This window comes from Bufo bufo, chromosome 9 (genome assembly GCF_905171765.1).
Source record: "Bufo bufo chromosome 9, aBufBuf1.1, whole genome shotgun sequence".
NCBI lineage: Eukaryota > Metazoa > Chordata > Amphibia > Anura > Bufonidae > Bufo > Bufo bufo.
In genome coordinates this window covers 71,829,118-71,891,797 of record NC_053397.1, presented here as the reverse complement: position 1 = coordinate 71,891,797, position 62,680 = coordinate 71,829,118, and the positions used below count along the sequence as shown (strand labels likewise).

General features: G+C 43.8%; 1 protein-coding gene across 2 annotated transcripts; it reads right to left on the bottom strand.

Moving 5' to 3' along the window:
• Window positions 1-7,725: 7,725 nt before the first annotated feature.
• On the bottom strand, window positions 7,726-41,972 carry LOC120978910 (putative ferric-chelate reductase 1). 2 transcript variants are annotated; one of them, XM_040407332.1, is made up of 6 exons: window positions 41,891-41,972; window positions 11,941-12,141; window positions 10,854-10,987; window positions 9,090-9,181; window positions 8,376-8,541; window positions 7,726-8,073 (listed from the first exon to the last, which is right to left on the bottom strand). In XM_040407332.1, exons 2-6 carry the CDS (start codon window positions 12,137-12,139, stop codon window positions 8,011-8,013), a joined length of 654 nt encoding a protein of 217 aa, XP_040263266.1. In that variant the 5' UTR covers window positions 12,140-12,141; window positions 41,891-41,972; the 3' UTR covers window positions 7,726-8,010. The 2 variants fall into 2 exon arrangements, with proteins under 2 accessions (XP_040263266.1, XP_040263268.1); XM_040407334.1 differs by having other exon boundaries at window positions 11,941-12,178; window positions 41,891-41,950.
• Between the last annotated feature and the right edge of the window lie 20,708 nt (window positions 41,973-62,680).

Below are 62,680 nucleotides of genomic sequence, written 5' to 3'. Positions count from 1 at the left end.
CAGAGAATCTGGCTTCATGTCAGCACAGAATCAGTCTTCATGTCATAGCAGAGAATCAGGCTTCACGTCACCCACCACTGGAACAGGCCACTGTCACATATTTAGGCCCAGGCACCCAGGCAGAGGAGAGAGGTCCCATAACAGAGATTCAGGCTTCATGTCAGCAGAGAATCAGTCTTCATGTCATAGCAGAGAATCAGGCTTCACGTCACCCACCACTGGAACAGGCCACTGTCACATATTTAGGCCCCGGCACCCAGACAGAGAAAAGAGGTCCCGTAACAGAGAATCTGGCTTCATGTCAGCACAGAATCAGTCTTCATGTCATAGCAGAGAATCAGGCTTCACGTCACCCACCACTGGAACAGGCCACTGTCACATATTTAGGCCCAGGCACCCAGGCAGAGGAGAGAGGTCGCGTAACAGAGAATCTGGCTTCATGTCAGCACAGAATCAGTCTTCATGTCATAGCAGAGAATCAGGCTTCACGTCACCCACCACTGGAACAGGCCACTGTCACACATTTAGGCCCCGGCACCCAGACAGAGGAGAGGTTCATTCAACTTTGGGTTGCCCCGCAATATAATGGTAAAATGAAAATAAAAATAGGATTGAATGAGGAAGTGCCCTGGAGTACAATAATATATTGTTAAGGGGAGGTAGTTAATGTCTAATCTGCACAAGGGATGGACAGGTCCTGTGGGATCCATGCCTGGTTCATTTTTATGAACGTCAGCTTGTCCACATTGGCTGTAGACAGGCGTTTGTCTGTAATGACGCCCCCTGCCGTGCTGGATACACGTTCAGACAAAACGCTGGCCGCCGGGCAGGCCAGCACCTCCAAGGCATAAAAGGCTAGCTCTGGCCACGTGGACAATTTGGAGACCCAGAAGTTGAATGGGGCCGAACCATCAGTCAGTACGTGGAGGGGTGTGCACAGGTACTGTTCCACCATGTTAGTTAAAAGGTTGCCTCCTGCTAACACGTTCCGTATCAGGTGGTGGTGCAGTTAGCTGTGGCGTGGTGACAAAACTTTTCCACATCTCTGCCATGCTAACCCTGTCGTCAGAAAAGCTGGCTGTGACACAGCTGCGTTGGCGACCTCTTGCTCCTCCTCTGCCTTCGCCTTGGGCTTCCACTGGTTCCCCTGTGACATTTGGGAATGCTCTCAGTAGCGCGTCTACCAACGAGCGCTTGTACTCGCGCATCTTCCTATCACGCTCCAGTGTAGGAAGTAAGGTGGGCACATTGTCTTTGTACCGGGGATCCAGCAGGGTGGCAACCCAGTAGTCCGCACACGTTAAAATGTGGGCAACTCTGCTGTCGTTGCGCAGGCACTGCAGCATGTAGTCGCTCATGTGTGCCAGGCTGCCCAGAGGTAAGGACAAGCTGTCCTCTGTGGGAGGCGTATCGTCATCGTCCTGTGTTTCCCCCCAGCCACGCACCAGTGATGGGCCCGAGCTGCTTTGGGTGCCACCCCGCTGTGAACATGCTTCATCCTCATCCTCCTCCACCTCCTCCTCATCCTCGTCCTCCTCGTCCTCCAGTAGTGGGCCCTGTCTGGCCACATTTGTACCTGGCCTCTGGTGTTGCAAAAAACCTCCCTCTGAGTCACTTCGAAGAGACTGGCCTGAAAGTGCTAAAAATGACCCCTCTTCCTCCTCTTCCTCCTGGGCCACCTCCTCTTCCATCATCGCCCTAAGTGTTTTCTCAAGGAGACATAGAAGTGGTATTGTAACGCTGATAACAGCGTCATCGCCACTGGCCATGTTGGTGGAGTACTCGAAACAGCGCAACAGGGCACACAGGTCTCGCATGGAGGCCCAGTCATTGGTGGTGAAGTGGTGCTGTTCCGCAGTGCGACTGACCCGTGCGTGCTGCAGCTGAAACTCCACTATGGCCTGCTGCTGCTCGCACAGTCTGTCCAGCATGTGCAAGGTGGAGTTCCACCTGGTGGGCACATCGCATATGAGGCGGTGAGCGGGAAGGCCGAAGTTACGCTGTAGCGCAGACAGGCGTGCAGCAGCAGGGTGTGAACGCCGGAAGCGCGAACAGATGGCCCGCACTTTATGCAGCAGCTCTGACATGTCGGGGTAGTTGCGAATGAACTTCTGCACCACCAAATTCAGCACATGCGCCAGGCAAGGGATGTGCGTCAAACCGGCTAGTCCCAGAGCTGCAACGAGATTTCGCCCATTATCGCACACCACCAGGCCGGGCTTGAGGCTCACCTGCAGCAACCACTCGTCGGTCTGTTGTTCTATACCCCGCCACAACTCCTGTGCGGTGTGGGGCGTGTCCCCCAAACATATGATTTTCAGAACGGCCTGCTGACGTTTACCCCGGGCTGTGCTGAAGTTGGTGGTGAAGGTGTGTGGCTGACTGGATGAGCAGGTGGAAGAAGAGAAGGAGGAAGCTGAGTAGGAGAAGACAGGAGGCAAAGAATGTTGCCCTGCGATCCTTGGCGGCGGAAGGACGTGCGCCAAACAGCTCTCCGCCTGGGGCCCAGCCGCCACTACATTTACCCAGTGTGCAGTTAGGGAGATATAGCGTCCCTGGCCGTGCTTACTGGTCCATGTATCTGTGGTTAGGTGGACCTTGCCACAGATGGCGTTGCGCAGTGCACACTTGATTTTATCGGACACTTGGTTGTGCAGGGAAGGCACGGCTCTCTTGGAGAAGTAGTGCCGGCTGGGAACAACATACTGTGGGACAGCAAGCGACATGAGCTGTTTGAAGCTGTCTGTGTCCACCAGCCTAAATGACAGCATTTCATAGGCCAGTAGTTTAGAAATGCTGGCATTCAGGGCCAGGGATCGAGGGTGGCTAGGTGGGAATTTACGCTTTCTCTCAAATGTTTGTGAGATGGAGAGCTGAACGCTGCCGTGTGACATGGTTGAGATGCTTGGTGACGCAGGTGGTGGTGTTGGTGGTACATCCCATGTTTGCTGGGCGGCAGGTGCCAACGTTCCTCCAGAGGCGGAGGAAGAGGCCGAGGCGGCGGCAGCAGCAGAAGAGGTAGCAGGGGGAGCCTGAGTGACTTCCTTGTTTTTAAGGTGTTTACTCCACTGCAGTTCATGCTTTGCATGCAGGTGCCTGGTCATGCAGGTTGTGCTAAGGTTCAGAACGTTAATGCCCCGCTTCAGGCTCTGATGGCACAGCATGCAAACCACTCGGGTCTTGTCGTCAGCACATTGTTTAAAGAAGTGCCATGCCAGGGAACTCCTTGAAGCTGCCTTTGGGGTGCTCGGTCCCAGATGGCGGCGGTCAGTAGCAGGCGGAGTCTCTTGGCGGCGGGTGTTCTGATTTTGCCCACTGTTCCCTCTTTGTTTTTTGCTACGCTGTTGGCTCGGTCTCACCACTGTCTCTTCCTCCGAACTGTGAAAGTCAGTGGCACGACCTTCATTCCATGTGGGGTCTAGGACCTCATCGTCCCCTGCATCGTCTTCCACCCAGTCTTGATCCCTGACCTCCTGTTCAGTCTGCACACTGCAGAAAGACGCAGCAGTTGGCACCTGTGTTTCGTCATCATCAGAGACGTGCTGAGGTGGTATTCCCATGTCCTCGTCATCAGGAAACATAAGTGGTTGTGCGTTAGTGCATTCTATCTCTTCCACCCCTGGGGAAGGGCTAGGTGGATGCCCTTGGGAAACCCTGGCAGCAGAGTCTTCAAACAGCATAAGAGACTGCTGCATAACTTGAGGCTCAGACAGTTTCCCTGATATGCATGGGGGTGATGTGACAGACTGATGGGCTTGGTTTTCATGCGCCATCTGTGCACTTTCTGCAGAAGACTGGGTGGGAGATAATGTAAACGTGCTGGATGCACTGTCGACCACCCAATTGACTAATGCCTGTACCTGCTCAGGCCTTACCATCCTTAGAACGGCATTGGGCCCCACCAAATATCCCTGTAAATTCTGGCGGCTACTGGGACCTGAGGTAGTTGGTACACTAGGACGTGTGGCTGTGGCAGAACGGCCACGTCCTCTCCCAGCACCAGAGGGTCCACTAACACCACCACGACCATGTCCACGTCCGCGTCCCTTACTAGTTGTTTTCCTCATTGTTACCGTTCACCACAATAAGAAAAATATTATTCGGGCCAATGTATTGAATTAAAATTCAGGCCTTTTTTTACAGACACCTAACACTGTCTGGCTATCTATTTAGGTACCGTATTACACTAATACAGGCACACAAGTAATGACAGATTTGGTTGAATATAAATGTGAGGCCTATTTTTTACGCGCTGTGTGACAGATATACCTTTAATCACAGAATTAGACTTGTATCTGCACTGTAGCGTGTGTGTTAAGTTTTTTAGAATGACACTATCAGCACCTTGAATCTAAGATATCCTTTTTGGGATAGATTTAAAGTAGGCCTGATATAGCAGAAACTACGTATTTTGAGAATGGCAAATTTGGGAATAGTTTTTCAACCCAGAACAAAAACTGTGCTTTTACGGTCACTACAAATAATTTGACCAGCTAAAACAGTACAGATTTGGTTGAATAGAAATGTGAGGCCTATTTTTTACGCGCTGTGTGACAGATATACCTTTAATCACAGAATTAGACTTGTATCTGCACTGTAGCGTGTGTGTTAAGTTTTTCAGAATGACACTATCAGCACCTTCAATCTAAGCTATCCTTTTTGGGACAGATTTAAAGTAGGCCTGATATAGCAGAAACTACTAATTTTGAGAATGGCAAATTTGGGAATAGTTTTTCAACCCAGAACAAAAACTGTGCTTTTACGGTCACTAAATATAACTCGACCAGCTAAAACTGTACAGATTTGGAGAAATAGAAATGTCAGGCCTATTTTTTACGCGCTGTGTGACAGATATACCTTTAATCACAGAATTAGACTTGTATCTGCACGGTAGCGTGTGTGTTAAGTTTTTCAGATTGACACTATCAGCACCTTTAATCTAAGATATCCTTTTTGGGATAGATTTAAAGTAGGCCTGATATAGCAGAAACTACTAATTTTGAGAATGGCAAATTTGGGAATAGTTTTTCAACCCAGAACAAAAACTGTGCTTTTACGGTCACTAAATATAACTTGACCAGCTAAAACTGTACTGATTTTGAGGAATAGAAATGTCAGGCCTATTTTTTAGGCGCTGGGTGACAGGCTCAACTTGCCCCTGATGTAGTATATGGCCAAAAAATAACCACACTATTGATGGTTAAATGCACTTAGGTGACACAGGCTCAGCCTGCACCTGATGTAGTATATGGCCAAAAAATAACCACACTATTGATGGTTAAATGCACTTGATGAAAGCTTGACCCTGATGTAGGATATAGCAAAAAATAACCACACTATTGATGGTTAAATGCACTTGGGTGACACAGGCTCAGCCTGCACCTGATGTAGTATATGGCCAAAAATAACCACACTATTGATAGTTAAATGCACTTGATGAAAGCTTGACCCTGATGTAGGATATAGCAAAAAATAACCACACTATTGATGGTTAAATGCACTTGGGTGACACAGGCTCAGCCTGCACCTGATGTAGTATATGGCCAAAAAATAACCACACTATTGATGGTTAAATGCACTTGGGTGACACAGGCTCAGCCTGCACCTGATGTAGGATATAGCAAAAAATAACCACACTATTGATGGTTAAATGCACTTGGTGGTAGCTTGTGCTGGCGCACCACAAGCCACAAAATGGCCGCAGATCACCCCAGAAAAAAGTGATATAAAAACGCTCTGGGCAGCCTAAAAAAAGTGAGCAATTCAATATCAGCACTTCAATGATCAACAGCTGGAGATCGATCACTGAATTAAGTCTTTTGGAGGAGTTAATCTGCCTAATCTCGCCCTAACGTCGCAGCAGCAACCTCTCCCTACGCTTGTATCAGCAGAGTGACGTGCAGCGCTACGTGACCCAAGCTTATATAGAGGCTGGGTCACATGCTGCACTGGCCAATCACAGCCATGCCAATAGTAGGCAAGGCTGTGATGGCCTCTTGGGGCAAGTAGTATGACGCTTGTTGATTGGCTGATTTGCAGCCTTTCAAAAAGCGCCAAGAAAGCGCCGAACACCAAACCCGAACCCGGACTTTTACGAAAATGTTCGGGTTCGGGTCCGTGTCACGGACACCCCAAAATTCGGTACGAACCGCTCATCCCTATTTGTGATACATTTAAATTCTTGTGCTTCATTATGAAATGTTATTACGACTAAGGACCCAGTGTCCGAAACACGTCAACAAGTCTTGTATACCAGGTGGATGTGTCTGCTGTAAGCATTATATATGAATAAAGAAGAAGTTTTTAGAGGACCTCTATGTGAATCTGGAGCCGTTCTTTTCTATTTTCGTGCTGACTGCAAAGGGGACACACCCCAAGACTTCAGGAGTCAGGATTGCATATTGACCAGGGAGGTGAGCTGGATTAAGTGTGCGTGCTTTTCAATGCAAGACACCCTACGAGACCACCCATCTCCCATGCTACAGTTAGCAAACTGCTTGCTAAGTTTCGTGAAACTGGTTCAGTGTTGGATTTGCCAAAATGTGGACGCATGAAATCTGTCTCTAATGAAGAAACATCAGTGGCTGTCCTAGCTTCATTCAGCAAGAGCCCACAGCGTAGCACTCGCCGCATGTCACTGGAGAGTGGCATTAGTCGAACATCCCTTCGGCGGATATTAGCTACTCACAAATGGCAGCCTTACAAACTCCAGCTACTACAGCATCTCAACGAGGATGACCCAGATCGACGCACTAAATTTGCAGAATGGGCAAAATAAAAATTCGAACAGGACCCTCAGTTTACGCAGAAGATTTTGTTCAGTGATGAGGCAAACTTTTATGTGAATGGTGAAGTTAACAAACAAAACCACTGCTATTGGTCTGACACTAACCCACATTGGATAGATCCCTCCAAGACTGTTGGAACAAAAAAATGTATGGTATGGTGTGGTATATGGGGTACAAAGATAGTGTGGCCATTCTTCATCAATGGAAACCTCAAGGCCACTGGATATATGAAATTGCTACATGAGTTTTTCCAGCAAGATGGTGCACCACCACATTATGGGTGTCAGGTCTGAGCATTCCTAGATGAACAGTTTCCTGGAAAGTGGATTGGTCGTCGTGGGCCAGTTGAATGGCCCCCAAGGTCTCCCGATCTGACCCCCTTAGACTTTTATCTTTGGGGTCATCTGAAGGCAATTGTCTATGCTGTGAAGATACGATATGTGCAGCACCTGAAACTACGGATACTGGAAGCCTGTGCTAGCATTTCTCATGCGGTGTTGCTATTAGTGTGTGAAGAGTGGAAGAAGAGGGTTGCATTGACAATCCAACACAATGGGCAGCACATTGAACACATTTTATAAGTGGTCAGAAACTTGTAAATAACTCATGAAAGAATAAAGTTACGTTAAAACCAAGCACACCATTGTTTTTCGTTTGAAATTCCCAATAGGTTTGATGTGTCACATGACCCTCTTCCTATTGAAAAAACAAAAGTTGGATTCAGAATGGCTGACTTCAAAATGGCCGCCATGGTCACCACCCATCTTGAAAAGTTTCCCCCCTCACATATACTAATGTGCCACAAACAGGAAGTTAATATCACCAACCATTTCCATTTTATTAAGGTGTATCCATATAAATGGCCCACCCTGTAGTACTATGCTCCACTGCCTGTAACATAACCAGCAAAAAACAAGTCAGACATCTATAGGGGGAAATGCGTCTTCTAAATCCAAAAACATACTTTTTTCTTATATAACCATGTATAAACATGAGGGTGGTGGGACTTCTAAGTAACCTGCTGAACAGCTGGGCATACACCTTGTAGTATTCTTCTTATATATTCCATTTATTCATAATAATCATATTTCTATAAGACAAATTCATTTAGAGGCAACATATGTATCCAGACTGAGCCTATTATAATGCATCTAATTATCAGAAAATCAGATAAGTCATTGATCGCTGCTCTGAAGATTTGTTCAGCCTCTGAAACATGTCATTAAGCCAACAAAGAAGCAATCACGGCACCACAAGATAAGAGCAGTCCTCCAAGGGTCCAAGTCTGTAAGAAAAAACAGGGTAAATATAAAAAATGTAGAATATATCCAACTAAAGACAGATTAACATCCCATTTCTCTTGGTATGCCTAACATCTAAAGCTCAAGAAGGTATCATATATGACAGCTATGGAAACTAATCACCATCTGTGCTTCTGCAATGTTATAATGGATGCAACATTTGGATGAGGCCATGTATTACAGAGTATACTAATATTAGTTTAATATGTAGGTAATAAGAGGATACTAAAGGAGGATACTATTTAGCAGATAGGAATTCAAAAAGCAAGGAATAAAATTGACTTACACGTTGGACTCCATTGTTGGACACACTTGGTTTGGAGGCAGCTGGCGTCTTGGCAGTGGATGAATTTTCCACTGTGGTACTGGAGGTGTTGTTAAAGGCAACATAGGTAATCTTTGCACTTAGCACATTCGTCCAGAAAACATATTCAGTTTGAACAACGGCTGCCCTATAACATGCATAAAATTTGTTTTCCAATTTGTTGGTTAATACTTAACAGCCAAATATTTTCATATTTCATATTGTACAGTTTATATGATTTGTTAGGCTACTTTCACACTCGTGTTTTGTGCGGATCCGTCAGAACGGATCCGTTTGTATTATCTTTAACATAGCCAAGACGGATCCGTCTTGAACACCATTGAAAGTCAATGGAGGATGCATTTGTTTTCTATTGTGCCAGATTGTGTCAGTGAAAACCGATCCGTCCCTATTGACTTACATTGTGTGCCAGGACGGATACGCTTGGCTCAGTTTCATCAGACGGACATCAAAACGCTGCAAGCAGCGTTTTGGTGTCCATCTCCAAAGCGGAATAGAGACTGAACTGATGCAAACTGATGCATTCTGACCGGATCCTTTTCCATTCAGAATGCGAACTGATCCGTTTTGGACCGCTTGTGAGAGCCCTGAACGGATCTCACAAACGGAAAGCCAAAACGCAAGTGTGAAAGTAGCCTTAGATATCAATATTTTTCATTGACAAGAGTATCTTACCTGATTTGAATATCTGCAGTACTGGAAGCTGGAGCAACCCAGGTAACCGCTATGTTGGGTTTTGCAGTGCTTGATGTGTGGCTTACTGAGCTCTGTAATTATAACACATGGATGTAATTAGCGCGAGAGCAGTTACATAACACATCAAGTGTGCTTGTGTATTGTGTAGAAGGTATGCAAATATGCTCTTAACAAGCTCTACCTCTAATGCCACCAGATGTAAGGCAGTTATCCTGTAAGTCAATGTTCAATATTTTAATTAAGCCATGAGACATGCCTTGGATAATAAATAAGCCAGCATCTCATCTGCAGACAGCTGTTTTGGGTTGATTGCCCCTCATCAGTGCAGAGCAGATAGTACTGGCTTAACTGGGTGAGAGGCCTAAATCAGGATTTGGGGGAAACTATATTTCCTTACGGAGAGCGCCTTAATCAGTTTGAGGAGATTCCTAGGCCATACATGCTCCTCTGGAATTCTAGGAAGAAAGGGATGCACATGAGCTCCTAGCAAGCTCAGCCTCTGATGCCACCAGATATAAGGTATCTATCCTTTAAGTTAATGTCCAACTTTTTTCCTCACGCCGATTAATTTGCTCTCTATAATGTGTGTTGTGTAGTCACATACAGTGAAACCTCTCTGAGACAACCACCCACAATGAAAATGGTTTTAGATGCCAATATGCCTAAGGTGTAAGTAACTGAAAATCTGTCACAGAAAAACTGCTCTAGATAAAAGGGTAGTTTTCTGAAACACTTAGGGAGAGAATTCATCATTGCACCTTGCACCAGTTTTGTGGTATCAAAAAGTCAAAACATTTACCGTAATGTGCTATAAAAATGTGTAACTTTTTTGCCTAGCAGGAGGGGACATGGTCTCCTGTGGACCAACAGATATACTAAACCAAACACAATGCAGCAGCACTCTGTAAACATTGATTAATGCTATATTCACTATATGAACCAATATAATTTGTGCCAGAAATGGGTGCAAATCTATGGAAATCTGTGATTCTTAATAAAATTTGTCATATCTTACTCCAGTGCACTTTGGACTAAGATCAGCGTATGAAATGGGCGTCTTATTAATTCTCCTGCAGTCTTTTGGAGGTTTTTCTTAATTGGTCCAGGCAGCCAATGATTATATAGGAGGTGTCTCAGACTCCCTGTAGACACTGTAGCTAAAGTTCAGTCTCCACCACCCAGCACCCCTTCCAATCAGCTGTTCTGCAGTAGCTTTAGCAGTTGAGCATGGCGCCGTAACCACACAGCTCTGTCCATTTCTGGTTACTGCAGTGCTGCTCCCATTAAAGTGAATGGGGACAGTGCTGCAGTTAACCGTTCCATCCACTACAGAAATGGAAGGAGCTGTTCAGTTCCAGCACTGACTTCTGGTGCAAGATCAACTACTGCTGGACAGCAGATGGGCAGATTTGTGGGGGTGTTGATTCCCTTCCAATCAGATATTGATGGCCTTTACTTCAATTATTGGAAGTACTAACTAGAGACCCACACCCACTGCACTCAGGGTACATTAAATGTCATATGAATTGATTATGTATAGAGTTAATATATTTTAGCCCATTTGTTCGAAAGTGTGGGTAGAGAGAGAAGACAGTAACATTAAGACAATCTTTGATAATATATAGGATACACCTCTCTACAAGTTCTTTTTTATTATTCACCATATTTTAATGTGGCAAAGTGATTTGTGTCCAATGGACAAGGAAAATAAACAGTATATAAACTTTTCTACATTATACTTACTGCAGCAGAAGTACAAGTCAGGGTTTGAGTATTAGAATTGGTGGTCACAAAGGAGCCCACAGGAGTAGTAGAACTTTCAGAACGTGCCTGGATCAGAAAACCTTTGAACTGAGTGGCACTGCTGCTGAGCGTGACTGCAAATTGTATAAAACATTACAAGTTTAGGTGAGCTTTGACAATAAAATCATAACAGATTCAGTATACTGTATGTAAAGCTGGCCATACACATTAAAATGATATTGACCTTGCCAATTTCGATGGAACTGCCTGATCATCTAACATGTATGGGGGCCTCCCCCAAAGCAGATGTTTGGTGAGATAGGGATCAGGCTTTTCAATTTCAATATCTCAGATGCTTTTGCTCATGGGAAAAGAAAGCTACCACCAGAGGTGTCTGGCAGTGGCTTACTCCCATCTCCTGGTTTAGAACTTCTGCACATTTTTGTATGATGGTAGGGGATGGGAGAGAGAACTGTTAGCCAAAAAAAGCTTGTTTCGACTAACAAGTATCTCATGTGTTTAGAGCTGGGCAGCATCAATGCAATCATTGATTGTCAGAGATCTCTATACTATCTCTGTCAATGGTTAGTAACACCTTAGCCCTTCCTCAGGCTTCATATGTGCTTCCATTCAGATCTGATATATTTTGCTGTACAAACAGCAGACACTTCTCTTCTCTTTCCTATAATACCTAGGGGGCCTAGCTCTGTAATGCTCAGACCATTGACTTATCTCCATCAAATAGAACTACTGTTCCCTTCCCAATTTCAAAACGAGAACTTCCTGGGATACCAAAGAATCTCCATTGTTTGCTTTTGGATGGACATAATACGGTATATACCTGATATGGAATGGGTTGGCAATGTATCTATAGGTTTACTGGTGGAGACCACAAATAAGGTCTCAAGATATCCTTAAGGCAGTGATCTCCAACCTGTGACTCTCCAGCTTTTGCAAAACTACAATACCCAGCATGCCAGGCCTGCTTGTCAATGTGGTTTTACAACAGACAGAGAGCAACAGGTTGGAGATCACTGGCCTATAGGTTCCAATGTATGCAAAAAAAATTCTTAACTAATGTACTTACCTTGTATTTTTTCCCCAGCACTATAGGTATATTTATCCAGGGTTAAAGTGTATGGTGGGCTGGAAGTTTGGGCTTGAACACCATGCACTGGAGTCATTGTGACACAGGAAGATGTAACTTTCCCATCTGGATATGCATAAACATAGATTGGGAGACTTGCCATAAGTAGAACTGCAATAGTTTGTAGTGTAGGATCCATCTCTAGGGAAAGAAGAATCACTTCAAGGCTTTAGTAAAACTGTGCATAGAAAAGAGTAAAAATATTTTATTCTGGCATCAAAGGGATCTAATATGTACTTAATTAACAAGTACTGGAGGGTGGAGAAGCATTTGGGAAAAAGCCAAAATTAAATGTTAAGATAAAATCTACTCATACATAGAAACATAGAAACATAGAATGTGTCGGCAGATAAGAACCATTTGGCCCATCTAGTCTGCCCAATATACTGAATACTATGGATAGCCCCCGGCCCTATCTTATATGAAGGATGGCCTTATGCCTATCCCATGCATGCTTAAACCCCTTCACTGTATTTGCAGCTACCACTTCTGCAGGAAGGCTATTCCATGCATCCACTACTCTCTCAGTAAAGTAATACTTCCTTATATTACTTTTAAACCTTTGCCCCTCTAATTTAAAACTGTGTCCTCTTGTGGTAGTTTTTCTTCTTTTAAATATGCTCTCTTCCTTTACCGAGTTGATTCCCTTTATGTATTTAAAAGTTTCTATCATATCCCCTCTGTCTCTTCTTTCTTCCAAGCTATACATATTAAGGTCCTTTAACCTTTCCTGGTAAGTTTTATCCTGCAATCCATGTACTAGTTTAGTAGCTCTTCTCTGAACTCTCTCTAGAGTATCTATGTCCTTCTGGAGATATGGCCTCCAGTACTGCGCACAATACTCCAAGTGAGGTCTCACCAGTGTTCTGTACAGCGGCATAAGCACTTCACTCTTTCTACTGCTTATACCTCTCCCTATACATCCAAGCATTCTGCTGGCATTTCGTGCTGCTCTATTACATTGTCTTCCCACCTTTAAGTCTTCTGAAATAATTACTCCTAAATCCCTTTTCTCAGATACTGAGGTCAGGACTTAGTCAAATATTCTATATTCTGCCCTTGGGTTTTTACGCCCCAGGTGCATTATCTTGCACTTATCCACATTAAATTTCAGTTTCCAGAGTTCTGACCATTCTTCTAGTTTTCCTAAATCCTTTTCCATTTGGCGTTTCCCTCCAGGAACATCAACCCTGTTACATATCTTTGTGTCATCAGCAAAAAGACAAACCTTACCAGCGAGGCCTTTTGCAATATCACTTATGAAGATATTAAACAAAATCGGTCCCAGTACAGATCCCTGTGGAACCCCACTGGTAACATTACCTTGTTTTGAATGTTCTCCATTGACTACAACCCTCTGTTGTCTGTCACTCAGCCACTGCCTAATCCACTCAACAATATGGGAGTCCATGCTCAATGACTGCAGTTTATTGATAAGTCTTCTATGTGGGACAGTGTCAAAAGCCTTACTAAAATCTAGATATGCGATGTCTACTGCACCTCCACCGTCTATTATTTTATTCACCCAGTCAAAAAAATCTATAAGATTTGTTTGACATGATCTCCCTGAAGTAAACCCATGTTGTTTTTCATCTTGCAATCCATGGGATTTTAGATGTTCCACAATCCTATCCTTTAATAGGGTTTCCATTAATTTGCCTACTATTGATGTCAGACTCACTGGTCTATAGTTGCTCGATTCCTCCCTACTACCTTTCTTGTGAATGGGCACGACATTTGCCAATTTCCAATCTTCCGGGACGACTCCTGTTACTAATGATTGGTTAAATAAATCTGTTAACGGTTTTGCCAGCTCACCACTAAGCTCTTTTAATAATTTTGGGTGTATCTCATCAGGCCCCTGTGACTTATCTGTCTTCACCTTAGACAGCAAACTTAGAACATCTTCCTCTGTAAAGATACATGCATCAAACAATTTAATAGTCATTCTTTCTAGTGGAGGTCCTTCTCCTTTTTCTTTTGTAAAAACTGAACAGAAGTATTCATTAAGGCAGTCGGCTAGCCCTTTATTCTCTTCTACATACCTTCCGTCCTTTGTTTTTAATTTAGTTATTCCTTGTTTTAATTTCCTTTTTTCATTTATATATCTGAAGAATGTCTTATCCCCTTTTTTCATAGACTGAGCTAGTTTTTCTTCTGCCTGCGCTTTAGAAGTTCTTATAACTTGCTTGGCCTCTCTCTGCCTAATCTTGTAGATTTCCTTATCTTCATTGCTCTGGGTTTTTTTATAATTACAAAATGCTAGCTTTTTATTTTTAATGATTTGGGCCACTTCTGCTGAGTACCACATTGGTCTCCGCCTTTTTTTGCTTTTACTGACAAGTCTAATGCAATTTTCTGTTGCCTTCAATAATGCACCTTTTAAGTAGTCCCATTTCTCCTGGACTCCATGTAATCCGTTCCAGTCTGATAAGGACTCATTTATGACTAATTTCATTTTTGAAAAGTCTGTTTTTCTAAAATCTAAAACTTTTGTTTTTGTGTGGTAAGACTCTATACTCCTATAATTTTAGTCTTAATTCATAGAAACCTATGAAAGGAATATTCAACCATTTTCATACTTGTGCCCAGTTTATAAAAGAGCAAAATTTAGCAAAATGTTGTACCTTGAATACTGAGTAAAGTTTAAATTGATTAAAGTCGTGCTCCTATATAGTTATACTGTATATAGCTTCTCAAAATCTGGACACAGGGAGGCAAGAGGGTGGAATATCTTACATTGTGTGTATGCATCTGTAAGAAAGGAGCTGCAAACATTGGTCAACCCTGTGTCAATGATTTTGCATTTCCACACTTTAAAGGGAATCTGACATGAGGAAGAGCCTCCCTGTAGCGGCCTTCTATTAGCTGACCCACCCACCCGTCGCCAGATGTTTTCCTCCGCGCAATGGGGAGATGCAGCGGTAGACGTGTGGGCATCAGAATCGACAATCTCTGTGAGGGGCCCAGGCGTATGGGGAGGCATTTTAGGGGTTGGATAAACCCTTTAAGTCTGGTTTGCTTTCGGCACTAGGGACAGCAAACCCTGCCCAGCTGGACACTTGGAAGCTGTTTTCCTGCAGAATAAAATGACTCGACCAAAATTGAGGGAGGTGAAATTACTTTAAAAAATAGACCCATAGCTTACAGAGTAAATACGGATCCAGCAACGCTGCTCTGGTCTTTGTCACCAGACTTTGTTTAGTTGGCTGCAGCAATGATGTCTTGTTGACAACACATGACTTCTGCAGTCTAAAGCCCAGTGGAGAGGACCAGAACAGGAATTTCAGAAGATCATTATGGAATTTTCGCCACCTGCTTCCTTGGCTAAATTTTGTCTGATCTGAGAAAACCTCTTCAACAAACTTTAATTTTGTAATTCGAATACACATTACATAAATGTAGACTGGAGGCTGTATATATGTATTTTTTGATTAATTTAGTTTTTTTTTAAATAACAGCCTGTAACAGACAGTGAGTGTGAACCCACTGTGACAACAAACCAGCTTGACTTTGGGCTAAACCTAAGGGTGTTCTCCTGGCAGTTCCCTGGTTTTCACCCTTAGGCTAGGTTCCCACCTGAGCGTTTTACAGCGCGTTCCTACGCGCTTTAAAACGCTCAACAGGCAAAAACCAATGTTTCCCTATGGGCATGGTTCTCACCTGAGCGTTTTACAGCGCGTACAGAAGCGCTGTAAAACGCCCTACGCCCCAAGAAGTACAGGAGCTTCTTTGGGGCATATTGTTGCGCGTATTGTGGCAGTTTTTCATTGGATGCCTCTGTGGTTAATCACACAAACGTGCGTACTACGCGCGTTTCCAAAATACAAAAACGCCCCAAAATACGCCTCAAAAACGCCCGATAAATATCGAATACGCTCAGGTGTGAACCCAGCTTAATTCCTTCCTGTAGAGGGATCTGGACTTTGCTGCAAGGAACCAACCTGCTACCTTCTGGAGTAGACCTGGTGTAATTGACTGCCGACCTACAGGGGACAGAGACACTTGTGCGGAGGCCAAAGACATAGTCTGAATACAGTCCAAAGTGTGGGCAAGTTGAGTATTTATGTATTCCAGATAACAATTCCTAGGTCAGGGCAGCCTGAGTATGTGCATAATCCAGATAGCAATTCCAAGTTCGGGGCAGGTGGCAAGAAGTAGAAACGATAGTCAGGCAAGCTACAGTACACGGGTACTCAGACAAGAGATTGCACCTTTGCTGGTTAATAGACACTTGAAAACCTTAAAAGCTCTGGTGAGGGAGTGAACCCATAGCTCAGCTAAATAGGGAGGCTGATCAGCCCCTTATTTAGCAACTTGACAGGGGGCAAGAATAAAGGATTAACTCTCACAGTGCTGAAAGGAAGCTCAATAAACACTAGTCCCAATACACACAGGGAGAGTGGAGCGATGCCTGTCCCTGCTTGGGACAGGAAGACAGTGGCAAACAGACGGATATATTTCTTATAAAATGGAGCAGCCACAAAGATGTTTTCATTTTTGTTGGATAAATAAGGCCTTATCTGAAAATTCTCCATGTTGTCTCAGTCAGAGATCTTGTATTCCAATCTTAAGGAAATTAGCAATGATTTAATTTCTTTATTAGTATGTATTCTGATGTTCCTGGGAGAGAATCCTTCACGTCATTAATTATAGGAAATGTTTTCTAACAGTCTTACTATTGATTTCAGGATATTCTTCAGACTTGTAAGGTCTATGGTATAGATTAATGCAGTTCATATGGTCAAACAGAGAACATATTCAATCATTTGATCAAATGTGCTTGTAAAATTTTAGCTAACTAAGAATCATAAAGGGAGAGAGATTTACCAACCTTTGTGCTGCTGGAAGATGTGCCTAATTTATGACGAAGTGCAGGCTTCGTAAATTGGGCACATCCTCTGGCAGTCCAATGCGCCTAAACAGAAACCTGTGACAGCTTAGAGCTGCCGTAGATTTCTTACTTCTTTTGCACCAAGAATACTGGTGTAAATAAAGATAAATTTGTCTCAACTGTTGACCATGCCCCTTTCCTGTTTTGGCCACACCCTCATTTGGAAAAGTGGCGAGGCACTTGTGACTTTTTTCCCCAAAAAGTGGCATTTCATAATTCACAAACACACAGCTTGCAACATTTTAAAGACACTTTTCTGGTGCAAGGGAGATGACAAATTTCCCCCAAAGTGTAATGATAGACATAACTCTTCTTATTCATATTAATGTTTGGATGTTGTCATAAAACAGAACTTTTTTTCACCAATGAAGGATTGCAAAGTATACAAGAGGTCTAACTTCCCTTATGCATAATAATGTGCCGAGGTCATAATGTGAATGAATATTAATGTATCACTGATGTAATATATGAAACGCATTGATGTCTATCTACTGCAGTAGACCGCTGCATTTTAAGTATTTTAATTATATGCCTTCATCATGGGGTATAAGAAACTATTGTTTGAGAGAGACATTACAATTTACCATTTGATCATTCAACCATTTTATTGCCATTTCCTTTTTGCCATTTTACCAGTTTTCTAGAATTTTCAATCTACTCTGTATCCTGCTCTGTTTATCTTTAAGAAGGATTGTCTGAATTTATTTGAATTACACACAATCTCTAACCAATTGAAAGCTTATAGATCACAGACAGAGTTGAGCCTCTGTGTAGTCAACCCTACTGTTGTTTTGCTTCTTAAAGGTGATGTCTGAGATAATTAAAAATCTCATACAATCCCTCTAATTGCCTAAAATAACAATTGATGTAATTGGTAGTGGTTGTGTGTCATACAGTAAGAGTCAACAGTTTGGACACACCTATTCATTCCAGGTTTTTCCCTTTTTTTTTCTTTTCTACATTTTAGATTCATATGGAAGACATGGAAACTGTGAAGGAACACACGTGAAATCAAGTAGTAAACAAAAAACTTTGCACACTTTTGTAATTCTGCTTCATGAGGTAGAAAATTGGAATGTTTTTCATTTAACAGGTAAGTCTACTCAAGAGTTAATTTGTGGAATTTTTTGCCTTCATACTGTAGGTAGGATTGGATATACAGTTCCATGAAGTGTTCCATAAGTTTTGACCAGTACTGTATACTGGCATGCTACCCCTGCAGTTTGTAGACAAGCAGTGCTAGGAGGACCAGACCAGCGAGCACTGCACTGGAGAAAGGGATAAGCATAATATCATTTGTTATTTTAGTCAATTAGGTTTGTCTGAGATTTTTAATTATCTCAGACAAGTCCTATCAAAAATTAAAGTTACAGCAGTCGTCTCTATGTCAGGATATTCTTAGTCTATAGGCACTATATTATGAATCAGAACAACAGAAATGGTTAATGTGACATGTATAAGAACTGAGAGTAGTATAAATGATACTGGTTGAAAACTGGTTGACATCCCTGTCCTTAGTAAACCCATGCTGTCTATCACATATGATATTATAAGTTAAGCTTATTGATTTCACTCCTAACATACAAACTGATGCCACCTCCTTTTCTATTGGCCCTGTCTTTCCTAAAAAGTGTAAAACCTTTAAAATTATGAGCCCAGTCATGTGAAGAGTCCAGCAATGTCTCAGCCACACCAACTGTTCTTCCAGTTCAATGGACTCTAATCCCCCCTCACCCCTTCCTCCATACTGATAGGGAACCTGGATAGTGAGCTCCGTTAGAGACAACAGGTGACAATAATGTCTTTGAAGTGCTGCGGAATATGTCAGCCCTGTATAAGTGAGTAAAATTAACAAAAAAAATTATATTACTTTTTAGTTTATATTAGTTTTTTATTTGTTATATCAGAAGATAATGTGGCAAAAAATGTGACAACCGGAAAGACAGATCCGGAATTGCAATGCATTTGTGAGATGGATCCTCATCTGGATCCATCTCACAAATGCATCCATTTGCGTCCAGATTGCCGGCAACGGAACTGCCTGCCAGAATCCTGTGCCGCAAGTGTGAAAGTACCCTAACTAAAAAACTCATCAATCAATTTCTACAATTTCTACTCAGCTCTCTAGGACGTACCGTTTCTTAGATATTCCCAAAAATGACCTGCATTAGCCAATACAAGCCTGCAAGTCTTTCTCTTCATATCCCAACTGCCATACACACGGTCACATGCCCCTTATCAGCCAATAGAGGCTTGCAGTCTCCACATACATACAGTTTTACTCCAGGTTTCCATAACAACCCAGCCATTTTTCTTCACCTGCTGTAGGTCAGCTTTAGGCTAGGGCTACATGACAACATGTGTCGTGCAACAATAAGTTGCACGACACATAGGGCACAACTACACTGCTACATGTGTCGCGCGACATTGATGTCGCACCAATGTCGCGCAACAATTTTTATAATGATAGTCTATGATGTTGCACTGCAACATATGACATGCTGTGACGCGACAGTCGCAGAAAAATCTATCAGTCGCAGCATGTCACATGTCGCAGTGCGACACCATAGCCTATTATTATAAACATTGTTGAGACAAAATGTTGTCGTGTAGCCCTAGCATTAAAGGGGCAGGGCGCTGTGGAGATCACTGTTAAAGGGACGGGCACTGTGGAGGTCCCTGTTAAGGAGGTATTCACTGTGAATGTTACTGTTAAGGGGGCATAAAGGGGCAACTGTTATGGAGATCACTGTTAAGGCAGCTGGGTACTGTGAGGTCACTGTTAAGGCAGCTGGGAACTGTGAGGTCACTGTTAAGGGGGCGGGCCCCTGAGGAGGTCACTGTCAAGGGAGTGGGGTGCTGTGAAGGTCAAAGTTAAAGGGATGGGCTGCTGTGGAGGTCCCATTTTAAGGTGGAGGGGCACTGTGGGGGGTCAGTGTTAAGGGGTGGGAGACTGTGGAGTTCACTGTTAAAGGGGCGGGGTGCTGTAGAGGTCACTGTTATAGTGGATACTGTTGATATCTTTTAACCACCTCCGGACCGCCTAATGCAGATTCGCGTTCCGGAGGTGGCAGCGCTGCGCACAGTCACGCATATACGCGTCATCTCGCGAGACGCGAGATTTCGCTCAAAGCCAGCCCGCGCATGCGCATCGCGGGCCGGCAAAAGTTAAAGAACAAGTTCGTCATCAGCCTGCCAGCAACGATCATTGGCTGGCAGGCTGGCGATTTTCAAAAAATCCAATCACAAGTCATATAACAGATCATATTAGTAAATATGATCTGTTATATGGCTTCTCTGCTCCTCTGCTGGTCCTTTTCGTCGGTTGGATCCAGCAGAGGAACAGACATCACTGTGAGTACACCAAACACTTTACTGTAGCCCCATATCACCCCCCTGCACCCCAATTAACCCTTTGATCACCCCTTTGATCGCCCCTGTCAATCACTAATGAAAGGAAAAAAAGTGATCAGTGTAAACTGTCACTTTTTTTTTTTCACTAGTATTGGCTGTTAGGTTTTAGGGATAGTTTAGGCCCCTTGGTTAGGTAGTTTAGCGTGAGTTAGCGCCCAGCCCACCGCACCGCAGTCACTTATTCGCTGTTTAGCGTATCGCTAATCAGCATTTGTACTTTTATAGTATCTGTAAGTGATCAAAACTGATCACGGTCAGATCTATAATAGTATTAGTGTCACCTTAGCTCGCCCTCCACCCAAAACGCAGTGTTTGCCCGATCAGGCCTGATCGGTCTCCCACACGTGCGTTCACCCACGCCCGCCCCACCGCAGTGCACATTCATTTTACACGCACTGCGGCGATAAAAAAATCAGTTTTGATATTTTTTATCAACCGCAGCGGCCTCCGGTACTTCGCTAGCCTCCCCTTTGTAAGGCAGGCTTGCTTTTTTTCTTGGGTAGTCTCAGGGAATACCCCTAAATTTAGTAGTCCAAAATGTCAAACAGGGGGTATTCTTCTGAAGAGGCCTACAGGATTCTGACCCAGTCGGATGAGGAGTGGGAACCCTCATCTGACGAATCTAGCGGGTCAGAATATGAACCTGTGGAAAGCAGTGGCTCTCTGACCCAAAGTTCGGACGAGGAGGTGGAGGTCCCTGATAGAACCAGGCGTACCCGGCCCCGTGTCGCTAGACCACAGGTTATGCAGGATCCGCTTCAAGAGCAGCAGAGTGGGGCTGTCGCTGCCGGATCACGTGGTGAGGCATACACCAGCAGCGCAGCCCTCCCTGGACCTAGTACCAGCACTGCCGTACAACATGGTGACGTGGCGAGCACCAGAAGGGCAGTTGAAGCTGGTACGGTGGCACGTGCAGTAGTTACCCCGTCGCAGCCACCGCACAGACAGGCCCGTAGAGCCCCTAGAATCCCTGAGGTGCTGGCAAACCCTGATTGGCAGTCACCAACTTCAGCTGCACCATTAGTTCCCCCTTTCACCGCCCAGTCTGGAGTTCGGGTTGAGACGGCTCAAATCGGTTCGGCCCTGGGATTTTTTGAGCTGTTCTTGACTGCGGAGCTCTTGGACTTAGTCGTGGCAGAGACAAACCGGTATGCCACACAATTTATATCCGCCAACCCGGGAAGCTTTTATGCCCAGCCTTTCCGGTGGAAACCAGTCCAAGTTTCCGAACCTAAAATTTTTTTGGGCCTTCTCCTCAACATGGGTCTAACTAAAAAGCATGAATTGCGGTCATATTGGTCCACGAACCCGATTCATCACATGCCCATGTTCTCTGCTGCTATGTCCAGGGCACGATTTGAGGCCATCCTCCGTTTCCTGCATTTTAGCGACAACACCACCTCCCGTCCCAGAGGCCACCCAGCTTTTGACCGGCTCCACAAAATTCGGCCCCTCATAGACCATTTCAACCAGAAATTTGCAGATTTGTATACCCCCGAGCAAAACATCTGCGTAGACGAGTCCATAATACATTTTACCGGGCGCCTTGGCTTCAAACAATACATCCCAAGCAAGCGTGCCCGGTATGGGGTCAAATTGTATAAGCTCTGTGAAAGGGCCACAGGCTATACCCACAAATTTCGGATCTATGAGGGAAAAGATCAGACCCTGGAGCCGGTCGGTTGCCCTGACTACCTGGGGAGCAGTGGGAAGACAGTCTGGGACTTGGTGTCACCCTTATTCGGCAAGGGGTACCATCTTTATGTGGACAATTTTTACACAAGTGTGGCCCTCTTTAGGCATTTGTTTCTAGAACGGATTTGCGCCTGTGGCACCGCGCGAACTAGTCGCGTGGGCTTCCCCCAACGGCTCGTTACCACCCGTCTTGCAAGGGGGGAGAGGGCTGCCTTGTGTAACGAAGAACTGCTCGCGATGAAATGGAGAGACAAGCGTGATGTTTACATGCTCTCCTCCATTCACGCAGACACGACAATCCAAATTGAGCGAGCAACCCGTGTCATTGAAAAGCCCCTCTGTGTCGACGACTATAATGCGCTCATGGGAGGGGTGGACTTCAATGACCAGATGTTGTCTCCGTATTTAGTTTCCCGCAGAACCAGACGCTGGTATAAGAAGGTGTCTGTATATTTAATTCAATTGGCGCTGTATAATAGTTTTGTTCTCTACAGTAAGGCTGGGAAAACAGGATCCTTCCTCAAATTCCAGGAAGAGATCATCGAGAACCTCCTGTATCCAGGAGGTTCCGTGGCCCCATCCACCAGTGTAGTTAGCCGTCTACACGAGCGACATTTCCCCAGTGTCGTTCCTGGTACCTCAACCCAACCGTCACCCCGAAAAAGATGTTGTGTCTGTAGCAGGAGTGGAATAAGGCGTGACACCCGCTATTTCTGTCCTGACTGTCCTGACCACCCTGCCCTATGCTTTGGTGAGTGTTTCCGGAAGTACCACACACAGGTACACCTAGCATACGGATTGCATCTCACAGGACAGGCACACAGGGCTATTAGGGCCCTTTTACTCACAGCTGCTGCAAACCTCTCCTTTCACCTGGGATAAAGTGCATAACGTACTTCGCCACATCTTTGGGCGATTTGCGCTTTGCACATTGTCCCATGGGGAAGGAGAGGTTTGTTCTACACTGCGTGCAGAATTATTAGGCAAATGAGTATTTGGACCACATCATTCTCTTTATGCATGATGTCTTACTCCAAGCTGTATAGGCTCGAAAGCCTACTACCAATTAAGCATATTAGGTGATGTGCATCTCTGTAATGAGAAGGGGTGTGGTCTAATGACATCAACACCCTATATTAGGTGTGCATAATTATTAGGCAACTTCCTTTCCTTTGGCAAAATGGGTCAAAAGAAGGACTTGACAGGCTCAGAAAAGTAAAAAATAGTGAGATATCTTGCAGAGGGATGCAGCACTCTTAAAATTGCAAAGCTTCTGAAGCGTGATCATCGAACAATCAAGCGTTTTATTCAAAATAGTCAACAGGGTCGCAAGAAGCATGTGGAAAAACCAAGGCGCAAAATAACTGCCCATGAACTGAGAAAAGTCAAGCGTGCAGCTGCCAAGATGCCACTTGCCACCAGTTTGGCCATATTTCAGAGCTGCAACATCACTGGAGTGCCCAAAAGCACAAGGTGTGCAATACTCAGAGACATGGCCAAGGTAAGAAAGGCTGAAAGACGACCACCACTGAACAAGACACACAAGCTGAAACGTCAAGACTGGGCCAAGAAATATCTCAAGACTGATTTTTTGAAGGTTTTATGGACTGATGAAATGAGAGTGAGTCTTGATGGGCCAGATGGATGGGCCCGTGGCTGGATTGGTAAAGGGCATAGAGCTCCAGTCCGACTCAGACGCCAGCAAGGTGGAGGTGGAGTACTGGTTTGGGCTGGTATCATCAAAGATGAGCTTGTGGGGCCTTTTCGGGTTGAGGATGGAGTCAAGCTCAACTCCCAGTCCTACTGCCAGTTTCTGGAAGACACCTTCTTCAAGCAGTGGTACAGGAAGAAGTCTGCATTCTTCAAGAAAAACATGATTTTCATGCAGGACAATGCTCCATCACACGCGTCCAAGTACTCCACAGCGTGGCTGGCAAGAAAGGGTATAAAAGAAGAAAATCTAATGACATGGCCTCCTTGTTCACCTGATCTGAACCCCATTGAGAACCTGTGGTCCATCATCAAATGTGAGATTTACAAGGAGGGAAAACAGTACACCTCTCTGAACAGTGTCTGGGAGGCTGTGGTTGCTGCTGCACGCAATGTTGATGGTGAACAGATCAAAACACTGACAGAATCCATGGATGGCAGGCTTTTGAGTGTCCTTGCAAAGGTGGCTATATTGGTCACTGATTTGTTTTTGTTTTGTTTTTGAATGTCAGAAATGTATATTTGTGAATGTTGAGATGTTATATTGGTTTCACTGGTAAAAATAAATAATTGAAATGGGTATATATTTGTTTTTTGTTAAGTTGCCTAATAATTATGCACAGTAATAGTCACCTGCACACACAGATATCCCCCTAAAATAGCTAAAACTAAAAACAAACTAAAAACTACTTCCAAAAATATTCAGCTTTGATATTAATGAGTTTTTTGGGTTCATTGAGAACATGGTTGTTGTTCAATAATAAAATTAATCCTCAAAAATACAACTTGCCTAATAATTCTGCACTCCCTGTATAAAGGTAAAAAAAACTAAACAAAAAAAAAAATACCGGTAAGTAAAAAAGTTAACGTTCAGTTAAAAAAGTTAAAAAAAGTTTAATATGTTCTGTTCAAAAGTTAATAAATTTATTGCGTTGCTGCCTGGTTTTTTCTTTTTTGTTTTGTTTTTTTTACCTTCCAGGTGGACCAACCGATCGACTAGCTGCAGCACTGATGTGCATTCGGACAGAAGCATTGCGCTGCTGTCAGATTACACGCAAGTCGGTGTATGCGGCGCTGCAAGACGAGATTTCTCCTCTGCAGTAAAAGATACGTTTGCCGAGTCATATGAGCTGAGGAGGTGGCGGTGTTCATATACTTTGGCAAACACTTTGTATATATAAAAAAAAAAATCCCGGCAATGATTTATTCATCCACATCGATTGATGTGAATGGAGAAATCTGGTTTGCCAGGGCATACGAGCTAAGTGGGTATGGATGTTGGGCAGAGCTCCTATGTCCTGGCAGACGCCTTTCCCCTCCTTTTTCTTTTTTTGGCAGAGATTTTTTCATCCACATTGATCGATGCGAATGAAGAAATCTGTGCCGTTCATTTTTTTCTTTCAGCCCAGAGGCTGAACGGAAAAAAAAAATCTCATTACCTGTATGCTCAATATAAGGAGAATAGCAGAAACTCCTAATGCTGGGCATACATGTAATGATTGCGGAGACCCTCAAATGCCAGGGCAGTACAAACACCCCACAAATAACACCATTTTGGAAAGAAGACACCCCAAGGTATTCGCTGAGGGGCATATTGAGTCCATGAAAGATTGAAATTTTTGTCCCAAGTTAGCGGAAAGGGAGACTTTGTGAGAAAAAAATCAAAAAAATCAATTTCCGCTAACTTGTGCCAAAATTTTTTTTTTTCTTGAGAACTCGCCATGCCCCTCATTGAATACTTTGGGGTGTCTTCTTTCCAAAATGGGGTCACATGTGGGGTATTTATACTGCCCTGGCATTTTAGGGGCCCCAAAGCGTGAGAAAAAGTCTGGTATCCAAATGTCTAAAAATGCCTTCCTAAAAGGAATTTGGGCACCTTTGCCCCCCTAGGCTGCAAAAAAGTGTCACACATGTGGTATCTCCGTATTCAGGAGAAGTTGGGGAATGTGTTTTGGGGTGTCATTTTACATATACCCATGCTGGGTGAGATAAATATCTTGGTCAAATGCCAACTTTGTATAAAAAAATGGGAAAAGTTGTCTTTTGCCAAGATATTTCCCAACAGGATGGGGACTACTGCTGGTTTTTGCAACAGGAAAATATGACCGTTCACAAACGCAAAAACAGATGCCTGAAACACTTTTAACAGTACTGGGCCTTGCTCAAGTAAGACTTTTAAACTGAAAAACAAGACTTTTTGAAATTTTGTTTTTCCATTACATTTTCATACACTGTTTACTAGGCAAAATTTGATGTAGATCAGATAATTGTTGGAGTAAAACTCGTTCTGTTCAAAATTATTCAAAGCTTTACAAGTGCTTAATTCATTTAGGCATACTGGTGTAATAAACCATCTCTGCTTTCCTTGTAGGGAGTCCTCCTGACAGCTGGCTCCAGTTTCCTGCAGCTGTACATAGTACCATGCAAATGCAGACTTTGCTATGAGGTTTAGAAAAGTCTTTGCAGGAATCATATAAGGACCACCCGGACATTTTACACTTAGTTTAGCTTATTAGATTAACATAATTAAAACTATTTAATAATATAAATTTTATTATGTCATGTATCTTACTTTCAGAAAAATGTGAAATTATTTGCTCAAAATCTAAAACAAGGCAGCTTATGTCATGAAGAATAACCCTTAAATTATGTCAGCAAATATAATACAATCAAGCATGTTATCTCCCTTCTAACCTTAGGGAATGTATCCTCCGAAAGTGATTGATTTTAAGATTTTTATGCAAAACATAATAATTTTTTTTTGTCATTTTTGAAAATATTCCATGTCCCTATCTTTATTTAAAAATAATTCTAAAATCATGCAGTTTTTACACTAGCCTCTAGAGATGAGAGAAGTTCTTGAAAATTCGATTTGGCTGCTGTGCTAAATTTTACAAATAAATTTGCTTTGTGATGAATTACTACGTAGCTCGCCATCATTGTATGCCTAAGAGGCCGCGTTCATCGCTAATTGCGGCATCTGACATTAATATTAAGGTCTATAATAAAAAATAATAATAAAATCATACTTACCTCATCCATTTGACCACGAAAAGCCCGCTGCCATCTTGATTGAACATCCAGAGCTAAATCTCAGGCAGCGCGTGATGGCATCATTACGTTGGCCGGCGTGGTGAGATTTCGAGCAGGATATTCAATTAAGATGGTGGAGGGCTGTTCGTGTTCAAACAGTTAAAGTATGAATTTTCCCTGAAATTCGGATTGAAGTCCACTTTGGACAGTTGGATTTGCTCAACACTTCTAGCCACCAGGACTATGTCAAGACTTTATGTTCTTTGAGAGCAGCCACATTGGTCATAGACAATAGACAGGAGGGGACCCACTGACTTCTATGGGAGAGTATTCTAGGCATTCTCTGTGACCTGTGCAGAGGTCAGGGGGAAGTAGATAAGCAGTGATATCTCCTATTGTGAAAGGTGGGTCCTGTGTGATCTATACAAAGGTGATATGTGTCACTGTAATCCTGCCCATAATCATAATGAAATAGCTATTCAATTACCTGTACAAAGCAGGAACTCTCCACATATTAGGATTAGTGGTCAGTGTGAAAAGTGCACAATAATATATTTTTTTAAAATATAGATAATAACATGGAAAATAAAACAAAAATCTCCAACAATTCCCCCAAAAATTTTGTACATAATAAAATGATTTATACAGGTCATTTTATGTGATGACACATTCACATTCTCTTTAAAGAGAAATTGTCATCACTCCCGACATGTGTGATTTAACAACTACTTACACCCACCTTGTAAAAACAATTTTGGAGGATCTATTCTTATGGAAACCAGACTAGCTGCATAGTTGTAATGAATAGACCGGCACTCCGTAATTTCTTTGCAAATGACTTCTTTATTCGTCACACATATGTGACGCGCGTTTCGGCACAGACATGTGCCTTTGTCAAACAACAGGTGATAGTAGCTCATTCCCACAAGTAAAACAAACCTTTTAAATAACCCGCCCCCTGATCACATGACTAGTCACATAATTGTGACTGAAGGCAATCCGCCCCCTAGTCACATGACTGGTCACATGATTGTGACATCATATTGCTACGTTCCACAGATTGATTTCAGATGAAGCTGTTCAGTGTATATTCCTTGTTTAAACCCTTGGGGGCAAGTGTCTCAAGCCGGTGGATCCAATATGCTTCACGTTGGTGGAGCATCTGAATCCGATTCCCTCCACGTCGAGGTAGGGTCACTTCCTCTATAATTTGGAAACGCAATTGTGAGATGCGATGATTTTTCTCAATAAAATGTTGAGGGATGGGCAACAAAGTATTCTCTTTCCTAATTGTAGATTTATGTTTCCCCACTCGGTCTTTTATGCGCATTGTGTTCTCTCCAACATAACACAACCCACAAGGACATTTTAATAGATAAATAACAAAGCTACTGTCACATGTAAAGTGACCCCGGACTGGAATTTGTTGTCCTGTGTGTGGGTGTGATATGTTGGAGCCCTTAATGACGCTTGAGCAGTGGACGCAGTTTAGACAGGGAAATGTTCCCCTCCTGACTGCAGAAAGAGTGAGCTGTCGGGAAGATGTCCTGTCACTACCTATGTCAGCCCGGATGATCCTGTCTCTGATATTCTTATTTAGTTTATAGCACAGCATAGGTAATTCCCTAAATTCCTGGATTGTGGGATATGCTCTCTGCAGGATATTCCAGTGTTTATTAACCACTGCTTTTACTCGATCCATCCAGGGATGGTAATTTACTACCAATGGTACTCTCTGTCCTTTCTCTATCTTTTTTTGTTGTTCTGTAGGATTTTCTACCTTATTCCTCTGTTCCTGTAACAGCTGGGAGGGGTAGCCTCTCTCTGTAAATTTTTGTGTCATTTCCTGCATCCTAAGATTACGTGTGTCTGAATCCATTACAATTTTAGCCACTCTTTAGCTGCATAGTTGTCACATATAAGATTTCTGTGACGCGCGTTTCGGCTCACAATCCGAGCCTTTCTCAAACAGATCAGATATAGATCAGATATGACATACAAACGGTATAACATACACGATTTAAATAGACCGCCAAGGCGGAAGTGACATCAGGTAACCATAGTGATACACTAAACAAAGGAAACAGAAACACGTGAAAGAACAGCCCAACTGCAGCAGCATCATTCAAAACAATATTACTATGTCATCTATGGAATTCTCCAACAATCGGAATAATTTCAAGATCAAATTATGCGGTTGGGGGTTCATCACGTTTTCTGAAAAGATAAAGAAAAAACAGGTAATTACGAAAGATCACATAGACGGAGCTTGGAGATTACAGGAAGCTATTGAGATCATACTCCCGGTTCAAACCCATGGGTTCAAGTGTCTGCAGTACGTGAATCCAATAGGATTCACGTTTTTTTAACATTTTAATCCTGTTACCTCCTCTGTTCGATGATCAAGATAGGGTTAATGTAGAGGATACTTGTCTCAAGTTGAAGGATTTTGGCCCAAGAGTAAAAAGTAGCTTTCAGCCACCTAAGTGTTACCATCCTGTGGAAACATTTGCTTCATTGGTTCAACGTGATATTTCTCATGCATTACAGGAGGTGAGACAATGTGGCTTTCATTTAAGTCACAATCTCTCACGTCCAGAAAGACAGGCAATTGAAGATCTGATACAGGACAGCAGTTTAATCTTTAAACCCGCTGATAAAGGAGGTGCCCTTGTCTTGATGGACAAGGAATATTATATTAAGGAGATCTTAGATCAACTAGCCAATACTGATGTATATCGGCCATTAAAAGGGGACCCGGTATTTATTATTAAAAATAAGCTTTGTACTTTGGTGGATACTTTTGTATCCAATCAAACTATTGACCCCAAACTGGGGGAATACTTGATTAATCATCATCCTGTAACGCCAGTGTTTTATACACTCCCCAAAGTGCATAAATCCCTTAGTGCACCGCCTGGCCGCCCTATTGTGGCTTTGACCGACTCTATTTTATCGCCACCCGCGATTCCTCTCACTAAAAACATGCCATCTTTTCTGCTGGACACTAATCAGTTCTTACATGAGGTTGGAAACCTGGCATTACAGGATGATGATTTACTGGCTACTTTTGATGTGTGTTCCTTATACACTTTCATTATTCACTCTAAGGGTATACGGGCCGTAGAGTGGTTGTTGTCCTTTTCCTCTCACACAGATCGTGAGAAACATTTTTTCTTATGTTTACTTGAGATCATTTTAAATGAAAACTATTTTTTGTTTCAAGATACGTACTATCAGCAGTGCTGTGGGACCGCGATGGGCTCGAATGTCGCACCGCCATACGCAAATGCTTATATGTCATGGTTTGAAGATAAGTATATTTACAATAATGATCTGTTTAAACTCCATTGTATCTTTGGCGAAGATTAGTTGATGACATGTTTTGCGTGTGGCGGGACGGCATTCGATCCCTTCGTGATTTTTCAGATTATTTAAACTCCGTATGGCCTGAACTCCAATTTACGCTGCACTTTGATATCCATGAGATCAATTTCTTGGATACCCTTGTGATTAAAGGTGAGAATGGAGCAGTGGAGACTGATCTATACATTAAGAGTACTAGAATAATCTCCTCCATTATTCTAGTAATCATCCACTTACAGTCAAAAAAGCACTGCCTCATTATCAATTTCAGAGGGTTCGTAGGAATGTTTCTGGTGCAGGGGTTAAGGAAAACCGTTTGAATGAAATGTTCGCTAGATTTGTGAATCGAGGGTATCCCACTTCACTGCTGAATAGTGAGAGGAACAAGGTCACTTCTTTGGTTCCTACAACACAAAAAAAGTCACGCATACCATTTGTTGCTAAATACCACCCATGGGTTAATAAATGCAGGCACATTTTTAATCGACACTGGAATATTTTATCCAGGGCATACCCCTCTGTGGAGGAGTTCAAGAGTCCTCCCTTAATCTGTTATAAGCGCAATAAAAATATTCGCGACATGGTGGTAAGGGCAGACATGGGTAGCGGTTTAATTGAGAAGCGACAACATACCTTATCCACTCCAAGAAAGGGTACATTTCCCTGCTTGGGATGCATACATTGCTCGAGTGTGATTAGAGGGGAATATTTCTCACATCCCCATACGGGTAAGCAATTTCCTGTTAAGGGGTTTTTCACATGTAATAGCAACTATATAGTATATCTATTAAAAAGTCAGTGTGGACTCCTATACATAGGAGAGACTTCCATGCGGATGAAGGATCGCTTCTCTAAACACAAGTCAACCATACGAAAAAAGAATCTGCTCTTACCTATTCCCTACCACTTTGATCGCCACAATCATAACATTGCATAATTGCTTTTTTCAGATCATCGAACATGTGTCGCAACCACGCAGAGGGGGGGACAGGATTAAAATGTTAAAAAACGTGAATCCTATTGGATTCACGTACTGCAGACACTTGAACCCATGGGTTTGAACCGGGAGTATGATCTCAATAGCTTCCTGTAATCTCCAAGCTCCGTCTATGTATTCTTTCGTTATTACCTGTTTTTTCTTTATCTTTGCAGAAAACGTGATGAACCCCCAACCGCATCATTTGATCTTGAAATTATTCCGATTGTTGGAGAATTCCATAGATGACATAGTAATATTGTTTTGATTGATGCTGCTGCAGTTGGGCTGTTCTTTCACGTGTTTCTGTTTCCTTTGTTTAGTGTATCACTATGGTTACCTGATGTCACTTCCGCCTTGGCGGTCTATTTAAATCGTGTATGTTATACCGTTTGTATGTCATATCTGATCTATATCTGATCTGTTTGAGAAAGGCTCGGATTGTGAGCCGAAATGCACGTCACAGAAATCTTATATGTGACGATTAAAGCTTGAGTTCCTTTGAAGATTTAGTGAGTGCCCGTCTTTTCTTCTAATACACGTGAGATTGGTATCTCGGACTCGTGCACCACGCCTCCTAAAAGCAGAGTGCCGGCTGAACATTACCTGATTAGCTGCATAGTTGGTCACCTCCCATAATACAGTCCTGATCAAAAGTTTAAGACCACTTGAAAATCCATCCCCAAAGGTTCTCAATTGGATTTAGATCAGGGGAACACGCAGGATGGGCCAAAAGAGTGATGTTATTCTCCTGGAAGAAGTCCCTTGTCCTGCGGGCATTGTGTACTGTAGCGTTGTCCTGTTGAAAAACCCAGTCGTTACCACACAGACGAGGGCCCTCAGTCATGAGGAATGCTCTCTGCAACATCTGGACATAGCCAGCGACCGTTTGACGCCCCTGCACTTCCTGAAGCTCCATTGTTCCAGTGAAGGAAAAAGCACCCCAGACCATTAATGGCGCCCCCTCCACTGTGGCGCGTAGAAAACATCTGCTGTGGGATCTGCTTGTCATGCCAGTAACGTTGGACCATCAAGGTTAAATTTTTTCTCATCAGAGAATAAAACTTTCTTCCACCTTTGAATGTCCCATGTTTGGTTTTCTCTTGCAAACTCCAAACGAGCAGTTCTGTGGCGTTCAAGGAGACAAGGTCTTTGAAGACGTTCTTTGTTTTTGAAGCCCTACAGTCTCAGATGCGGTCTGATGGTTATGGGGCTGCAGTCAGCACCAGTAAGGGCCTTAATTCGGGTCGAGGATCATCCAGTGTCTTGACGGACAGCCAATTGGATCCTCCGGCTCAGTGCTGATGAATTTTTTTTAGGTCTTTCACTTGACTTTTTTGTTCCATAACCCTCAGGATCATTTAAGAATTTAAGAAATTCCAAATGACTGTCTTACTGGGTCCCACCTTGCAGTTCAACAACCCGACGAAGTTCAAAAAGGGGGAGTTTTTTTGCCTTTGCCATCACAACGTGTGACTACCTGACAGAAAATGACAATGAATCCACATCTTTTAAAGGCATTAACTCCAAAAAAGTGGCTGTCGTTAGCCAAATTGTGCACCGCACGGCCACAAATTCACAAACTCCTATAAATGCACAGCACGCCAGCGGTGATGTTCATGCAAAATATTTTATTAAACATATATGCAAAAAATGTACAATACAAAATTTTAAAACCCAGAAGGGAAGTCCAGACAAGTGTGGATGAAAAATACCCCCTATGGCCGGTATATATATCAGTGCATAATAGTAACAAGTTGCCACTGCTCATGTGGTGCATCGGAAACCCCAACAACCATACTGCAAACGATAAAAGATCAGATCAAAGAGTAATAATAACAATGAATGTATCCAAAGTTATGTCAGTAAACATAACACTATATCAAAACAACTCCAAGTTGGGTCACCTCAGTGGAGACAAAATCACATCCCAGGTGGAAAATGCCAATCTGGGAGACTGAGGAGATCCTGGAGCATGAATAGTATGCAGCACAGTTGGGGCACCGACGGTCACAAGAGCAGCATTAGAGGCATATACAATACATAGAAATGCAACAACCAACCTGGCCTAGGGGGAACAACCCGACGCCGTTTTGCTCTCTGGCTTTTTCACAGTGCACAATGAACCTGCCATACATCCCAACCCTTATATCCGAGCCCTCTCTCACTAACCCAATCAGGTGCGGGCATCACATACCTAACATGCTGCACCTGCGAGATGCAATCCCACCGCCGGCCCCCAGCATGCATGCCGTCCTAGCTGCACACGCACATAGGCTGGATCACCAGTCACGGAGATGAGCCAGCCCCTCCCCCGGCCCGCGTCACACCAGCCCTGCACAGAAGGCCAGGCGCGTGACTGGAAGTGGGCAGGGCGCATCCCAGCTGACTCCGTGACCCACACCCAGCGTCCGCGGTTGCCAGGCAACCACATACAAGCGACCGGCAGCCGGATTGAACGGGCATGTCTCGCCTGCTCATATGTGCGTGCAGCAGTCAGGTACAACCAAGTGCTGGAAGGGGAAGGTGGTGCCTGATGTGATGTTGCGTTCTCCATAATATATAGAGGTCTGTCATAGCGACATATGTATGATGATTAGACCAATGGATACACATGTAGTGTGATTTGCAAAAAATTATTATTATAATTACATGTTGAGTATAAAATATAATATATAATATAAATAGTCATTGTACGATGTACATACCCATGATTAAAATCATAAATCTATGTAGGTAACCACAGAATATTTCCAGACATGACATATAAAAAAGTTTAAAAGATCTAAAATTAGAAAACCATGATTCAATACATCTTCCCGTAGTCATGAATTTACGTAACAGAAATTATTCAACAGCTGTATATACAATCACAAGTGAAAGAAGTAAATATATATAATAAAATATACATACAGTGCACAAAATTGATACGTAAATAAATAAATTAAAAAATAATAATAAAAAAAGTGCATAAGACACATATTAAATTAATGAATGACCATGATTACAGACAGCCATGATCCCAAACTATATATGCCTGTAAAGGGGGAATATTAATCACCAATATTTATGCAAATATCAATAATTAATATTCATAAATGGGAGGAGCCGTCTATTGATGACTCCGCCCATTTATATCTTTATATAATAATAATACAATACTTTCGCTATGCTTTACACTAATCACTACGCTAGCTGCATGCGCCTTACTAACTCGCTACCGTTAACAAGTACACGCTACACAAAGAGTACAAATATAACGGTATTTATTAAAACCTAATACACTAAGCACGCAATACACTAACAATACACAGCACTACAAATATACAACACTAAACTACACTACGCGTTCCCAATTCCACCCATCAACTATCTATACAATTCACACATACAAGTATATTAACAACCCACCCCACCTGACTAATTCTATCCCTAAGGTTGGCGACAAGGGTTAACAGTGGCACTGTAGGAGTGTATGCAGGCCACCGACACAAATTCAGATACACAGTAATGCAAGGGTTAATACCCTGCAAATGTGTTATACCAGGGGATGCAGGGGTTAAGGGGTATGGTTATGCCAGGGGTGTAGGGGTTAATCAGGGGAGGTGGTGCTCAGGGGTATCAGGGGAGGTGGTGCAATAGGGGGTCAGGATAGTGGTAGGGATCGTTGGTGGGATAGGGGAATAGGGGTTAATAGGGGGCGATACTTATGTTATTTTGCTCTCGTCCAGGGGTCTGCTCGTCCGTCCAGGGGGGTCCCGATCCTCTCTCCTCCTGGGGAGGGCAGCCTTGAGCGCCGATCGCGCTCTCCTATATGGGGGGGGGGGGGGTCCGGTCGGGCTCTTCAGCCGGAGAAGGGGGGGGCCGCGTTGTCCTGAGCGCCGATTGCGCTCTCAAGGTGGGGGCCCCGATCCCAACTCACTTGAGTGCCGGGGCCTGCACTCCCGCACCGCGCCGCCCACCAGGGGGGCGCGCGCGTGCCCATAATCCACGTGGGCCGGCGCAGTGATATGACGTCACTGCGCCGGCCCGCACATCGGGGACGCGCTGCACACCAGGCGGGAGAAGCCTTTGATCTCTCGCCTGTGGCACTCTGCATTCCGGCCAGCGAGATGTTAATTTCGCTGCCGGAATGCGCATAATAGGAGGAGGGGAGGCTTCTCCCCTTCTTCTATCATGTATAATTGTCTCCAGCGGCGCTGGCGACAATTATATCAAAGGGCTCAGATTCTGTGGAATCCGAGTCCTTTGTAGTTATCAGGATGACCGGACCTTAGTCCGGTCATTCTGATGCAATCAACCAGATTGCATCTGTGTGAATGCTTGGGGGACATTCACACCAATGCATCTGGTTTCAGGTGTAAGGAGGGGGGGGGAATATATATATATATAATATACATGTGTATTGATGCTTGGGGCACATCCATACACATGTATACATTAATCATACATCATATTATTCTAAGGGGGATTATAGATAGATAGATATAAATCTATCTATATATAGAATAAGGGGCCCCAGTCATACTAAGGGGGCACATCTTCCCCACAGGGGCCACCATGAGCCCCTGGGGATCACCATGGGCAGACGTGCGCAGATGCTGGGCACATCTGCGCACATCACCCCATGATGCGGTGGTTAATGTAGCCATATATATACCATACATGCCCGCACGTGTTTGCAGGCATGCATGGATATACATGCATACGTCTCAACCCTTCCTCAACAATCCCCCTGTTGTCGGACTATATAATATGACAATATATTGGGGGAACGGGTTGAGATATATTTCCCCCCCCTGAACCCCATCCTTGGTGGAAGTTCAGGAAGAACTGTAGTGCACACTGATCTTTAGGTACTTAAACATCCCTCATCCAGCTTCCTCCGACCTGCCCTTCACCGTAACCTACTCCTCCGTCCATAGAATGCACCGTCTTCTTCTCGCTGGAACTTTCTTGACATCTTTAGGATACCACACACCGTCTCTCGGAAATTGCCGATCTTCAGGTGTCGTCCCCCCCCCCCAAATCTGGAGCGGGTTCACTCTTGCAGTCTTTAACTGGCCTTTCTTTAACAGTTTTTTAGTGTCGGCCACCCCCCACTTTGGAGTGGCGACACCCCCACAGTCTCTCGGTATTTCTACCGATCTTCAGGTATGGCCCGCCTCCAAGGAATCTGGAGCGGGTTCACCCTCACAACCTCAGTCCCAACTTTCTTCAATCACTACTTTCGTTTTCCATCTTAATGGGTGCGGTTCTCCCGTGGACAGATTAATAGGTCTTTACAAGGCAGGTCAAATTCTTAAGCGGTGATGTCATAGTACCTAAATTCTACTACGGAGAACACCTCTGTCACACTACACATCCAGCCCTTCCCTTAAGAACTTCACCGTTCCAGGGTTCAAGGTGGCAAATGGCAAACAAAGGATGCCTGTCCCTATCGTGACCTAACCTTATCCCCATTCACACAAAATACATGTCACATCCCTCCCAACACCACCAAATTCCATTAAATGTGTGTACCCATAGAGACTCATGCAACCTGGCATATCTCTACACCTCCACAGACACCGGTAGGTCGCAGACCCCCGTATCAATGGGAAACGACTATAGGATGCAAATGTGTACAGTCAAATATAGGCTGTCACACATTTGCACCTAGAGTGTCTATGGGTACGCAATCGACCGACAAACAAAATCAATAAATACAATGTGCTATGGGGTTTCAGGGTAGTACAAGTTATACGTCCCTAACCCCCATAGGAAACAAAGTGTGTCCATACAATATTTGGCTACAGGAACAATGTTAGCGTTATGTCCTGAGCCTCCTCCTTCGGTTAGTTCGGTAAAGTTCTGTCTGGTTCTGGTGTAATTGGTCAATAAGTCCCTTGACCCTCCGATACACAGTCTAATGTAGATGACAATGACCAGAACCAGAAGAAGTTTCACTGGGTGAAACAAGTGATAGTAGCTCTTCCACCCGAACGTCTCCAAGTCTTTCTCCAGATTCTGAGATAACGCTCCCGCTGGATTGTTGTCTTCCATCTCTAGAACACCTCTAGACAGAGGTCGCTTGGTTGCCAAAATCCAGTGGGTTCCTCTGGAGCTTCACAAGAGTGTCAGGGGGAATAGCTGGCCTCTTCTGTGGCATCTCCTGGGTTTTTCTTCCGCTCCATATCCTATGGCAGAAGAAAATAGCAGGCGCTCCCGGGGGAATTTCTCCCCTAACAGTGCAATTAAATGTAAAAATTCCCAGCACCAATACCTTTGACCAATGGGTAGGGAAAGGTATTGGGCTGCCCTTTATCTCACATGACCCCTCGTTATCCCAACACTGGTGTCTGAACACCCTACCTTCAGAGGATCGCGTCCTCTGCTACACATCCCTCTGCACCAACAGATAAGGATGGCCACCCTACTAGGTTAGGATAACTGGAGTTCTGTGGACAAAGCACCATCTTGTTATTGATGGCACTGCATCCCTGTCCACTCATGTGTACCCAGGCTGATTTCCCCCTCTGATCCCGTCTTGTGGAGGCCCGCAGAACCAATGGCATAGTCATGCCCTGGCTCCCCAGGACCCCACAACACAAGAACACAGTCCACACTCTGCTGCCAAACACTCTGCGTCCAATCCCTATCAGAGCTGTGCTACCTGCTCGGACTAGAATTAAGTGCGCAGCACAACATTACACCAATGTTGTCTGTCCGCCCCAGTCCCCAGCGCAACACAGCCCTACCGAAAACCTTGAGCACAACAGTGTTATCTGTATCGATCCGAGACCCTGGCTGCCCAGAATAAAATCACATCATCCTTTGTGTAGGATTTCCCGTGTGAAATTATCTGCTCGCGAGCCTATACGTTCCCGATCCACAGTACAACACTGTTCCACTCTAAGGGGACACAGAATGAAACACAAACAGCAGACGGGAATTACAACAACTACATAAATCAGCATGGTAGAACACATCCGTAGACAAGGACTACCACCATCAACATCAAGAAAAACTTACAAACAGATAACAAAAACACACAACATGGACATACACAGGGAACAAACGGTGTAACAAATAGTACAGGGGTGTCAAATGTTGCCTAGCCTAGCTTGGCCACTCTGACCCCTCAGCGCCTGATGCATGTGTCGCTGAGAGGTAACTCCTTTATGGCCAAGCTGACTAGACCCCACTGCACAATTTGTTACCTGAATCCCATCATTGGACACATTGCAATTACTTGCACAAGGGCAATTCCTTGCAATGTGTCCTTTGTCCCCACACCTGTAGCACCTGATTGGGCTTACTGTCTTGTGTGTTTTGCAGTGCTTTGCTATATGACCCAAGCCACCACACGCAAAACATTTGATGTTTGCCCGGCATGGCTTAGGTCCGTCCACACTGCAACCGCGCTCCGTGAATTGTTCCATCCTCAGGGAGGCACTTTTCACGATGTTTCTTTTCCCCAAAGTCAGGGAAAAATCTCTGTTAGTCTGGACAGGCTTGGTCTGGTGATTTGGCCTGTCACAGACTACTCTCCCCCCTCTTTGCCCTGCATAGGGCAAAGTTTTTGGAGATTCCGACCCTGACTTTACGGGAAAAGAAAGGGCCGGCACCAACTTGGTGATTACCTGTTGCATGCCAGTCATTATCTGGGAGCTTACAGCAACCTGAGCCTTCAATTTGGCTACCGTCACATTAGTAGAGGCAGTCTGCTCCTTGAAGGCCTTGACTTCACTATAAGACTGAGTCAACTTAGCCTCAATTTTCTCCTTCTGCCTCTGCAGCTCTACTAACTGTGACTCTAACCTAGCCACCTGCGCATCTCGGTCAACAGTAGACTGCACATTCTCCGCCAGCTGTGTCCGTAATGCCGAAACCTGGTCCGAATTACTAGCACAGCACTGGCAGTGAATGACCGGAGGAATTGTCTCCGTTGACTGAGACACCAGCGCCACTTCCTTTCCTTCCTCAACAATGCCCGTGAACCTGATTCAAAGAACAACAAAAATCATGATTCAACCAATCTTTTATAAACCGGTATTAGGCTTGACAGTGAAGGGTCTAATTAGAAAACCCAACAAGCCGAAGCATAAGAGCAATCATATAATAATACCGTGCAGAAATTCCAAATGACTGTCTTACTGGGTCCCACCTCAGCAGCGATGACGCGCTGTGAGAGACCCTGCTTATGCAGTTCAACAACCCGACCACGTTCAAAAAGGGAGAGTATTTTTGCCTTTGCCATCACAACGTGTGACTACCTGACAGAAAATGACAATGAATCCACATCTTTGCACAAATTTGGCCTTTTAAAGGCATGTGGTCCTAAAATTTGGATCAGCTGAAAAACAGCCTGTTTCAGTAATTGAATGCTCAAAAAATGTTTTGTCTCACTCTCATTTCTTCTTGTTGCATGTTGAAGCTCTACTTGGAACCTTCTTACGATCCAGCCATGCTAAATATGATTTTTTGCTATTTTTCAAGTGGTCCTAAACTTTTGATCAGGACTGTACAATACATAGACTCTATTCAGACGTATGGAACAATTGCAGAAATTTCTGAAACAAATTTCTACATTTGAACATTAACCGTTTCCCGACTGCTCACTGGGAATATACGTCCTATCTGCACATGCCCCGTTTAGATAGCATGTATATACACATTCAGGCAGCGCTTTAATGCCAGTGCTGTTCAGCGCTGGGATTAAAGCTCCTGCTCCTGCAATCTAGCAGGAGCAGGTCGGGTCCCGGCTGTGATACACAGCGGGGACCCTGAGGAGAAGACAGGAGGGGTTTATTACCACTTCTGCCTTCTTCTGTGCCGGGATGAGAGCGCTGAAAGAGCGTATGGTGGAGAGCAGGAAGCGTCAGAGACGCTTTCTCTGTTAGGGCAGGAGCAGAGCTGCAGGGTTTAAGGAGACCCTGATCAGCTCTACCTATGTATAATGCCCCCACAGGGGGGTTGTTTTCCCCTGTAACTGAGGCTCCTGTGGATGCCACAGTTACAATAGAAACAGTAAAAAAAAAAAAAAGGAAAAAAAAAGTCTGTGTCCTCCAGAGGTCGTTTAATGACCTCCTGGGGGACATATTATGTGCCAAAAATAAATAAAAATATAATGTAAAAAAATATATAAAAAATGCAGTCGCTAACAGAAACCGTCACTATAGTTGCCCCATTCGCTCAAACCTATACATGTTAGGCTACTTTCACACTGCCGTTTCTGGGTCCGCCTGTGAGATCCGTTTCAAGGCTCTCACAAGCAGCCCAAAACGGATCAGTTTAGCCCCAATGCATTCTGAATGGATAAGGATCCGTTCAGAATGCATCAGTTTGCCTCCGTTCAGCCTCCATTCCGCTTTGGAGGTGGACACCAAAACGCTGCTTGCAGCGTTTTGATGTCCGCCTGACGATGCGGAGCCAAATGGATCCGTCCTGACTTACAATGTAAGTCAATAGGGACGGATCCGTTTTCACTGACACAATATGGTGCAATTGAAAACGGATCCGCCTCCCATTGACTTTCAATGTAAGTCAAAACGGATCCGTTTGCATTATCATGAACAAATTATTATTTTTATTTTTTTTGTTCGTGGTAATGCAAACGAATTTGTTCTGAACGGATACAAGCGTTTGCATTATAGGTGCGGATCCGTCTATGCAGATACCAGACGGATCCGCACCTAACGCAGGTGTGAAAGTAGCCTTACATATGAAAACGATCATCACAAAATAGGGAACCCATTACAATAATTAATTTTTGTGTCAGTTTAAATATAAGAAATATAAGAAATAAAAGGCTATCATTTAAAAAAAATTACTTTTTAATAATAATTATCAGTTTTTCTCCAATTTAAACCTAAAAAAAAGAGAAAAAATCTCTAAAAAAACATTCTTATAAAAAGTCCGAAACAAATCTATGGTCACTAAACCATCACGTGCAGAAAATCACAAAAAGTTGCCTAGACATTCAGGCCTTTTTGGGCCCGGTGATGAAAGGGCTAATAGTCATACTCAAATTCACAGCATATTGTAACACTGATTACTGGTAGAACTTACTGCCATTAGGACTGGACCATTTGATTATTTTATTACAGCTGACGATTGTAACATAGGTGAATGCACTGAATGTACCTTGTCAGAGTGGGATACATTGGGCCCATCAGAGTAATTGATTTTGAGGGCCAAGCTCCATTTAAACAACAAACTGGATAAAAATAGTACTGCATCTGGATATACCAGGGGTGCCCAACCTGTGGTTCTCCAGCTGTTGTAAAACTACAACTCCCACCATGCCCTGCTGTAGGCTGAAAGCTGTCCGGGCATGCTGGGAATTGTAGTTTTGCAACAGCTGGAGGGCCGCAGGTTGGGCACCCCTGGTATATACTAACCATATAAATAATACCAAATGCTGTTCACATAAAGTGATCATAAACTGTACATGTAAATAATATTCTAAGCAGAGGGAGCAGCTTCTTCTAGGCAGAGGTATTATCTAGTTGCGTTGGGTCCACCAATGGATCTCTCAGTCCCCCAATGTGCCAGTCTGCCACTGCAAATGTATATAAATCTATTCAGTAACTGTCTTCTAAAATTGGCTTTAAACAATTGTGTATTGCTTTTACTACAACAAGAGAAACAAAGCGGTTAGCTCATCAAGTCAATACAAATGTTCAGAGTTGACAAGGTTCTCCAGATGAAGATGTTCTTCCACCTTGTACAAATATACATGGCTATAGCAGATCAGAACTGAAGGCTTCTCTCACCCTTTTCCTTGTAAGTTCTCTACACAAATATAGGAATCTTACCTTCGGCTGTGAACACAGGTTTGTTGCAGAAAGAATATGAGTCAAGATGTTGTCTATTTGTAAGAAAGACTTAAAATGAAAATACTAGGAGGGGTCAGGTAGTGTCTTTCATCTTCTGTCATTCTGTAGCGTCGGGTGTGCCATTATTAACCCTTAGGATACCGGAGGTTTTTTCTTTTTTGTGTTTTCATTTTTCTTCCCTATTATCCTTGAGCCATAACTTTTCTATATTTCCGGTCACATAACTGTTTGAGGGGCTTACAGGTTGTACTTTCTAATGCCACCATTAATTATGGCATAAAATGTAGTGGGAAGCGGTAAAAAAAATTCCAAATGGGGTGGAATTGGAAAAAACCCGCAATTCCTCAACTGTTTTACGGGTTTTGTTCCCACGACATTTCGTTTACGGCAAAACTGACCCATGCCCTTCAATACCCCATATGTATAGGTTCTTTATGTTCTTTATGTCTAAATAGTGTAAAAATAAATGTAAACTTTGCTATTTTTTTTTAAATTCTGACACCCATAACTTTTTTATACTTATGTCTACTGAGCTGTTTAGGGGCTAATTTTTTGCGGAACAATCTGTCGTTTTCATTGATACCATTTTGGAGTGTGCTTGACTTTTTGATCACAATTTATTACATAATTTTGAGTAAGAGAAGCAAATCAGCCATTTTGACCCTTTTTTCCGTTACGCCAGTGATGCCCAACCTACGGCCCGCGGGCCAAATGCGGCCCGCGTAGCCGTGTAATGCAGCCTGCGTAGTAACAGGACTTTATCAGTGCAGGGCGCGTTTTGAACGGCACAGGCAGCAAAGCGATGCTGCTTGTGCCTGCAATCTCCCCGCCCAGCGCCGCCTCCTAGCTAATATATTCACTGCACTTGCCTCTGTGAAATTGAAGAGAAGCGCCGTTATCTCGCACAGACGCACTGGCAGAGGCATCGAAGTGCGCATGCACCGTCTTCCTGGCCTCTGCCAGTGCGCCTGTGCGAGATTACGGTGCTTCTCTTCAATTTCACAGAGGCAAGTGCAGTGAATAAATTAGCTAGGAAGCGGCTCTGGGTGGGGAGGAGATCTGTGGATGACACTGAGGGGGATATCTGTGGATGACACTGAGGGGGATATCTGTGGATGGCACTGAGGGGGATATCTGTGGATGACACTGAAGGGGATATCTGTGGATGACACTGAGGGGGATATCTGTGGATGACACTGAGGGGGGATCTGTGGATGACACTGAGGGGGGATCTGTGGATGACACTGAGGGGGGGATCTGTGGATGACACTGAGGGGGGATCTGTGGATGACACTGAGGGGGGAATCTGTGGATGACACTGAGGGAGATCTGTGGATGACACTTAGGGGGATCTTGGGAGGGGTGTGGGGATGTTGGGGTGGGAGGTCCTGGAGGGGTGTTTGGGTGGGAGTTCTGGAAGAGGTGGGAGGTCCGATAGGTATGTGGGGTGGGAGATCTGGGAGGGGGGCCCATAATTTTTTTTGCTATGGGGCCCAGTCATTTCTAGCTACGCCCCTGATTGGTAAGATTGGGCAGAAACTGGAGCGATAGAGTGCCCTTCTGTAGGAGAAGCCGGCGGGAAATGAAAGGAGGAGGGGCCAGCTCCTGGTGGTGTCGGGAAAACGGCGCAAGCATGGCGGTGGAGGATCTGACTGAAGCCTAAAGACCAGACATCAAGGTAGACCTGCAGAAGAAGGTGACAGCGCAGTATGTGATGTATACATGTGTGTAATGTACTGTATGTAGTGCAGTGTGTGATAATCACATACTGCACTACATACATTTCACACATGTATAGATCACATGCCCCCTCACAGTTATAATGCCGAGATATGTGCCCTCTTCACAAACGTAATGCTCACACATGCCCCCTCACAGTAGTTATGCCCAGATATGTGCCCTCTTCACAGTAGTTATGCCCTGATGTGCCCTCTTCACAGTAGTTATGCCCAGATATGTGCCCCCTCACAGTAGTTATGCCCAGATATGTGCCCCCTCACAGTAGTTATGCCAGATATGTGCCCTCTTCACAGTAGTAATGCTCACTCGTGCCCCCTCACAGTAGTTATGCCCTGATATGTGCCCTCTTCACAGTAGTTATGCCCTGATATGTGCCCTCCTCACAGTAGTTATACCCTGATATATGCCCCCTCACAGTAGTTATGCCCAGATATGTGCCCCCTCACAGTAGTAACGTGCCCCTTCACAGCGTTTGAATTTCTTTCTGGCAAAGCTACCTGGTTCAGGCCCGCGAAATTTATAACAAGTCTAGTGCGGACGACAGATGAAAAATGGTTGGGCACCACTGCGTTACGCCATTCGCCGTATTGGAATATTTTTTTCTATTTTAATAGTATGGGCGTTTTTGGTCCCAGTGATATTCATGATGTTTATATTTATTGTTATTTAGGTATTTATTTTTTAATTATACGGAAAGGGGGTGATTTAAACTTTTTTATATTTTTTTTATTTTTAATATATTTTGTAACTTTTTTTTTTTTTGTGATGATTTTGTGGCTCATATATGGTCACGGGATCTAAAGCATTTAATTAGCGCGATTGGCATTATTGCCCGTCCTGGTAGATAGCCACAGGTCTCTGCTGTTTACAACAGCTCTGCTGGCCATGGCGCCCGCTCCACGTTTACACATCGCTCCAGCGCCGTACATGTACGGCGCTGGTAGCAAACGGGTTAAGTTTAAAGTGTACCTCCCTTAAAAAGAGAATAAATGTAAATCAAACATCTCAACTCTTGGGGAGAACTTCTGGATTCACGAAATATGATGGTAGGCAAGCAGACAGTGGCAATGGCATGATGGGGACGGTGATAGATAGACACCATCAGCAGTGGCAGATCTATTTATCAGCTTCAACTAAGGTGTGCAAAAGTCCTCACAGATTCATGCCTCATTAATTTTGACAAAAGTAATCTTTTGAACACTGGTGGAGGACAACTTTGTTTGGGTGTGATGATGCTATCTGTCAATGTAGTGCCCTGCAGCAGGGGTATTTTGAAGTCTGGACATGTGTTCACATTTGCCCTGTTTCCCCTATGCAAAGTCATCAACTCCTTACTTTATTTATATATGTTTGCTGCGATATATATCCCGTTCATTTGCACTGTGTTTGCACAGCACTGTGAAAATGGTTAATGAATACTGAGAGCCTTCTAGGACTTTCTAGCTAATAATGAGAAGCTAGTAATTTTCCACAGCTACCATAAGGTTTATCCCATTAGTGACCACCCATACGCCTTTTAACGGCAGTCACTAAGGGGCATTAGGCTGGGCCGCCGCTTTTCTTTTACGTCGGCACAGTCTAAGCGCTCCCCGGTTCCCCCATTCAGCGGGGAGAGGGGACCCGGCTCTCACATGAGAGCGGTGGCCCTGCTCTAACAGCCCAGACCAGCAGGAGTGCCGATGTGTGTAAAGGAAGGCTGGGGTCTTATTAAGGCCCCAAGCCTGCCTTGAGTAGTTTCCAGCAGGCTGTGCCTCTCTGGCGCAGCCTGTCGGTCAATGTCAATATAGCATTGACATTAAAATGCAATGCACTATAGAGATAATGCATTGCATTTTAAAATCAATCTGAATACTGTCTGTTATAGTCCCCTTTTGCTACTATTAAGTGGTATTCTATTAAAAAAAAAATTCCATTAAAAATGCGCTTTTCAATTTAACAAATTGCAAAAAAAATAAAATCCCCCATATGTTTGGTATTACCGCATCCCTAACGACCCAGACTACATAAACCTCATGTAAATTATCCCCTACGGTGAACGCTGTAAAAAAAAAAAAAAAAAAACAATGACAGAATTGCTAATTAAAAATACAAGTCGTCACGCAAAATCAAGCCCTCACACAACTCCAAAGAAAGAAAAATAAAAAAGTTATGGGTCTTGGGAAGCGGCAATGAAAAACATTTTTTTCCTTTAAAAAAAAGGGGTTTTATTGCAAAAAAGTAGTAAAACGTAAAAAAAAAACTATATGTATTTGGTATCACTGTAATCGTACTGACCCAGAGAATAAATATATTATGTTATTTATACCGAAAAATGAACGCCGTAAAATTTATAACGTAAAAACGCAGTGGCAGTTTTGCTGTTTTTCCCATCTCCCTCACAGAAAGGGTTAGTAAAAGTTAATCAATAACTTATGTGTGCCCCAAAATGGTGCCATTAAAAACTACAACTTTGCCTTCATACAGCTATATAGATGAAAAAATAAAAAAGTTATAGCTCTTAGAAGGCGACGATGAAAAAAATGAAGAAAAACGCTTGGTCACTAAGGCCCAAAGCAGGCTGGTCACTAAGGGGTTAAAGAAGAGCATGTTTTGGAGGACTCCTGATCAGATAGGTGGGTGGCAGGCATCTGCTCACCAAAAGATGCAGCAGTGTATACTGATAATACAACAACTTGGCCTCCCTTTTGGTAACAGGAAAATATTTGCCCATTTTGTTTTGATAGTGGGGGTCTAAAAGCATGGCTATCTAGTAATCATCAAATTGCTTGATGGTAAAGATATGCCTGTCACTGCATAAACAATCAGGCATACAGCTTGCCACATGCCCAAGGACCTAGTTCTTTCTGGATATGCCCCCACAGTGATGATTGGTCTTCATGGCCAGTGCCCTTATTTTCACCATCATTAGTCTCGTCCTCCTCCACCACTGACTCCACCTTATCCTCCAGTGGTAGCTTCTCATCCTTCTCCTCCACTTCCTCCTCCATTAAACTTTGATGAAGCTGAAGTTGTTCTTCTTCCACCATCCCTTGTTGCATCAGCATAATCATTTGGTCTAATGTAAATATCAGGGGGATGACATAATTGATCCCACAGTTGTCCCGACTGCCAAATCTGGTGGCCTCTTTGAATAGCTTGAGTATGCAACACACATCTCTGATAAGCTTCCACTCTCTGACCCCAAAACAGCACATCCTTCTTGATGAGGTGGTCTAGTTCATAATAAAAAAAATTCACCACTTTATGCTGCTTGTACAGACGCCCCAGAATATTCAAAGTGGAATTCCAGTGAGTTTGGACGCCATGGATCAACTGGTGCAATGGCAGACTGTTTTGTTGCTGCAAGTTCACTAGGGAGTTCCTTATCACATAACAATGGCTGAAATGTGAGGACAGTCTCCTAGACATGGCCAGCACCTTCTAAATTTATCACAAGAGCCATGCAGGGAGCATGTGTTATTTCCCTCAAATGCAGTGCAGTCCCAGTTTTCCTGCCATGGTCACTGACCACCTTGCCCAATTGGAGTTTGCATGGAGATAGCCATAGGAGATGTTTGCTGTTTGATGCACTTTATCAGCTGTGTGGCTGCTCTCGCCCAGGCTGATCAGATGTAACCCAGCATGGCAAAGCTTTAATTTATTGGGGAGATTCGTGGAAGAAGTGAGAATGGGACCCTTTTTGCAGCGCTGATGCAAATGGACTTGGAACCAGATTCTTATAGGTGGAAGAAATCTTTATTCTAAGTTAACGCGTTTCAGGGGCGGACAGCCCCCTTCATCAGCACATTAAAACATAAATATCTGCATCAGCGCTGCAAAAAGGGTCCCATTCTCACTTCTTCCACGAATCTCCTCATCCCTGAAAACCATATCCCACGGTAAAGGGCAAGGACCCGGCAGCAGTAGCAGACATCCCCGAATGCTGGATGGGATTATTCCAGCAAGGCGATACATAGGTGTTGTGACTCATCACAACCCTAAATCGTAAGCACAATCTTAGAAAATTTGTGACAACTAAACAAACGGTACCACACATGGGGCGCTGCCTCTGCTCTTTTTTCTCTCTCTTTCTAAAGCTTTACTTTACACATATAATAGGAGGTAGGGGAAGTGGAAGCAACACTCTACCCTGCTGCTGTTGGAGAAAGGAGGATATCCATGGAGCGGGATGTGGAATAGGCAGATAAGTACCTGGTGTAGGAACAAGACCGACACAAATGTGGAGGTGTCAATAGGACCGGGTTGTGTTGCGCTGGTAATGCGTTGCTGCTGCAAAAAAAACACTGACCAAGTGGGCGTGAAAGATATATACTGTCCCTGCCTGTAACAGCTGCTCCAGGTATCCATGGTGGCTTTTACCTTGCCGCACAGCGACAATTTAAAGGAGCAACCCACATTCTCCACCACGTGACAGCAGGAATGGCTTTTTTGGAGAAAGGTAGGAATGTACCATCAGTTCCTAAAAGACAGCAGAATCCACTAAGTGGTACTGCAGTGAGTGCACCACCAGCAACTTAGCCAGGTGGGAGTTAAGCTTGTACACGAGCGTATTGCTGGGCACATAGAGTTGTTTCCTGGCCACATATTCCATTATCAATGGCTGACAATGGAGAGGAGTAGGAATAGGAGATGTACTCAGAGCAGTAGAAACAGTGACTGATGAGGGCGATGACAAGGACACTGTGCTGCATGTGTATGCGGCCTGGCTGCTGCATAGGAGACCTGGAGAAGGACACTTTTGTTCTGATAGCTGGCGGCCAGTTCTATTTTCCCATAGAATCTGGTGGTGCTGCCTCAAGTGCTGCAATAAAGCTGTGATACCTTGAATAGGAAGGAGCCATCCTATTAAAGTGAATGGGACGGCTTAGTTATAATTGCACCTGCTCACCACTGTAGTTGCAAAGGCAAGCAGGTAAACAATGAAGAAAAGGCAGCGCTCATATGAGGTCATTGATATAAAAAAAAAACGGACAACCTCTTTAACAGAAGCAGCTATGTAAATGCTGTTATTGCAACACAACATGTTCACTAATAATGCACAGTATCTTGACACAATCCAATGCATTAACTGAAACTATTAGATAAATCATGTTATTGCAGGAGAACACGTTCACTAATAATGCATATTATCTTGACACAATACAATGCGTTACCTGAAACTGGTATATTGAGGCATTGAAATGCACTGAAACGTCCAATTACAAATTTAAACTGTTTTTTTTTTTTTAAAAAAGGGGCAACTGCATAGCATTTGCAGCAGAATGCATGTTATTGATGCTGAAGGTGCTGACAATAAGTCTACAAAAAATAAGGCTGGCTGCTTATATAACAGAAAAAAAACAAGCCAGGTGCAGCAGGATTTTGGGGATTGCAGAATTTGCAGTTCATACATGAACCTTTCACCTGCTGCCAGTACCTGCTGTGAGTAGGTGTTACAATCTCTGAATTTGGATCCAATGTGCCAACCACCCAGGTGTGGCAGGCTGCTGACCCACAATGATCAGGGACACCGGAGCGGAGTGCCAGAGGAATCAGGATAACTAGTTATGAACAAGCTGAGGTCAAAGTCTAGGAAGGCAACTGTCAGAATACAGACAGGTAATTGGATTATAGCTCAGATGGCAAGGTAAAGCAGACTAGCAGGACCTGGCTTGATTATGCAAAGAGTGAGAGAGACAAGCAGGTATTTATAGTGGATGAACTAATTAATCAGCAACTGGACAGCAACATACAGAGCATGGAGAGAAAAGGGAGTAACCCCTGCAGCAGTGAACCTGAGGTGAGATACACTGAACTAAGCACCTGTTCACACATACACACAGGACAGACAGGCACCTAGCGAGTGACCGGCGGACACAGGTCACCAGCATAACAGTATGAAACACATGCAGAACTCTGAGGGAACAACCCTCACTATGCTTTCCCTATCTACCTAATGAAATATGTCCCTATACTATGTCCCTATACTATCCCTATACTGTCCCTATCACAAGATTGCAAGCTTGTGCCTGCGATGCTTTTTTCCAGACACAGCCCAAAAACATGCTCAGATCTCAAGCTGCACATCTGTGTATACCATCTATTCTATGGCATCTATGGCGTATGGCATCTATGTATGGCATCTATGTATAGCACCTATTGTGTATGGCATCTATGGCTTTTTAGCACGATTCATCCGAAGCGAATACCAAAACGTAAAAAATTTGGGAGCAGAATTCTTGTGAAATTTGTAATGAATCTGATTATTGTAGAATGTTTGCATGGTTTCCTCTGTCCATTGTGCAGTGGAACAGTGGATGGCGCTGGTAACTGCAGTGCTGGTCCCTTTAACTTCAATTGGAGCACTACTGCAGTTGTCATCTCCAGACCCTACATCAGGGGTAGGCAACCTCCGGCACTCCAGCTGTTGAGAAACTACAACTCCCAGCATGCAAACTTGTTCTGCTCTTCTTAGAACTCACATCGAAATGAATGGAGCATGCTGGGAATTGTAGTTTCACAACAGCTGGAGTGCCGAAGGTTGCTGATCCCTGCCCTACATGATAGATGAGGTTATGCAGGTCCAGTGCTGAAGATGATTGGTGGGGGTGCGGGTTGTCAGACCCCTGCTGATCAGATAATTATAGTCTGCCCTTAGGATAGGCCAACAGTATCAAAATTCTGGAATAACCCTTTTAAATTATTAGGTGACCCTTTGCACATATTAGGCTACTTTCACACTAGCGTTCGGGTGTCCGCTCGTGCGCACCGTTTGAAGGGGCTCACGAGCGGCCCCGAACGCATCCGTCTGGCCCCAATGCATTCTCAGTGGAGGCGGATCCACTGAGAATGCATCCGCCTGCCAGCGTTCAGCCTCCGCTCCGCTCAGTGAGCGGACACCTGAACGTTCGGGTGTCCGCCTGGCCGTGCGGAGGCGAGCGGATCCGTCCAGACTTACAATGGAAGTCAATGGGGACGGATCCGCTTGAAGATGACACAATATGGCTCAATCTTCAAGCGGATCCGTTCCCCATTGACTTTCAATGTAAAGTCTGAACGGATCCGCTCAGACAACTTTCACACTTAGAAAATTTTCTAAGTTTTAATGCAGACGCATCCGTTCTGAACGGATGCAAACGTCTGCATTATCGGAGCGGATCCGTCTGATGAAACATTAGACGGATCCGCTCCGAACGCTAGTGTGAAAGTAGCCTTACACTGTATTCTCATCTTACACTTTCTAGAATGCCAGTAATTTGTGAATCTACATTACCTAAACACCAGAATAACAAAGGACTATTGGGGTCATTTATCAAACTGGTGTAAAGAAGAACTGGCCTAGTTGCCCATAGCAACCAATCAGGAGGAATCTGATTGGTTGCTATGGGCAACTAAGCAAGTTCTACTTTACACTAGTTTTATAAATGACAACATATGTCTGTATTGTAAGGCTCTTGGAAAAAATGCAGACAGCCCACTGTGTGCCGGCTGCATCCATATTTCTGTTCCGGAGCCCTAGCCCTGCAAAATAGATAGAACATTTCCTACTCTTGTCTGTTTTGATGACAAGGTTAGGCATTGTTACAATGGATCCGCAAAAAAAAACGGATGCAACACAGACGCCATCCATCATTTTTGCGGATCCGCCTTTTGTGGACCGCAAAATACATACAGTCGTGTGAATGCACCCTAATGGGCTGCCAGACATAAACACATATGATGTAAGAAGATGATTAAGGGCTCAATCACATGACTGAATGAATGGGTCTGCACCCGTTCCGCAATTTTGCAGAACAGGTCCATTCATTTCAACGGGGCCACAAAAGATGTGAACAGCACACAGTAACTCCGTTCCGTGGCTCCGCAAAAAAACATAGAACATGTCCTATTCTTGTCCATTTTGTGGACGAGAATAAGTATTTCTATAATAAGCTGCCCGTTCCATTCTGCAAATTGCATCCGTGTCTTTTGCGTATCCGCCATTTGCGGGCCTTAAAACACGACGCTGTTAAATACATTACAAATAACTATACAAACACAAAAAATGTTATGACTTTCCCATGAAGTTGAGCCAATCATCTTACACATAGAAAGAAGTTCCTTGTTCAGGTTCCTAATCCACCTTTGCTGCTTAAACTTGTATTCTTGAATTTCTTGAAAGACTCCACTTCTATATCATTGCTGGGAAAGGAACAGAATGGTTTGCACCGATCAGATCTTTTTTTTTTTTTACACATCCTCACGTAACTAAGCACCATTTGTAATTAGAAGTGAATATGATTTGTCAGTGTAGATGTCTAACGTGATTGTGTAAGCCTCACGGGATGCAGAAAAGGTGGCTGCTTAGTACATGCACTATAGGTTACCGCTGGTTCCCATAACAATGTGCCTACTGTATGTGCAGGTGGAGACAGCTGTGATGACTATGCATTATTTGTATCATGATTATTTTGCACCACAGCACCCCCTACCAGCTTTGGGCATCCAAAAAGTATATATAGCTATAGGTCTTGAGATACATCTGTCTTTTGATCAAATGCCTTGCTTAGATGTTGGAACTTAATCTAAATCTATATACAGTGGGTATAAAAAGTCTACACACCCCTGTTAAAATGTCAGGTTTCTGTGATGTAAAAAAATGAGACAAAGATAAATCATTTCAGAACTTTTTAGGCCTCATGCACACGACCGTTGTTGTGTTCCGTTCCGCAAAATGGGGTTCCGTTGTTCTGTGATCCATTTCCGTTTTTGTTTCCGTGTGTCTTCTGTTAGCGGTTTTCCTCAGGCAGGTTTATGATGGTTATATGATGAGGCATCAGACCTCCAACCCGTGAATATTTCCCTGTGCAATGAATATCCCATTTGCTCTGATCAGGAGATAAATATCAGCCCAGACTTAACATAGGTTGCTAAATATCTGAAATCTTTATTTCCCAGCACATACTTATAAGGCTTTTTGGGGGTGGGCGCATATTGTCTCTCAAGATCCAATTGGAACAATCCTGGTATTTCTTAGGAGGCCTTGGGAAGCTTGTTTGTCAAGATACAGTTGAAACTTTGTTAAACAATACAGGTATCTGCTATATACAATACATGAAAAGGGTTATTTTACATTGAACAGGTTTACTCTACATGCTAATAAGTTGAATGACTTATCATAGTTTTCTGTCATTGTATGTGAGGTGTGATGTTAAATAGCCTTTTGTTAAGGGAGGCTGCTATTGTGTCCAGCAACTGGCAAAGTTGTGAGATGTGCTAATTCGGGGTACTGTATTCCACAAGAGATGAGGCTTGTATAATCTATGTCAAATCTGTGATGTATCAAAAGTAAGATTATGAAAAATCCCTTTCAATCCAACCATTGATCCCAACTTTTATATATATATAAAAACTGGATCACTGTATGTTTTCCTCCATCTAAGGCCTTGTGTGTGTGTGTGTGTGTGTATATACAGTACAGACCAAAAGTTTGGACACACCTTCTCATTCAAAGAGTTTTCTTTATTTTCATGACTATGAAGGCATCAAAACTATGAATTAACACATGTGGAATTATATACATAACAAACAAGTGTGAAACAACAAAAAATATGTCATATTCTAGGTTCTTCAAAGTAGCCACCTTTTGCTTTGATTACTGCTTTGCACACTCTTGGCATTCTCTTGATGAGTTTCAAGAGGTAGTCCCCTGAAATGGTCTTCCAACAGTCTTGAAGGAGTTCCCAGAGATGCTTAGCACTTGTTGGCCCTTTTGCCTTCACTCTGCGGTCCAGCTCACCCCAAACCATCTCGATTGGGTTCAGGTCCGGTGACTGTTGGGGCCAGGTCATCTGGCGCAGCACCCCATCACTCTCCTTCATGGTCAAATAGCCCTTACTTTCAAAGTTTTCCCAATTTTTCGGCTGACTGACTGACCTTCATTTCTTAAAGTAATGATGGCCACTCGATTTTCTTTACTTAGCTGCTTTTTTCTTGCCATAATACAAATTCTAACAGTCTATTCAGTAGGACTATCAGCTGTGTATCCACCTGACTTCTCCTCAACACAACTGATGGTCCCAACCCCATTTATAAGGCAAGAAATCCCCCTTATTAAACCTGACAGGGCACACCTGTGAAGTGAAAACCATTTCAGGGGACTACCTCTTGAAGCTCATCAAGAGAATACCAAGAGTGTGCAAAGCAGTAATCAAAGCAAAAGGTTGCTACTTTGAAGAACCTAGAATATGACATATTTTCAGTTGTTTCACACTTGTTTGTTATGAATATAATTCCACGTGTTAATTCATAGTTTTGATGCCTTCAGTGTGAATCTACAATTTTCATAGTCATGAAAATAAAGAAAACTCTTTGAATGAGAAGGTGTGTCCAAACTTTTGGTCTGTACTGTATATGTGTGTGTGTGTGTGACACATGAAGATACTAAAGACTATGAAGGAGATAAAAAAAAAAACTTCTGTGTAATTTGGCGCACAGTAGGAAAAAATCACCTGCATAGTGAAAAGAGAGAGAAGAAAGAAAAAACATAAAACATAAGGCATGCAAGCTCTACACATAGATAGGATGTTCGGGTTAGACCTTTTACTGGGCTAACCCCGCCCTCCATGGCACATGGCTGCCCAGTAATATTACAGATATGCAGGTACATTCCACCTCATGCCTTGACCAATAGAAATACTTTTTAGAACTGGAAGGTACACATTCTCACATTTCCTGAGAGTGCCATTGGGTGGCGCTCAACACTCACCATCCACTACCACACCCAGAACATGCACAAATGCTGCCAAATGAATCAGCCCCTTTTTTTAAAACAAATGTGGCCCTAATCGGACAACATCTATTTAATTTGGTACAAATATGCTACTGACCCATAGTGAACCTCTGTTAGACATGGTTCCGAAAGGGGGGATCAGTCCCTGAGGAAGGTCTTTTAAAACAGGGTCGACCAAGAAAGGTGATATAGCATTCACATGGACACCAGTCCCACCAACCAATGTTTCATGTTGGGGCGCCATGGTTCAGTGAGACCGGCATCAGTGTGCCATACCCCACTGTTGCTGATGAGGACCCGCTGGTAGCTTTCACTAAGAACATTGCTCTCAGAGCCAGAAGCCATTAGATCCCCCTCAAACCAACGGTGGCGGCTTTCACATGGGAAGTAGGGACCAGAGTGCTGATCTATAGAATTTCCCTTGCAACGACCTGACCCGATCACGCTCTCATAACTGTAATCAGGTCAGACCTTAGACAGGGAGGCATATACAAAATAAACCTACATACCATTCCTAAGCTAAAAAGAAAGTCCACTATAGTCATCCTATGCTTAATAAAACTTTCCACGACAGCTCCCTCCTCTCTGTAATATGTCCCCTGTGTTCTTTGAGTCTCTTGCTGAATCTTCGGTTTCCTCAGCTTGCTCTCGTCGATTGTGGTGCTCCTTGGGTGTCATTGCCTCCATGATGATGCTCCATCCTTCGGTTCGATTCTTCGGGGAGTTGACTTTGAGGGAGGTCCTGATGTGGGGAGGTGTGGCATGGCGATGAACGTTTAGTTGGACATCCTTTCCATCAAAGACATAGGTTGATCCGTGGTATATCCGGGAGCTGCGATGAGGATGTGATTATCTGCACGTGACTGGGCAATCCGATCGATCAAACAGCAGGAGCATCTCACCAGGATATATATGATAAAGAGAAAAACAACAACATGAGGATATATATACTCCTATTTCCTTCAACCAGTTACCTATGGAAAATGGGAAATCTCCAAAACCACCCAAAGCTGCGAAAGGATTCTATCCCTCATTAGTAATAGCCCTAGCTCTGCCCTGAATTACAGTGACCTTATCCATATGGGCCTGGACTTTATCACTAGTATCTGCGATCCAAGTACAGCAGTCCTCTCCTATAAACTCACAGAAACCCCCCCTTAGAAGCTAAAAGATAATCCAGCTCCATCTTTTCCTCTAAGACGAGGGTTGGGTTGATGCGCCTGTTGGCAAAGGAAACAAGAGCGAAATATCATCATAATTAATGTTTAATTTCTTAATCAGTTTTTCCACATATTCCTCTTGTATCTGCTGCAAATCTCTAGGCATCAGAATTAATGGACTCATTGTCCATGGGGTTGGGAAGGGTCTCCCCATGCAAATACTACTCCTCCCTTTGACCAAAGACCGTTAGCGTCTTTAGTCAACCCTTGAAAATCTCCTAATAAGCCATGTCTGCTGATGTTGCAAATGTTTGGAGCTGGGACAACATTATGTTATTTTCAGGCGTGAGCGGTACTAGCGTTAAATTTATTAAAACTTTGGTTGCACAATTTTTGTGTGACACGGGAGGCTGCTTTTGCGTGCCTGTCTGCTCACCTGTTCCCCCGGGCAACCAGTGTCATTGAAGTTGTTTGTGCCTGACACTTAATGACTGCTATAGCCTCTGGGGATTGAATTTCTGCAAAGAGATTTGAAATGCGTTGTGCATGCGCTACTTTTTCTGCAGTGCAGGTTAGATCATACATGGCGATGGAGTTTGGGCACCTTCATTGTGGGTTTGCTGTATTCATTCCCCACTGAATGGGATATTTAATCTGTGTTTGTTGATTCTGTATGGGTATTTGCTGAGCCTGGTCTGGGGGAGGGTAAGGGCAATCTCTAACAAAATGCCCTGGTTGTTCACACCTAAAACATACATATGGGGTCAGGGGCGTAGCTATAGGCTCATGGGCCCTGGTGCAAGAGTTCAATTTGGGCCCCCCCTACTCCACAGCAGAAGTATATGCCAATCGTTCACCAGCAAGGCAGTTGGCACTGGGATGTTATTGGTCAGTTAATACATCAGGGACCCCCTGGCATGGGGCTTATTATCACAATCTCACCGGCGCTCCCACCAGGCGGGTCAGAGCCCGGATTCACTCAGGACAGACACAGAGTCGTAGTCACTCACTCACTGGACCGACCGGACCAGGACCCCGGTCGGTCGGACGCTCACCTCAGTAAGTCAGTCAGGTCAGTCAGTGTGTCTCGCAGTCGCAGTCACACTCACAGGATAGGAGAGCAGTGGCATAGCGTGGGTTGCCTGCACCCGGGGAAAGCCAAAAATGGTGCCACCCCCCTACCCGGGCACGCCCCCTTTAACAAATACTGTAGTAGATCACTAGCAGTCCTATGTAACACAGTGATAACTCTCTGAGTACAGATAATGTTGTAGATGGGTGTGAGGCCCCAGAATTCAGAACACAGTGTTACCTGAAGTCTGGGGCCGGATGCGGCAGTGTGGGTCAAATTCTATATACCCCTTACCCTACCAAGAAACAGATATGTGCATGGGTAATATTATTACAGGAGAATGCCGCACCATACCTGTTGCATCCAGTGACGTCTCCTGTGATGTACACTTTTCTCAACGTCTTCCTCCAGAGATAAGACCGCCATGACACCTTCTTTCAGCCGCTTCTCGTCTCTGCAGAGTTTCACAGATTATTTTTTAGGTTCCTCACTTTACTCTCATCCTCTCCTTCCTGGTGTCTCAACAACTCATCCTGCTGCCCCCCCATTTTGTGCTAGAGCCAGACAGATAGTCCCCCATTCCCCATAATATTATTCCCCCTGTATATTATAATGGCCCCACTTTATTATTAATATAATGGCCCCTCTTTATTATTAATATAATGGCCCCTCTTTAATAACAAAGAGGGGGCCATTACATTAATAATAAAGAGGGGGCCATTACATTAATAATAAAGAGGGGCCATTATATTAACAACGAGGGGGCCATTATATTAACAACGAGGGGGCCATTATATTAATAATAAAGAGGGGGCCATTATATTAACAACGAGGGGGCCATTATATTAATAACAAAGAGGGGGCCATTACATTAATAATAAAGAGGGGGCCATTATATTAACAACGAGGGGGCCATTATATTAATAATAAAGAGGGGGCCACTACATTAATAACAAAGAGGGGGACATTATATTAATAACAAAGAGGGGGCCATTACATTAATAATAAAGAGGGGGACATTATATTAATAATAATGTATTGGCCCCCTCTTTGTTATTAATGTAATGGCCCCTCTTTATTATTAATATAATGGCCCCCTCTTTGTTATTAATGTAGTGGCCCCCTCTTTATTATTAATGTAGTGGCCCCTCTTTATTATTAATGTAGTGGCCCCCTCTTTATTAATAATATAATGTCCCCCTCGTTGTTAATATAATAGCCCCCTCTTTATTATTAATATAATGGTAGTCTCTCCACTCTTATTAATACTATGATGTCCACTGAGTACTGTCAGTGGTCCTCCTCTCGTGCCCCCAGTGCCTCTGCAATAAGGGTAGAACGTAGGGTACATAAAAAAATAAAATAATTAATACTTACCTCTCTCTCCTTCACAGCTTGTGGCATCCTGGTACAGGCAGTCACCAATGCCTCGCTCACTGTGCCTTCCCGCGCCGCGTCATCTCGCGAGATCCGACGCAGGAGGTCACAGTGAGGTACGTGACTAAGTCCTGCGTCGCAGCTCAATTGAAGCCGCTCCCCCGGCCCCTCCTCCTCACTTCGCCTGCCCAGCTGCCCTGCACAGTGCGCGTCACGCAGGGCCTCTCCTCTCGGCCTCCGCTCCGCCCCCTGTAAATCGTATTTTAGTTATTCAGCTGCGGCTGCGTTCTCCTGGCTTGAGGGGGCCCTGTGGGCCCTCCTGACTCAGGGGCCCGGTCGCAATTGCGACCGCTGCGACCCCTATAGCTACGCCACTGTATGGGGTTTGTCTAGGTCCTGTGTGCTGCTGGAAACCGCGCTTGTCTGTATATCTACCCCTATTGTCCTGGTGAGGGCGGGGCTGGGATAAATGTATATCATGAGCTGATGATTTGATGGTCTGCCTTTGGACCTCAAAACATCCCGCTGAGTCTTTTGCTGCGGCTTGCCTCATGGTTTGTGTCGGGGTCAATGTTGGCCAACTATCAACAATCATTTTATAAGTTTTAGCGACTTCTGGCAGCAAATTTGCAACAAATGTCTGTGTATACACTAAACCCATATCATCTGCAGTTGCCAAACCTGCCTCCTCTATCCAAATTTGTCTAAATCTCTTTGAAAAATTTGACACACTTTCCCCAGGTTTCTGTTTACACGCTGCGGCTATCCCAATATCTTTCCTATCGCCATGCATCTTTTTTAATTGCGCCAATACTTGAGTCCACATTCACTCTATCTGGACACAAGTCCTTAAAGGATAATTGGTAGGCGTGATATCTGCACTGGGTATTGCAAGAGTGTCACATGTTTCAAAATGAAAACCGCCTTCTGCTGGATCCTGATATCCTGTGACCCCCTCTAAAATCAATCTACAGGGTGGGCCATTTATATGGATACACCTTAATAAAATTGGAATGGTTGGTGATATTAACTTCCTGTTTGTGGCACAATTAGTATATGTGAGGGGGGAAACTTTTCAAGATGGGTGGTGACCATGGTGGCCATTTTGAAGTCGGCCATTTTGAATCCAACTTTTGTTTTTTCAATAGGAAGAGGTTCATGTGACACATCAAACTTATTGGGAATTTCACACGAAAAACAATGGTGTGCTTGGTTTTAACGTAACTTTATTCTTTCATGAGTTATTTACAAGTTTCTCTCTATTTACAGCCATTGACATGTCGCCGAGGTTAACACGTGAGGAGCGGATAGAAATTGTGTTGATGTCTGGTGAACGCAGTAACCGGGTCATTGCAGCAGATTTCAATGCAAGACACCCTACGAGACCACCCATCTCCCATGCTACAGTTAGCAAACTGCTTGCTAAGTTTCGTGAAACTGGTTCAGTGTTGGATTTGCCAAAATGTGGACGCATGAAATCTGTCTCTAATGAAGAAACATCAGTGGCTGTCCTAGCTTCATTCAGCAAGAGCTCACAGCGTAGCACTCGCCGCATGTCACTGGAGAGTGGCATTAGTCGAACATCCCTTCGGCGGATATTAGCTACTCACAAATGGCACCCTTACAAACTCCAGCTAATGCAGCATCTCAACGAGGATGACCCAGATCGGCGCACTGAATTTGCAGAATGGGCAAAACCAAAATTGGAACAGGACCCTCAGTTTACGCAGAAGATTTTGTTCAGTGATGAGGCAAACTTTTATGTGAATGGTGAAGTTAACAAACAAAACCACCGCTATTGGTCTGACACTAACCCACATTGGATAGATCCCTCCAAGACTGTTGGAACAAAAAAATTGATGGTATGGTGTGGTATATGGGGTACAAAGATAGCGGGGCCATTCTTCATCAATGGAAACCTCAAGGCCACTGGATATGCGAAATTGCTACATGATGATGTGTTTCCCTCTTTATGCACTGAAGCTGGCACGTTCTCTGAGTTTTTCCAGCAAGATGGTGCACCACCACATTATGGGTGTCCGGTCCGAGCATTCCTAGATGAACAGTTTCCTGGAAAGTGGATTGGTCGTCGTGGGCCAGTTGAATGGCCCCCAAGGTCTCCCGATCTGACCCCCTTAGACTTTTATCTTTGGGGTCATCTGAAGGCAATTGTCTATGCTGTGAAGATACGATATGTGCAGCACCTGAAACTACGGATACTGGAAGCCTGTGCTAGCATTTCTCCTGCGGTGTTGCTATCAGTGTGTGAAGAGTGGGAGAAGAGGGTTGCATTGACAATCCAACACAATGGGCAGCACATTGAACACATTTTATAAGTGGTCAGAAACTTGTAAATAACTCATGAAAGAATAAAGTTACGTTAAAACCAAGCACACCATTGTTTTTCTTGTGAAATTCCCAATAAGTTTGATTTGTCACATGACCCTCTTCCTATTGAAAAAACAAAAGTTGGATTCAAAATGTCCGACTTCAAAATGGCCGCCATGGTCACCAGCCATCTTGAAAGGTTTCCCCCCTCACATATACTAATGTGCCACAAACAGGGAGCTAATATCACCAACCATTCCCATTTTATTAAGGTGTATCCATATAAATGGCCCACCCTGTATATATACACACACACTATATATATATATATATATATATATATACACACACACATTATATATATATATATACATACAATATATACACACTATATATATATAATAGATGAAAGTTCAGGGCAGCACTCCTTGTAGCAAGCGTTGGGTGCCAGCGGTGTCGACACTCGACCACAGTGTCAAATAACCAGAAGAATAAACACACCGCAGCACATCCATATGGTGAAAAAATGTGGGATCCTTTATTCACCCAAGCAGCTTGGGTGAATAAAGGATCCCACATTTTTTCACCATATGGATGTGCTGCGGTGTGTTTATTCTTTTATATATATATATATATATATATATATATACACACACACACACTATATACACACACTAGATATATATATATATATATACAAACACACTATATATATATATATATATATATATTCACACACTATATATACAGTGGATATAAAAAGTCTACCCACCCCTGTTAAAATATCAGGTTTCTGTGAACTTTTTCCACCTTTAATGTAACCTATAAACTGTATAACTCAATTGAGAAACAAACTGAAATCTTTTAGGTGGAGGGAAGAAAACAAAGGCCTCATGCACACGGCTGTGTTCCGCGGCCGAGAGCGGTCCGTGGTAACCCGGACGGGATTCCTTCTGACACCAGGAGCGCACGACGTCATTGGTTGCTATGACGCCGTGCGCTTCATGCTGCTGTACAGTGATACACTCGTATAGATCATACGAGTGTATCACTGTAGATCATACGAGTGTATCACTGTACAGCAGCGGCGGCATGAAGCGCACGGCGTCATAGCAACCAATGACGCCGTGCGCTCCTGCTGTCAGAAGGAATCCCGGCCGGGTTACCACGGACCGCTCTCGGCCGCCGAACACGGCCGTGTGCATGAGGCGAAACTAAAATAATGTGGTTGCATAAGTGTGCACACCCTCTTATAACTGGGGATGTAGCTGTGTTTAGTATTAAGAAATCACATTCAAAATCATGTTATATAGGAGTCAGCATACACCTGCCATCATTTAAAGTGCCTCTGATTAACCCCAAATAAAGTTCAGCTGCTCTAGTTGGTCTTTCCTGAAATTTTCTTAGTCGCATCCCACAGCAAAAGCCATGGTCCACAGAGAGCTTCCAAAGCATCAGCGGGATCTCATTGTTAAAAGGTATCATTCAGGAGAAGGGTACAAAAGAATTTCCAAGGCATTAGATATACCATGGAACACAGTGAAGACAGTCATCATCAAGTGGAGAAAATATGGCACAACAGTGACATTACCAAGAACTGGACGTTCCTCCAAAGTTGATGAAAAGACGAGAAGAAAACTGGTCTGGGAGGCTACCAAGAGGCCTACAGCAACATTAAAGGAGCTGCAGGAATATCTTGCAAGTACTGGCTGTGTGGTACATGTGACAACAATCTCCCGTATTCTTCATGTGTCTGGGCTATGGGGTAGAGTGGCAGGACGAAAGCCTTTTCTTACGAAGAAAACATCCAAGCCAGGCTACATTTTGCAAAAACACATCTGAAGTCTCCCAAAAGCATGTGGGAAAAGGTGCTATGGTCTGATGAAACCAATGTTGAACTTTTTGGCTATAATTCCAAAGGATATGTTTGGCGCAAAAACAACACTGCACATCACCAAAGAACACCATACCCACAGTGAAGCATGGTGGTAGCAGCATCATGCTTTGGGGCTGTTTTTCTTCAGCTGGAACTGGGGCCTTAGTTAAGCTAGAGGGAATTATGAACAGTTCCAAATACCAGTCAATATTGACACAAAACCTTCAGGCTTTTGCTAGAAAGCTGAACATGAAGAGGAACGTCATCTTTCAGCATTACAACGACCAAAAGCATACATCCGAATCAACAAAGGAATGGCTTCACCAGAAGAAGATTCAAGTTTTGGAATGGCCCAGCCAGAGCCCAGACCTGAATCCGATTGAAAATCTGTGGGGTGATCTGAAGAGGGCTGTGCACAGGAGATGCCCTCGCAATCTGACCGATTTGGAGTGTTTTTGCAGATCTT

Excerpts from the sequence above, each read along its gene's own strand:
- LOC120978910 (XM_040407332.1), bottom strand. The coding sequence starts at position 12,139 with ATGGATCCTACACTACAAACTATTGCAGTTCTACTTATGGCAAGTCTC. Across the intron at positions 10,988-11,940 it reads TGCTGGGGAAAAAATACAAG|TCACGCTCAGCAGCAGTGCC; the intron begins GTAAGTACATTA and ends TACAATTTGCAG. Across the intron at positions 8,542-9,089 it reads ACTGCAGATATTCAAATCAG|GGCAGCCGTTGTTCAAACTG; the intron begins GTAAGATACTCT and ends TGCATGTTATAG.